The sequence below is a fragment of the Prosopis cineraria genome, unplaced genomic scaffold, assembly GCF_029017545.1.
Source record: "Prosopis cineraria cultivar Desert tree isolate PC_DT_omini unplaced genomic scaffold, ASM2901754v1 PC7, whole genome shotgun sequence".
Lineage (NCBI taxonomy): Eukaryota > Viridiplantae > Streptophyta > Magnoliopsida > Fabales > Fabaceae > Prosopis > Prosopis cineraria.
The window spans coordinates 2,878,472-2,950,560 of record NW_026555338.1 but is presented as its reverse complement, the minus strand read 5'-3'; the positions used below and the strand labels follow the sequence as shown (position 1 = coordinate 2,950,560).

The following is a 72,089-nucleotide window of genomic DNA, read 5'->3' as shown; positions in this document are numbered from 1 at the left end:
CTATGATCATGCTTTTCACACACAATTTCACTACTCTTCCACATTTACACACATAAATGGGTGCACACGCGCGCACAAACACACATCTATTCATTTAGTTCAAAAGTGATAGTTATTCATTGAACTTATCAAAACCACTTTTCATGCCAAAACCGTTTATCAAACCATGCACAAGAGATTAACAAACACTAAACCATAATCACATACTTACTCCTACACAGTTATAACAGTTAAAGAACATAACAAACTATATAGTTACCTCAACCCTTTTGTTCGCAAGAAAGGGTTACCTATGTTATATTCCTTTACTCAAGTCTCTTTTGTTACTCAACTCTTCACACATAGTAATCTACACAAAATTGGCAATCAAAATCAATTGCCTTTTTGACTAAAAAGTGCCAATTATAGTAATTAAGCTCCTAAATGCTATCACTTCCTTTATTTGCCTTCTTTTCCAACTTTTATACCCAAGTATTTCTCATTTCAAGTATTAACATACTTCTCTCCCAATTCCCACCTATTCTTCTCTCTCTAAATTAGGTTAATTTAAACTTATAGCTTTAAAGCTTTATCTTTCCGATTCAAACCGATTACAAGGTCCTAATTTAGTTCCAAAGAACCTTGCTATCACTATAGGTAAGAAATCACCTCCTTAAAACTTCTGAATTCCATTTCTCACTAGCTTAAACTAAGAGAAAATAAGATAGAATTAGAGATTAAGGCAATATAAGACTTACCTGAAACTTATTGCCCTAGCAGGGCTCCTCTTCTTCTCCATGCCTAACCCTCTTTTTCTTGTTTCCTCTTCTATTTTCATGAGCCAACAAGCCCTAATTTATCATAATTTTGTATCATGCGCCATGGTGCATCCAGCTTTAGCCGTGGGCGAAGCATAGTGAGGAAACTCCTTACCACGCTCATATGCTCTGCTCTACAATATCGTTCTTGTACTTAAATATGTTAACATAACATTCCAAAGAGTCAAAATAGCACTACACCATCTAAAACCTTAATCTCACATTAACGTACTAATTCACCCTTAATTAGCATTAATGCAAGAAATAAGAAATTTGAGATGTTACTATTGGCACCGATCTCACACCCAAATATTAAACTGTTTGAAAATTGGACACCCAGACATAAAATAATACCTTTCCTTTCCAAAACAATAACCAATGTGTCCCAATTTACATATCAGGTGCCAATAATCGTGGAACCACTTGAACTAACTTAAATAGACCACAAAAAACTTGTTCATACAATTAACCCAGAATAACAACAATCTAGACACAAATTGGCCATCCAAACTCTAATATAACATAAATCCAAAAAGGGCAACAACCACTCATTAATCATGTACATGGCTAATCAAGTACACAAATTAGCACAAAACAACACTTGCACTAGTATCTCAACTTCTCATAATCATGTCATTCCAATTACAATATTCCAAGTTGAGATACCTACAATTTACAACATAATTCATACAAGTGCTCTCAAAGTGACTTATGTTTTCCTAAGTTGGCATATGCATACTCAATTCATTATAAAACCAAGATAAATAAAAAGGATTATATAAACACTAGATAGTTCCCTTGATGCTCGATCGCACCTTCCTTCCCTTTACCCTTATCGGAGCCTTCACCTATAAAATGTAACCACGGGGTGAGTCGAGGACTCAGTAACCAAATAGTCTAATTAAACTACTTGTGCGTGAAAATAAATAGTGCTATGTAAAGTGGCACTAAAACACATAATAAGATACATAAACATATATAGGGTTATAGAATGATATGCATGATCAACACACCACCTTATATCCTCCTTATATCTTCCAACTGAATCTGTGGGCTAGAAACTCAATAGAACAAAGTCCATATGATTGAACTAGCTCAAGCTCACCATTAATAGCTGGTAGCCCCACACAAGAGCGATTCACCTACTATGGACCACAGATTCTATAACCTCTCTTAATATCCACCTGATATTGGAATTTCTCCTTTCATGATAACTTCTCCCCCTAATTGTCACGTGGAGAAATTGAAAATCTAAATTTGACTTCTCCCATATATGATTATATCAAGTTGCCTTTGTTTCAGAATTTTCTCCCTCTATTGGAGAAATATGAGTATGAGATTTCTTGATATTCTTGATCTGAGAAGTGCTCCTTGAAGATGATTTCTACCCCTTAGTGATACCATTTTGTGATAAGCTGATGAAGTACTTAGTGTACTAGTTCGATGAATTGTCCTTAAAGGGTTAACTCTTCTTTTGTATAGAGATTTAGAGGAATTGGTTGTTGTTGGGTATTAATTCTTCTCTGTGCATGAATTGAACACTAATAACACAAAGAAATCAATTATCAAATATAGTTTCATGATAGAAATATGTCAAGATATGCTTATGACACATAGACGCCAAATGTGAATAACACAAGATTGTTATGAGTAAAAGCATCTTGACGCATATTGCTAAAATATTGAAAAGTAAAGCATTAAATGTGAGAACAACTTGACTTCATTAAAATTTTCATTTGGCTTAAAAATATAAGGCAATGAATGTAGGACCAAATGTTATGCTTTGTGAAATATGGTGCTCAAAAAATTTTTTCAAAAGCAAATAGAGCTAATGGAAATGCATGAAGATTTAAAGATAGTTTTCATCATCAAAACTTATCAATCATGTAATGCTCCCCCTTAATGAATGCATATGACTCAAATTTAAAAAGGTAAGGATTTAGAAATGCTCATTTAGATTTGGCATGATGGTGTTGATTCATGAAGATGATTGTCACTGTTGTTCCATCTTAAGCCCTTCCTTCTTTTACTGCTCCTTCTTGTTCTTCTAGTGGCAAGCTCATAGATACCATTGTTGAATTTCTTTGAACTTGATGCAATTGTCTAAGAACTCTAATGAAGCTTGATGTATTATGATCATTTCTAGCTTTAAACAATCTTGAACTCATCATTTGTTGAGGTGATCCATTTTTTTAAAGTTGATACACATTGGTTACATGGATACCCAACTTTTCACAGCCTCAATAACTCATTAGTCGCCTTGTAATTTACATGGATTTCACCATTAGATTAGACTTTGTTACTTTATCTATGCACTTTACAAATCTAAAGGCTTGATGATGATTGATGAATTTTGATATTGCTTGATCCTTTCAAGTCCAAGTATCATTTTCTCTTCCTACCATTCACTTCAGCCTCAAATTGGAATCTTAGTAGGCTGATCATCAAATTTTAGGTGAGTTGTTTGGATGCTCAAAAAGTTCTTGAAATTTGATCTAGAGATCATCTACTATAAAAAAATTTAATATTGCTTCTTTTATAGTTCATGGGAGTAATGAGATGATGCTGGATGTTGTTGTATATTCTTAATCTTCACTTCTTTCTTATAAACCATCACATAGTTGAAGAAATCTTCACTTCTGATCATTATAGTGCTCAAATTCATTTTCTTTAAACACTATTTCAATCCTTACGTCCCTCAAATTGCATCTTAAACTTCAACCTAAATATTTTTCCTTTGATATTTTGTAATGGCTCGAACTAAAGACACTGGGAAGAGAGCTAGTGAGGAAGTGACAAGGAAGAGGAAGTTCACCAGGGCCCTGATTGTTGAAGGCATCAAATCACCTAATCAATCATCCAAGAGGACTAGGACACCAAAGAAAATGAGTGAGCCTATTGCAATGACTGAGCTTGCTTTAACTAATCAACATGATGAGACTCTTACCAAAACAGGATGAGAACTATCTTTGGATGGCAGTAATATGCCTCCCAGTGATATTTCTGAGGTAAATATTCAAAAGGGAAAGCTTTTGAGCTCTAAGCACTAGACAAGACTCAATCAGTTCTTCTCCTCCGTCATAGTGGTAACTAGTCACTACATTAAATATGATTCCTTTATCAAAGCCCACAACTTTGATATAGATGATTATTTAAGTAACTATAGAACCTTACTAATACTGAACTTAAGCTACTTAGCAGACGTGATTAAAGCCTTTTATGCTAGCTTTAGATGGGATAAGCAAAGGAAAACTTAAAAGGCAAACATTAGAAGATGTCCCATGTATTTTACTACCAAAAGCTTGGGACGCATTCGGTGCTAGAAGCAAGAGGTTTGGAAATTTAAGAATTTAACCAAGCAACTCAAAGGAATGCTCCCAGATTTCATTCAAATGAAGATAAATACAAAGCTATAATGATGAAAGAAGAAGTGCAAGATGGGGTACTAAAATCAAAATTTATCTTCAGAATGCTTCCTATTTAAGCACAGAATGCTTGCTTATGTTGTAGCAAGATTCTTTGTCAACAAGAGGATTACCCTCAAAACATGTACAAAATTTGAGACATATTTGTTAACTAGATTGATCAAAAAGTAGAAGATCAATATGTGTCACTACATATTGACCAAAATGTTGTATGCCTCAAAAAGGAAAAAGAAACAAAAAAAAGACAGAAATATCTACTTCCTTAATGTTATATATGCCATACTGAGTAATGCTAGAACCTAAAGAATATAAATATACTACTCTCTTCAAAATGAAGTTTAAGCTAGAAAGGAATAATTTTGTTCCACGAGAAAAAGATAAACATGTTGACCCTACTGCAGAAAGAAAGAAAAGAAAATTGAAAAAGAAAATTACTGCTAGAACTTCTAAAGTAGTTGGAGCCTATACCCTTCAATCACTTCCACAAATGCTCACTCCAGTAAGTGATATGTCTAATGCCTTTCTTTATAAAATTATAAATGGAATTGAAGGCAAATTTGATCAAGCAATGGTATATTTAAAGAATGATATAAAGGGGCTTGGTAACATGATGCTGTACTTAAGTGGCAAACGAGATAGATCACCTTGGAAATTCTAAGGCACAAGAAGGAAATATCAAACAAGAAGATGAGGTTGGTCCATTAAGGTTCAGAGAAGGTTTAGTCCACATTGTCAACTCATCCTAAACTTCTAAAACCCCTTCTGACTAACCTCAGTCACCTTTCCACATGCCTTCCCCAATTGACCTTTCTTCCTAAGAGTAAGAAAATCTCATCTCCCAACGTGACTAAGGCTCCTCCATTCACCTTCACCCAGAACCTTAACCCCATGATTCAGCTCAATATACAAATTCTCAAGCTGAATCCTAAAGCTATCAAGACACTTCCCATCCTATCCATCCTTTTAATATATGCTAATCCCTCACATTCCCTCTCCATCAAAATCCTCTAACACAGCCAAGATAGTTGAGACTCCAACCTTTAAAGAGTTATATAAAGATATAGGTGATATGAGTGTTACCAAACTTATTAGTAAACTCACTCAACATATTGAAGAACCTACCATACCTTCATCCATGCCTATGCCAATACCCTCACCAGCTATTTCCTCAGCTCAATCTGCAACTAAAACTTTTTAAAGGAAGAAATATATCCCAAAACATAAACAAACCAAACCTTCCCTTCACCAGCCAGTTGAGGAAACAATTGTTAAAGAACCTGAGGATCAAGGACCTAAAGATCAACCTTAGCAAAGTCAATTCCCTCTAACTACTGAAGGTCAGATTAAAGACATTGATCCTGAGTTTCCTTAAGATTCTCCACAAGCTACTAATGGCTTTGCTACTGACTTGGATTCCTATTCCTAAAATGGATCCTAATGACTCTTCCACCTAGACGATGGTTGTATCTTCTCAGCCTTTCAATCCAGATTCTTTATTTGATAGAGAAGTCTTGAAAGCCCATCTTAAACAAGGAGTCTCCTCTCTCTTACAAAGGCTTACATCTTTTTTATGAGGCCAAAGGGGGAGAAGATATACTAGAGAGATAGGCTAGACTTAAGGGGGGTTATAAAACATAGCCTTTAGAAGAAATCTATTGTAAACATTTTATTGATAAACTGTTATGATATGCTTTTTACTCTATTTTTTATTAATGAAATATTCCATGTTTTTCATTCATGTGCTCAATTTATTGATTGCAAGATTAAATGATTTTGCACTCTTAACTTTTATACTCCCATATCTGATTAAGGGGGAGCTTTATATTAAATAGAACTAATAACCTTGATCTTAAGGTTTTGTCATCATCAAAAAGGGGAAGATTGTTAGATCATGTGTTTTGATGATTACAAAACTAAGAGAATATGTGTTTGTTATGTGTGCAGATTAATAAAGAATCATGAATTTCATAGCTTGATGATTTCTGAGGTTAATCTCTTGTTAAAATCAGTTTGGAGTGTTAAATTTATAGCTTATGGAGTGAAATAAGTGTTAGAGATATCATATAACCATTTAGAAATGTTTCACAATGATTATAGCTGTTGGTGCAAAATCTTGTGAGCAACTAAAGCAAAATCTTGCGTGTTTTGGAGGTTTCACAAGAAAAGGTGACATATCACATGTGTTTTGAAAGTGCCTCACATGTGTTTTAGAGTTCCACATGTATAGGTGCAAAATCTTGCTTAGGAACTTGACAAATCACGCAAGAAATTACATGTGGTAGTGCCTAGAAAACAAATCATGTGTGTTTTGGACCACAAAGGCTATATAATGAAAAATAAGGCTCTAGAGGTCATTTTACTCATGTGTGCAAGGTGCTTCACGTGTGATTTTGCTTACAAAGGCTATTCAATGCGAAAATAGGCTTCTAGGTGCAATTTCATGTGTGTGTACAGAGAGGTTTCACGTGTGATTTGGATACTGATGCTAAATCACGCATGCATCTTAGTTGCTCTCACACGTCATTTGGAAGGTTCACTGCACATAACTTCATAATGTCCTAACTCACTTAATACAACTCCAAATTTGACAAATTATATATCATTTGAAAGCTCTTGAAGGTTAAAATATATATTTTGGGATATGATCAAAATAATGGATGAAGGTTAAGGCTGAATGCTGTGTAAAATTAATATCTTAACACTCAAATTCTAAAGTTCATATCTTTCTCAATAGAATCCATTTTGAATAAATAAACTACCATTGAAAAGCTGTCAGAGTTTATTTTCAAATGAGATATGTTTCACATTAAAAGGATCTATGTAGTCAAAGATATGACAAGAAACATAACCAAAGGTCAAAACTATTTTTCTACACAATTGCCATTTCAAAGCTTAGACTTCAAGGGTTCATGAATTTTTCAACTTAAATTCATTTTAAGTAAATAAAACAACTTTAAAAACTTTATAGAGTTACTAATAAAAACATTTCAAACTTTGTGAGACCTATGTGATCAAATATGAAACCCATAATTATAAAAAACTATATCTCAATTTTTCTCTTAAGAGTTAAAATTGCATGTTTTGATTTATGATATCTTGAGCCAATACTTCATAACTAAATTAATGATTTTAGCATAAAGATTTCTAGCCTAATGATATTATACCTATCAAGTCTAAGGCTTCCAAGGTGCATCCAAGCTTGTATGAATGTCATCATTCTTCTTAAGCTCTTCTTGGGTCATTATTCTCTTTATGTTCTCTCATCTTAAGTGTGGCATGCATGTTAAGGATGACTTCGATTTCTTCCTCTTCATACTCACTCTTATCTTCACTTTGGACAACCTCAAATGATATATTATGGACAAAATGATTAGTCAAAGTGTCAATATATATATATATATCTAAGTTATGCAAGATAACACTATGAACACTTTTGGATATAAAATCAATTCAAGATAAGAAAAAATATGATAGTATAAAATAACTTTGATGCACACAAATCATTTTTCCAAATCTCATGTAATATGGAACAATGTAAGTAAAAAGAACTTTAAAGCACTTATTCTATAGACATAGTTAACCACTATATATATGAAAACTATTAGGCATAAGTATAGTTAACTCATCTATATTTGTGATCATCAAAATTTAAGTTAAACATAATGTCACAAGCCATTATGTCTAACACATTTTACCATTTCTAGTGATCCCATTTCATATCTACTCAATTTCCACCCCTTTCTCTACTTATTTAGGCCAAATCAAGCTTACAGATTCAAAGATGTATCATTCAACCTCACACTAGTCGTAAAGTCTTAATTTAACTCACTAGAACCTTTTCTTTACTAAAGGGTAAGAAACAAACTCCTGAAATTTTTTCAATTTAATTTCTCTATATCGAGTAATGTGCCTAACCTTATGGCACTTAAAACATGTCCAGCAGTTATCGATATGATGTCTCCTATACTTATTACATTGTAGGGCTCTAGTAGGTCTAGCTACAGTAGGAGTATAGTCTTGTCTAGCTGCTTGATTTCATCTGCCTATGTTTTGAGGGGCATTAGTCCTCATTTGAAGTCCCCTAGACTGGGACCCCTTCTAAAAGCTCTTCTTATTTCTGCTTTTACCAAACCCAGAATGTCCAAAGCTAAATCTAGATCTCTTATTCACACCTTTGGTAAGACCTATATAGGTAGAGAAACAGCCCCTACCATCTCTCCTCTAGCTATCCTCAGTCTCATAACCATATTTGGCCACTACCCTTAGCTTACTACACACATCACAATAGGAGACAATGTTAAAAGTGCCAGCTATTGTTTGTAATTAGGCTTCATGTTCTTGAGTAATTACTTATCCTTCTAGTACTCATCATCATGGTTTCTCAAGTAAGTTGAGTATTTAGTCAACTCATTGAACTTAGTGATGAATTCTTCTTCATTCATGCTTCCCTGTTGTAGTCGATGAAACTCAACCTCTTTCTTAGCCCTGAATAAGGTAGGGAAGTAGTATGAGAAAAATTTCCTCTTGAACTAATTCCATGTAAATAAGGAGCCATCCACTGGCCTTACACTTTCCTACCACTACTTAGTAGCATCCTCAAGTAGGAATATGGTGAGGAGTACTTACTGCTTACTATACAAGTCATAATAGAAAAGATCATCTTCAACCGATCTATCCATTTCTCACTAGCTCTATTATCCATTGAACCCTCAGATGATAGAGGATTTAGTCGTGTGAACTTCTTCTATGCCAGATCAAATAGAGTTCTCCTGCTCTTTCCCTATAGGCCTTACTAGTTTCAACCTCCTTGGTTCACTCTCCTCATAATAATCTTCATTAGGGTGGCCATGTGCCTCCTTATCACATGCCACTTCATTGTGACTACCTCCGATACTCTCTACGGTCTTGCTAGTCTTGCTCGATCTTAAGGATCTCTTCATGTTCATCAATTCTCTTCTTAATCCTCCTTATCATTATCCTCAACTCTAGTAATATATTTTCATTGTCTATATCAAGCCTTAGCTCACCAACTCATTCCGAGCCTTATCCTAATTTGACTTGTTGCTCACTTAAAACTATACACTCCTCTTGTATTAAGACTTCCCACTCTTGCCTTGATACGTTTGCCTTGATATTGCTGGCTGTATTCCTTGTCTGCACTATTCTTCCCTCTTAAGGATGGAAGTTATCCCACAAAAGGAAAAGGGTTAGTACTAGTTCAATGGGGAAAACATTATGTGTATAATGTTAATTGCCAACTTTCTATATCCAAATGCACAATTCACAAGTAAACTTAACTTCTAATACACAAACCACATACCAATTCTTAAAATAAGAGAAACTAATACCAAGTTATAAGATTTGATTACTTAAACATAATTAATTATCAATTCCAAGGTAATCAAGAGTCTAAAGCTAATGAGGATTACCAAGCTTCCACAATTTAAAATAATCACATACACTTTCAATATTCTCAAATTAAAGTTTAAAATATTTACAGAAGCATGAGAATCAAGAAAAAATCAAAACATTTGCATATAACTTCAAAAGATTTAACTATGTAGAAAATAGCAAGTGCGCTGCAACGTGTTGCCTCTGTGCCATGTGCCATGGCGCATTGCACAATTTTGACAACAAATTTTGCTATTAAATGACAGTACCAACGATAAACTTCCGACGTGTCTCAATTCTTCGTCTGACATCTGATTAAGGGGATTTAGATGTCTAGAAAGAGCTTTCTCTTAACTCTAGCTAACGGCACAAGTTTTATAATGCAATTATTTTTCTATTAAAAATTGAACACCCAATACCAATTTCACTTCTTTTTCACAGATAAACACAACTAGGGTGCCTAAACTCTTATACATGTGCCAAAAGCCTACACTAACCTTCAAACCACACTCAGTGGACCATTTAGGACTCGTGCAACATACTACAACCATTCCAATACACATATATCATAAATTCAACATAGATGGGGAGGTAATTTTGCATAAATCATTAATATTCATCCAAACTACTAAAACATACTTTTCCCTACTTATATTAGCATTTCAGCCCTATACAAGTTTCACAGCCACATCTCACTAACTCAAGGCACAAAATATATATGATTTTGATAACAATAATGCAAGTAGTAAAAATGATGGAATGAAATCCTAGTTGGTAAATTAACTATCACAATACATATATGAATATAAACTAGAGGCCTACTAGAACAATTTCCACTTAGCCCTAGGCCTCTAGTTGTTTTCCCCAATCTTGATGCGATGTACTAGCCTTGAAAATATTAAAGAATGAGGGATGAGTGCAACTACTTAGTAATCAAGGTTGACCTAGTTTATACAGTTGCATATCAATTAAAAATGGATGTAAATGGCAATAAATTAAAATAACATACATATAGAAAATATAGCCTCAACCACAACAATAACATGCAATCATTGAACATATCATAGTTATTCACATCTTGGGGTCACAAAAATAACAACAATGCACCCTTAAAACATGTTAGACCATAATAATAACAACCATATGGTTGGAACTAAATATTGATCAATGCTAATCGTATAACCTCCTATTACCTTTGACATGAAACTAGTGGCTATTAGTGGCTACGTCCATAACTTAGACTAATCTAGCCTTCCACTTGTGGGAACTACCGAGCCAAGGTTAACTCACTCACTTGTGTATCATAGTTTCCCCTAACACTAGCAACCATGGGGTGCTGTACCCCTAATCTAGCCTACTCATGAACTAGTAGAGACTAGTTAGATTTGAGTCCCTCGAAGAACAAGTGGGATAGTCTTGAATCAATTTTAGGACAATGGCTACATCTTAATTCTTACAATTGGTGCCAAGACAAGCTTCCAATTCTAATGATAAGCTGTCAGTACCATGTAGATTTACCAATCTACTCCTCTACCAAGGCAAACTCCCGCCAATGATTATGTTATGCATATATTACATATATTATGCAATTCAACCAACAATCTTATCATATATCATCCATAATCATATTCTCTCCACTATACAAAACATACCAATTATCATTCATCATTTCCATAAAAGCATGTTCTCAAACATCAACATTAGTCATAATTGAACAAACATGCATATTATTTCTCCACACTCTTATATAAACTCCATATCACAGTACATCACATTGCAACATTTGCATTAATGGGTTCTCAAGCACTTGAGTGAATTTATAAACGATTTAGTTCAACAAATAAATAATTAACATACAACTATACAAGATTTCCTCCAATTACCACAAACCTTTGAGAGTTCAAAAGTTTACCCTTTAAAATACCAACTTCCAAAGCTTCTTCTCAAGCTTGAATGGTGCTAATTGAGTTAATCTACAATTATATCACAAGGATGACATCATTACCCCATCTTTGGTAATTTTCAACATTATAATTCCACATTCTTCCTTTCATCAAAGTCATAAGCTCACTCCCAAGCATACCCAATGGGTTTACTAGGTCCTATTGACCCATATTAACATAAATGAGTCATTAAACCACTATTAATGACTTCAACACAACCTTAATAATTATAATTATTACAATTTTCCATTTTTAGATATTAATGGCTCCTAACAATCAACAACTCTCAAAATCATTAATGTAGGGTTTAATACTCTAAACCACTCTCATTATTCATACTTTAGCCATTAGATTCAAACCCATAGCTCATATGGAATCACTCTCCCAATTCAAACCCTACCTTTAACCTTCATAAAAATGGAAGGAAAGGGGAAGGAGAAGCATAATGTTCTTATTTTGTCTCTTGGGAAGCTTCAAAATATCTCTAATAATCCCTAAATTTATGCCCCAGTAGAGGAATGGGTGTACTCTTATTTTCCTTTACTTATCTCTTCTTATTTTTTCAAATAAACACGAGCTGGTTAAGCAAGATTTTGGTCATGCACTGCAGCACACATAGCTCACACTATAGCACATGGCATAGAAAGGCTTAGCTTCCATTAGTTGCCTCTGTGCAATGCAACAGATGTTCCTTATGCCATGACATATGGCACAAAGGACCTTTCCTTAATTCCTTCTCCCCTTTTGATGCATAAATGGCCCGACTTCACTTCAAACCCATATTTAGGGTTGAGATCACAATCAATTACACAAATTAAACCTCTCTAGACACACACACATTAATTCACTTAATTACCCTCATTAAAATTAGTTGATCAGGTTTATATTTCTAGGATGTTACAAATAGTCTTAAGTAAATATCAATATCATTTCCAGGTTATTTTGGTCCTAAAATCAACATGGATAGCATTATATACTTTCATTTCATGTATAGCCAATGTGATAGGTTATTAATCACTAAAAGAACAGGCCATGAGTTATGTATACCACTAAGGCTACTGTAAGGATTCATTCTATCAGTAAAAAATCCAAGCCATAGGTTCCTTAGTTTATTGCCAAATTCAGAAAAGAATTGATCAATTTTCTTCCACTGAGGAGAATCGGCTAGATGTTAAAGTTTTCCATCAAATATCCTCTCATCTGTATGCTAAAGTTCTTTGTATCATTAGTATTCCTAAATAAGCACTTAAACCTTGGTATAATTAGAAGATACCACAAGACCTTTACAGGAGCCCCCTTCTCTTTGTACTATGGTGCCTCACATTTTGGACACTTCTCCTTCCCTTCAAGCTCTTCTCTATATAGAACACAATAATTAGGGCATGTGTGTATCTTTTTAAAATTCATACCCATTGGGCATAAGATCTTATTGGCATTATAATAACAATTTGGTAGCACATTTTGTTTTAGAAACATTATTTAGAGTAACTCTAGCAACCATGTAAAACTTTGGTCACTCCACCTAGCTCTTTCCTTCAACATAACTAATTTTAACACCACAGAAAATAGACTAAAATTAGTACACCCTGGGTATAAAGGCTTTTCTGGATTAGTACATAAGTTATCATACCCATGCACTCATTCAAAGGCATCTTCCCCAAATTATAGATCATGTCCTCTAACCAATCCTCATCCATATCTACTTCATTATCAAGATTATGATCAACATCCACATATTAAGACGTACTACTATAATTTTCCAATCATTCACTATGTCAAATCATGTCATATAATTCTTGAAAATCATATCACATATCAAGTGTTCCCTTATTTTGGTAGAACTTAGTCTCCTCTCATTCAAACAATTTTCACAAGGACGATAGAACCTCCTACTATTGTCAACAACATTTTTCTTAAGTAGCAAGTTCCAAAAACTCGATCACCCTATTATCATACACATCACTTATTTGTCTAGCATTCATCTAACTACAATCCATTTGTCACTACCTAAACAAAAATAAAGCTAATGTACATGTTATCATCTTCAAACTATTTCAAAAATGTAAGTTCCTAATTAATCTAAAATTTTAAGTAATTTATGAAAAATAATATATTTAAAAAAATTCGGCATAGCCTCCCTTAAAAATTAGACCTCTTAAAAATTTTACAAGAGAAAATTTATAATTTTACACCAAATAATAATCACATGCAACAACCTAAGGCCTTATGAAGCCATTAACAACATTTCTAGCAACAATTAATATCAATAAAATTTTAGCATATTTATCCTAAAAATTAGACATCTAAAAACAACAACAACAACAATTTTACATAAAAATTAAAACTAATTAAATAATAATTAAAAATAAAACTACAATTAAATAATAATTAATATATATAAATTAAAAATTAAAAAAAAAAATAAAGGGAGAATTACCTAGACGGAGGAAAGAAGGTGGAGAAGGAGGCGAAGAGGAAGGGAATTGGGGGAGGGGGCCGACGAAAAGAGAGGGGTGAGAGGGGCTAAGACAAGGGAGTTAGGGGATGGGGCCGATGGAGGGACAGGGGGAGGGGGCCAAGGAGATGAAGATAAAGAAAGAAGAAGATGAAGGGGTTAGAGAGAACAAAGAAGTAAGGAGGCAGGAGGCAGGTTTTTTTTAATATTTTGAAACACTTTTAACAGCGGGTGATGTGGCACTTGTTGTTGAAAGTTGATTTTCAATAGCGAGTAACCTGGCACCTGATATTGAAAGTAAAAAAATTTATTTTATTTTTAAATTTTTTAAATTTTTTGACATCAGGTTAAATTCCACCATATGTTAGAATTTTTTTCTATAGAAGTTTAATTTTAAACTGATGCTAAAAGTCCTACCGTGGTAGCAAATATTACAAAAATGTCACCATTGCTACTTTTAATAGTGGGTGCCTTTTAATCGATGTTAAAAGTCCACTATAAAAGACAAATTATGCACTAGACTCTACATAAAGACGTGGTAAGGAAACAAACTCAACATTAATAATTTCACATCACCTAACATCTTCTCAACATTTTAAGCTTTACCAAATTTATCAAATTGTAGCCAAGCATGGTGGTGATATGGATAGAAAAACACTACTTAATAAGCAGTTGCATAATTCAAATTCTATAAACAATTTTCTTACATGGCTACTATATGGTACATAAATTACCAACTTCAGCAAATATTTCTAAATCCTACAAGGATCTATGAAATAATTTTCCCTCACTAATACAACTTAGGCAAACTTGTACTAGAATTTTTAGAAATAAATAGTGTCATGAGTCCTACGTTAAGAAATCTCTCAAAAGAAGTAAGGTTTATCCTTTTAGACTTGTACTAATAACAAGTAGCACAAGGAAGAGGAGAAGTTCCAACCATTATTTCAAACTCAACTAGTTAAAATACTACTTAATTAGTTAAACAAAAACTTTGCCTTTTTGAGCTTTATGAAAGTGAGGAAGGAAATGAAAGAAATAACTCCTTCACTTTTTCACTCTCTTTTGAGAACCAAATAGACCATTATATATTTGTAAATCATGAAAGCTTTGAGGAACGATCACAATTCACAAGGGCTCACACAAAAAGCATTTAGGGGGACACAAGGAAATGGAAAACCAAAATCAAGAAGCAAGAAGAAAATGCTATTTAGAAGACCAAGGTCACTGAGAAATACATACAGAGATAGACAAATTTAAATACAATAAAAAAGCTTAAGCACATATATATGTTATATTACAATATCTCTTATATGAATAAAAATGGGAAAGTAAATTAAAACAATAAAAGAATTTACTCTTTATAAGTTCTCCCATCTATTAATTCTTTCACAAAATATTTGAAAGGGAGCCATAGCTCAGTTGCAAGAAGAATTTGGTAGCTTTGGCATTCTTGTTAAGTCACAATGGTAACTAGATACATCATAAAAAATCACAATTTCTAAGTTTAAGAGTTGAGTATCTAAAGAAAAATGCAAAGCTAAGCTAAGCTTTGATTGCTCTTTCACTACAAAATCCAGAAGGAAGTTGAGCCAACTTAGAAATGATAGTCCAATTAAATGAACAAATTAAAACTAGACAACACGGCAAAGATTGTCGATGCAAACATTATCCAAAATGGGAAAAAGAAAGGCAGCTTCTAGTTTAAAAGATAGATTATAATGATAGATTAAATCAAACATAGGGACAATATTCAAACCTAAAACTTCTACAACAATAAAAACATCAAAGCACATGCCACAAAACCTGTCATATCCTAATCAAAGAAGTCATTGAAAAAGAGAACCAAAAGATTCCAAATTTCAATACACATTGCATCACACTAATGTTAAGGAGCATAAATCTCTAACACCATACTCACATGGGCACTAAGGAGAGGATTCTCTAACACTGTACTTATATCAGTACTAAGGAGAATGTTTGCTATATGAACCTTTATTATTCCTTCCTACAGGTGAACTCCTACTGCCTAACATGATCATGCTTATACTTCTCACACAAACTACATGCTTGTTTCCAAACTATATATTACTCATATAAAGATACTTTCATAGATTCATTTTTTAAAAACATTTTCCATGCACAATGTACTCATTTCACTTTATGCAGTACCTTCAAAACACATATATGCAAAGTTATATATTTACTCATAAACAGTTAAGCAATTAATCAAATAGAACCCTTTTTCTCATAGAAAGGGTTATCGTGCTCAAATACTTGATCTACAAGGGTCCACTTGTGTAACAACACCCGATCAATATTTAATCTACATAATTAAGTGTTAATAATTAATTATCACTCTAAATAAACTCCTTTATCACTAAATTTTAGGTACTTATGTACACATGTTTTTTAGGTATTCCTTTTATTCTTTTCTAGATCCATTGGTTTTCATTATTAATTAATTATATTGATCTTCGATTATTCATTAGGTGTGTAAGGGTATGAAAATTGGTCATCAAATTTTGACCAAGATGAAAATCATAACACAGAATGTTCCTCATATATTACAAATTATTCTCCACTTGTCTTGAAGATATCACTAACATGAGGTTTGGTTTAATTTTGTATGCAATATTGTGCTTCAAGCAGTGGTAGAGAAGGTTAGTGACTGTCGTACAATATCTATTGTATGAGCATGCAGGGGAAGTAGTGGTTTATATTGTTATAAAGTCGGCTATGATCGCGGAAGAAATCCAGAGTTCATTTGTTAGTTTTTATAAATTACTTGTGTGTTTTGCTGTTGCTAATGATATTATTTGTCATTCTTTGAGAGTTGATTGTGATTATGATAATAACCCCCCTTTTTTGTCATTCTTTATTTTCATAACCAATCATCTTCTTTGGGTTTTGTAATTGAATTTCAAATAACTGATGATAATATAATATATGAAAATATGAAGTGGCTTGATTTCTTTTCATTTTATTTAGGTTTGGATTCAAGAATCCTGACTAAGATTATAAGATTGTATACTAGAATTTTGACAAGGGGTTTGCAAATGATTGAAGAAACCATACATAAATGCCTGTGTTTGATCTTTTGACATTTCCTCTAGTTTTTCTTACAATGTCACTCTTATGATAAAGTGCATATTAAAATGTAGTATTTTGTTGTTTTTTCTACTCAGTTAATGGTTAGGTTCGAGCATTAAAAAGGATGGTGCAACCTACCTGCCATGCTTTATCATCATTATCATTTATATATTGGAATTTTTAAGAGTAACCACCCCCACCAAATGCCCTTGGACAACTAACACAATTTGAAAGAAAAAGGAATATTAATGAGGAATAAAAAAGAAAGAAAGAAATAAGATTGTTTAATTATAAAATAAAGAGAAAAAGCACAAAGGGTGGCAAAGAAGTGTTTTTTCTTTTTTCTTTATTAAAGATTTAACTTTTCCCCAGTTCATAGTTTGAGCTGAATCAAGTACACATTAATACTAGAGAAGTAGCACATATACTGAATAGGTAAGTTTTATTTCTTTTTTTTTCAATTTTTTTAAGATGATCATGTATGGGTTTGAAGATTATTGAACTCTAAAATCCAAATTTGAAATCATGAAAGTAGCCCCTTTCTCAGGTAATTAAAAAAATGGGAATGAAAAGTCTAGGGTTTATTAAAAAAAAGGGATGAAAAGTTTGAAATGTAAATGGCATTTGATAATTAGCATTTGACTTTACGAGGTAAAGAATATAGTCTAACATATTGAATTTGCTAATTAACTTTTTGAAATAAGTACTTGAAATTTTCTTTTTGAATGAAAGATTTTTATGATAGAAAATAACCCAGTGTAAGAAAATCACCCCTTTCTTTTTTCCCCTCTTTTTTTACTTTGGATTTAGGCATGATGTGGGTGAATAGTTTTATGATGAATTAATTTTTGCCTTATGGAATGTGACTCATTATGATATGATTTATTTCTAAGTAAATGGACATTATATGGGCGAGTAGGGGAATTGTTTTCACAACGTGGGAAAAGTATGTTTTCCCATGTAGGAGAACTTGAGGGAGCCCACGGTAATGTCATTGGGAGTGAATATGATAGTATTCAAACTGTTGATAATAGTAAGTGTATTTTTATTGCTATCCCCTATAATTTTTATTTTAATTTAAGATTAATATTCTGAATTTTGTGGTTTAAGTCTATATGTGAATCAATATTTAATTTTTATGTTATGGTATATACTTGTTTTGAAACATTTTAAACCATAGACTTTTAATTTTTTTTTCCTTCCTACTAAGATTAGTCTTGAAATAATTGATTAAAATATACAACCATAGTTTGGTAATCAAATGAATTAATCCATACTTACTATGGAGGTTTTGGCTAAATACCATGGTAATAAGGAGAACATTACACCTTGCTATACTAGAGCTAAGTCTAGTAATTATTTTGATAGGTATGCGATTAGCCTAATCGCATAGTTGAGGTAAAAGAAGAGGATATTGAGAAAATGATGAGTAAGAAGATTATTGATGTGATTAGATGGAGACCATTAATAGAAGGGTGGATCAAACACAATTGTAATGGTGCGAGCAAGAGAGATTTACTTTTGGCAGGATATAGATGTTGGGTTATCCACCTTTGGTGGATTAAGCCCCTATAAAAGCTCAAATTGGGGAATGGGGCTCTTGTGACGATTATGAGAAATGTTTACATTCAATGTGCAATTTACTCAGGGCCTCAAATGTAATATTCTCCAACCTTTGAATTTGAGTCATGAACGGTTAAGGAGAAACTGCCGCACGTTCCCATAAGAGATGGTTATGGGTGCAGTTCTCAGTCAGTTTTTGTTCTCTGCATGAAAGGAAGAATTGAACACCTTCATTTTCTTTGCAACTCATTTCTCTCAGTGTGTGTATTTGCTGTGTGTATCCAAATGAAGTTTGACTAGCGTAACTTTGTTCTTGCATACGTACGTGCAAATTAACAACTCAAGGTATGTTTTCCTCCTCAGATTCTTTCATTGGTATCAGAGCTTTTGTCTTTCCTGAGCTGTGTTTCCTATGTCTAAAGAACCTATAATGATTTGCTTAACTATTTACATGCAAATCTATAAGTTCAGTTTTTTATTTTCTTATTGTGTTTATGCATGAATCTGTCTTTGTTTGTCTTTAAGATTATTACTACCAAAATGAACGTGTTAATATGCTTCTTGGTTAATATGAGTATTCCATATATAGCTATACATGTTTTGCATGTAATCTCAAGTGACGAACAAAATGACCGAAAACAAACCAAATAATGGATGTTTGAAAAATGAGTTTTTCAAACAAAAGAATTGCAGAAACGTGTAGAGCTCAAAAAATGAAGAAAATGACACTAAGAATGCGTAAAACAAAGATCGAATGGTAGAGATATGGCTTCTGAAAGTTATGGGTTAGACGGACCTGAACCATCGGAGGAACCAGGTCAAGTTGACCCGGTTGGAGGGAGACGACGACAGAAACAATGCGTTGTTTTTGTCCTCATCAAAATGACACGTGTCATTCAAAAAAAGAGTCTTGGGCTTTCAAGCCTAACCTAATTTTTTTTTTTGTTTTGGGATTCTGGGTCCACGGGTTGGGTACATCAACTCGACCCAGTTTAAAAAAAACAATAAATAATATATATATATATATTTAATTCAAATTTTTTTAAATAAAAAAATAAAATATAAAAATATACACGTGGCTCGTGGGACCCACCGGGAGACTCCATCGGTGTGTGGCTAACCCTATCATGAAGCTCTCGACGCATGGAGAACAAAGGTTTGGCGCGTGTTGTCATTGGAGAACAATTAGGTGGCACGTGTTGTACATGCACCTCCTCGAGAGTGGTTTTTTTATTTTCTTCAAAATTTCATGATCCAACATCATTCTTGGGGCGCGTGCCAGTGCGTGTGGGACCAAATTGGGACAAAATTTGTTTTCAAAAATTCTTAAATTTGAGATCTTCATTTTGATATAAAAATTGCATATTTTTTGAAACAAAACAAGAATTTATTTTTTAAGTTATCTAGTGCTTTTTATAAGTTAAAAAAATTCTAAATTTTTTTCTTCCTTATTTTTTTAGGAAAATATGTAGTAAGAGGCTTCTAACAGCATTGATAATTCAGAAAATTATTCTGTCAGCATTGAGTATGTGGATGAACTAGATTATGAGCCTCTTAGTGAGGATTCTGATTCAGAACCCTTTAAAGAGGAGGAGGAGGAATATGAATCTCAAAGTGAGGATTCTAATTCTGATCCTGAAGAAGATCCTAATGTTGATCTTGAAAATGTGCCGGAAGGACCTAAAGAGGTATGCATGCTATTGGGACCAAAACATGAATCAAAGGGTGATGAGAATGTTCAAAATGAAAATGAAAATGTTGAACAACTTTTCACACCCTCAGTGATCATAAATATAGCAAAAAGAGAAGCTAAAAGAATAAAAAAACTGGATCAAATTTCTATGTCCCTTATAAAAAAACTGGTTTTGGTTTCAAATTTCTATGATGAAATTCATAAAAAAACCATAGTCAGAGCATATTCAAGCTTCATAACAAAAGAAAAACAAGCTATGGTTGTAGGAAAAATTTCAAACAACTTAGGAAGGAGCTTATGCAATATAACAAGCGAAACAAGTCGTACTCTGGAAATCCTCTATGGTATAAAGCTATCAAGGGAATGAAAGTACAAGAAAAATATAAAGACATAATTAAGAGTTGTCTTTTTAAGTCTGTACCATAAGCATAGTTCTATTTTTCAAGAATTTGTTTTTTATGCTGTATTAAGACATTGATGATTTATGAAATATATGAAGCATGTTATTTTATGTTTAATTGCTTTATATATACTTTATTTGAGTGGGAGCTCTAAAGTGATAAATCATTTATGAACCATATATAATGATTATGAAAATATTTGTAAAATTCTTTATAGACGATAGTGATTTTGTTAGAATCAACGTGATGGGAGATACAAACGTAGCCTCCTGATTGTTGACCTAATAGAATTGTTATCACTCTAATAAAGAATAATACAAATATAACACATTGTATGTTTCTCATAAGTATTTTATTCTTGTTTTAATATAGAAAACTATTAATGTGGGATAGTTTTGTCTTAGAACTAAGAATGGCAACAAAATGCATTATTGCTGAACTGAATAAGGGTGACAAATTAAATAGGGATAACTGGGATATCTGGCACCGTAAGATGTCATATATTTTGGAAGAATAAGATGTTGTTGAGCCACAGATTATAGTCATGGCCGAGCCTGAGGTAGGAAACTCACCTCAGCATAGGAGAGACCAAGAGGCATTTGAGGCATAGAAGCAAAAAAATACCATCATACGAATAACACTTCTAAGTGCTATGGTGGATGATCTGATGTGTGAATTTGAGAAGCACTCCACTGCCCAAGCCATGTGGGCTACCTTAAAAGAAAAATTTAGTGGTAACTCAACCACCAAATTAAAAAGGCTTACAATTAAATTTGACACTTATAAACTAAAGCTGAATACTATTATGCGGTAGCACCTTAGAGAGATGGCCAACATGATCTGTGAACTTAAAGAAGTTAGGCACAATCTTTTTGATGAACAGTAAGTATAGTCTATAATCAGATCACTCCATAAAGCTGGGAGCATATGAAAGTTAACCTAACCTACAATGAAAACATCGTTAACTTTAACGATGTGGCTAAACACCTGGGGCTAGAGTCTGAACGTCTGGAGGCTTACAAGTCATCTGGATAGGCTTACCTTATCAAGAAAGGTGGTCCTTCAAATTCTAAGCCCAAGAGAGGCAACAAGCAATAAAAAAAGTGTAATAAGAGTGGCCCTAAAGTAATGAAGGATAAACAACCTTTCAAGAAAAAGGGCAAGAAGAGCGGCAAAAAGAGAATTAACCTTAAAAGGGTCAAATGTTTTGCCTGTCAAAAGATGGGTCATTTTGTAAAGGACTGTCCTGAGTAAAGTGAACGTGATCAGGTACTTATGAATTATGTGAATTCACATTTTTCTTATGTTTCCAGTAATGTTTTTCTAACGAAAACTGTTTCCTCTTCTTGGATTGTAGACTCAGGCTCCACAGACCATGTAAGTAAGGATCATGGATCCTTTGTAGAGTACCGTCAATTCCCGAATCAAAGCAAGTGGCTTTACATTGGCAATAAGCAAGGATTGAGGTAAAAGGCATAGGAACTTGCAAGTTGATCTTGCGAGGTGGAAAAACCTTAATTCTCCATGATGTTTTACATGCACCGGACATCTGACGGAACTTAATTTCAATCACTTGCCTTTTAAAATTTAGGTTTGTAATTAATTTTCATGACAACATTATTAACCTTATGTATAATTCAACTTTTTATGGTTGTGCTTTTCTTTCAAAAAAGTTCTTTATAATGGATATTGTTGACAAAGTTCATTTTCATGATTGCTTTACCACCTCTTCCAATAATGTAGATATGAATATTGGCATGCTAGACTAGGGCATATTAATCAAAATAGAATGATTAAGCCAGTTAAAGAAGGAATGCTAGGTCCAATTAAAAACATGGAAATGTCCTTATGTGAAAATTGTCTAGCTGGTAAAGCAATGAGAAAACCTTTTGGTAAAGGTGTTAAGGTTGAAAATCCATTCCAATTAATCCATTCTGATATGTATGGTCCTATGAGTATAAGGAAAAAACACAGAGCTTGGTATTTTATTATCTTTATTGATGATTTTTCACGTTTTGGTCATGTCTATTTGATATCACAAAAGTCTGAAGCTCTTGAGTGCTTTAGACGATACATTAATGAGGTTGAAAATCAAATGGATAATAAAATTAAAGCATTACAAACTGACCGAGGACATGGATACTTGTCTACTGTGAAGAAAAAGAAATAATTAGACAACTGACTATTCTTGGCACTCCGCAATAGAATAAAGTTACTGAAAGAAGAAATAGGACTCTTCTAAACATGGTTAGGTTAATGATGGCACAAGTGAATCTTCCAATCTTGTATTAGGGAAATGCTTTATTGATTGCAGCCTTCATACTTAATTATGTGCCCTCAAAATCAATTATTTTCACACCCTATGAGTTATGGACAAAACACAAATCAGATTTAAATATCTTAGGACCATAGGGGTCAGCTACATATGTCCATGATAATTCCCATAAATATGAAAAATTAGGTCCAAGAGGAAAGAAATGTATCTTTATAAGATACTTTGAGCAATCAAAGGGTTATGTTTTCATTGGTGAAAATGATGATGGAATTGTAACTGAATTTGAATATAGGAATATCACATTTTTAGAAAATGAGTTTCTTAATAGGGGAGAAATTGATTGAACTATATCTCTTTACGAGACAAGAGAGCAGCATAATATAGAACACGTAGAAAGGTCTGAATTATTGTAAAATGGTGATCTAAGTGGGAGCTCTAAAAGGTTTTCCAGAAGATTCAAAAAGAATCAAAATCCACAAGATACCCCACTTTGAAAAAGTAATAAGAAAGTGTGCCAAAAAGATGCTTCCAAATTGAGGGTGAAGCATTGTGGTAACTCCTCTAGATAATGATAAGCCACGTTCTGTAAATGAAGCTTTATCAAGACCTGCTAAGGAAAAGTGCAAGAAAGCAATGGATGAAGAAATGGATTCCATGAGGACCAACCAAGTATGGAAATTAGTTAATTTATTATGTGGCCAAAAGGCTATTGGGAGCAAGTGGGTTCTCAAAATTAAAAGAAAAATAGATGGATCAATTGATAAATACAAGGCTCGTTTAGTAGCAAAAAGGTATACACAATAAGAGGGAATAGATTATGAGGATATATTTTCTCCAGTTGTATGCTTCAATTCTATCAGACTGATTTTGGCAATAGTAAAAAGTCGGGACTTAGAGTTGTACCAGATGGATGTAAAAATTGCTTTTCTAAATGGTGATCTAGATGAAGAAATTTATATGTAATAGCCATTAGGTTTTATTGAAAAAGGAAAAGAAGATAAAGTATGTAAATTAAATAGATCAATTTATAGACTAAAATAATCATCCAAACAGTGGTATTTGAGGTTTCACAGAGATAGCCAAAAGGAAAATGGAAAGAGTTTTATATGCCAGTGCAGTCGGAAGTTTGATGTATGCAATGATATGTACAAGACCAGATATCTATTATGTCGTAGGACTTGTGAGTTGCTACCAATCCAACCCCAGAGAAGGATATTGGAAGGTTGTAAAGAGGATCTTAAGATACTTAAAGGGTATTGTTGACTATACAATGTGTTATTAAGGGAGTGATCTATGCCTGACAGGATACTCCGACACAGATTTAGGTGAAGATAAAGATGAATAAAGATCAACTTCAAGCTACACTTTCTTGCTAAATAATGGGGCCATTTGTTGGAGCAGTAAGAAGCAGACATGCATTGCGCTACACTCTATGGAAGCTGAGTGTGTAGCATGTAATGCAGCTATATAAGAGGTTATATGGCTTATGAGATTTTTAGAACATCTTGGGTTTGGAAATGAAAGTATAAATCTAGTGTTAATTCATTGTGACAACACTGTAGCTATAGCCTATACCAAAGATCTTAAATATCACAGCAAAACCAAACACATAGACATTAAGTACACTTTTGTAAGGGATTATATAGCGTGAAAGGTTATCACTATTCAATACGTTTCCACGAAATGTATGATAGCAGATCCCTTAATAAAATCCATAGCCAAGGAGATATTTGGTGTAATGACTTTAAGATATAAAGTATATTTGTATATATAAGTTGCCATAGGGAATTGGTACATGCGCATAGTTTGTAGTTGTGTATGTGTATGCTTGACTTTGGCATTCTAACCCTATTGTGTGTATGCATATGTGGTTGAAATAAGAATGACAATGTGGGCTAGGAAGGAATTATATGTGCATGTGGATAGATTAAAAGTGGGATGAATGGGAAGTTTGACCAATTATGTAAACTTATGAAAAATAATGTAGTTATGCCCAAGTATATGATAAATTGGTGATTTACCCACCAAACTTGAATATATGTGTGATAATGTATATGTGAATGGTCAATTGGGTGTGAATTGTCCCATTAGATGTGGTCAAGGTACTAAAAGTAGCTAATGACTTATGGTTTCAACTGGTGACGCTCAAGTGGAAATTTTGATTTAAATTGGTCAAAATACACTTAGGTGTCCAACTTTTAAATGAGATATTGGATTTAAACAAAACTAGTGTCATTGATTAGATTATGAAACAAGCTTTATATGGGCACTTTTATCACCCCAATCAAACATAAGATGCAAAAATGACACATGCCCAAAATTTGCATCAGATCTGTTGTTTTGACGGCAAAATCTATTGTGTGTGCCCCAGTGCATGTGTGAACATGCCGTGGTGCATAGCACAGAGCCAACACCAGTGCCTCTATGCCACATACCACAATAGATGTGGCACATGCCATGGTGCATGGCTTACATTTTTCCCAAATTATGTTGTTTGGAATTAGTTTCCTTTGAGGTTTTCATGCACATGATTAGAGTACTTCCATTGTGTACTATTTTCACAATTTAAGTATCTTAGAAATGGTTTTCAATGTTTTAAGTTGGGATTCTAACCCTTTAGAAAGATTTTAAATTTATTTGTTAGATTGTATGGAAGATTGAATGGTAATATCAGAAAAGGACATTACACTAGCTTCTAAGGTGCTAGTCATATATATAGAGCCAAGTACAATTCCAAATATTAAATGAAACCTAGATAACTAGATAATGGAATAAAATATAGCAAAATCTATATCTGAATAAAATATTGAATAAAATCTAAATAAAATAAATTACTAAATAAAATATAAAAACTAATTATCTTAATATAATGTCTTGAAATCTATCCTAAAATAATCTTGAATCAAATAAAGTCAAATTTAAAATATTCCTAAATCAAATAAAATTAAACTTAGTTTATCTTCTAACACTTCCTTCTTGAATAAGTCTTTAATGGAATATTATTTGGGATCTTATCATTGCCATCCCCTTGAAAACTCAACATGTCCTCAAGTAGAAAAGAGGGAAATTAAGCTTGTAAAAGATCGTAGTCCTCCTAACTTGACTCTTCTATATGTCGCCCTTGCCATCACACCAATAGGTCTAGCGAGTTATGGTGAGTCCAATGATGACCTAAGACTTGATTAGGAAACACATGTAGCTCAAAATAAGCAAATAGTGGTAATGAAGCTGGGGCAATGGGTAGAGCCATCCCATAAGCAGGTCGTAAGAGAGAGACGTGAAAAATAGGGTGAATTTGAGCATCCAAAGGATGTTCTAATTCATAAGCTACCTTCCCGATCTTCTGTAGGATCTTGTACGGATCAAACAAGCTATGTGATAATATTTCAAATTTATGCTTAGTAAGTACCATTGGCGAAAGGGTTGCATTCACAACTAAACACCACCCTCTACATATTCAACTTCTCTTTTATGCTTATTAGCATGAGCCTTCATTCGGTCTTGAGCCTTGCATAGATCATCCTTTAGAAGCTTGCCTTAACTGGGGTTGTCACGAAGGTTCATTGCCTGGTTGATCCTACCAGTAGTCATATGCTTGTCTTAAAGATTAAGCCATGCATGTGTAAGTATGAACTAATTCAGACTGTGAAACTGCAAATGGCTCATTAAATCAATTATAGTTTGTTTAATGGTACCTACTACTCGGATAACCGTAGTAATTCTAGAGCTAATACATGTAACAAACCTCGACTCACGGAAGGGAGGCATTTATTGGATAAAAGGCCGTCTCTGCCCGTTGCTGAGATGATTCATGATAACTTGACAGATCGCACGACCCCGATGCAGGCGACGCATCACTCAAATTTCTACCCTATCAACTTTCGATGGTAGGATAGTGGCCTACCATGGTGGTGACTAGTGATAGAGAATTAGGGTTCGATTTCGGAAAGGAAGCCTGAGAAATGGCTACCACATCCAAGGAAGGCAACAAGTGCGCAAATTACCCAATCCTGACACAGGGAGGTAGTGACAATAAATAATAATACCAGGCTCATCAAGTCTAGTAATTGGAATGAGTACAATCTAAATCCCTTAACGAGGATCCATTGGAGGGCATGTCTGGTGCCAGCAATCGCAGTAATTCGAGCTCCAATAGCGTATACTTAAGTTATTGCAATTAAAAGCTCATAATTAGACCTTGGACTAGGTCGATCGGTCCGCCTCCGGTGTACATCAGTCGGCTCATCCCTTCTTCCGGCGATACGCTTCTGAACTTAACTGGCCGGGTCGTGCCTCCGGCACTATTACTTTAAAGAAATTAGAGTGCTCAAAGCAAGCCTACTGTCATGATTCATCATTTTTCATGAGGTTGAGGAGCTCCGGAACGTTTCAGAACCCTCCAGAAGGCTCCTGGACAACCTTAAGAGTGCTAGAGAGTGCAAGAATATTCTAGAGAAGTCTACACAACTTTAGCCTCAATATTTTAATATTTGCTACTAGATCTTTCCATGTAAAAATCTATATATTTGTTATAAATATCTAGGAGAGGATTCTAGAAAATGAATTGTAAACATAGGATCAATTCAATCTCCACTGTCCATTAAGGAGGTGGGAAATATCTAGATCCAAGAGAAAGGTCTATAAATACCTCACCCCTCATCATTTGTAACACAACCCTTGAGTTCTCAAAGCAATACTACTCTCACATTCTCCAAGCTCTCTTCCAAGTATCCTTTGCCCTCAAGCTTTCCCTTTCCTCAACTTAGCCAAGCATCCTCCTTTCATACAAGTTAGGCTTACTTAGCAACTTCCAGTGAATGTTGTTTAAGTGCCACACAGCTCGAAAGACTAGCCCTGTGATAGTTGGTATTAGAGCACGGTTCTAACCTTTGTGCTTGAAAGAAGGTATTGTGCAATGGTAACCGAGGAAGGAAACATTGTTGGCATAAAAGCGCAAGAGAAAGCTCGTGTACATGAGGAGTAAGCTCATACCAAGTCCAAGTGAGAGCAAGGCCGGAGCAGGGCACCTGCAGGTAAGTCCCTTGAACCTCGCGTTACTAGCTTGGAATCTAACATGGAGGAAGTGACAACTACTATTAGGGGACTCGACAATCAACTCAACAATCTCATGCAAGAGAAAGCTTAGGTGATATGCATTGCCAAGTTGATGATTGTAGAACTCGACAATAATTTAAGGGAGGACATTGTTCCCTCACACATGATCTCACTGATCTTCTCAAATACGTTAAAGATGAGGTGCGAGGTCTACGCTCCCAAATGAATGAGATTCATCATAAGTGGGATCTTATTATTGTGTAAACAGCCTTATTAGTGGTAGTACTTCAAACGCCACTTCTCAGGGTTTGAAAGTGCTCAAGCCGGCCATGTACAATGGGGCTCGTAGTGCCACAGTTATGGAGAACTTCCTCTTTGGCCTAGAACAGTACTTCAAGGCAGTGGGAGTCACTAATGACTTGGTCAAAATCAATAATACTTGGACTTTCCTTTAGGATGCAGCCCAACTATGGTGGTTCAGAAAGCATGCTGAGATAGAGAAGGGCATCTGCACTCTCAACACATGGGAGCTGTTCAAGTCAGAACTCTGCAAGCATTTTGTTCCCCACAATACTAAAATAGAGGCTCGAGGTAAGCTCCGTAGGTTAAGACAAACTAGTAGTATCCCTAACTATATCAAGGAGTTTACTACTATCATGCTTGAGATAGAGGACCTGTCCGACAAGGAGGCTCTTTTCTACTTCATGGACGGACTCAAAGACTAGGCTAGAGTAAAGCTCGACAAGCGCAAGGTGAAAACTCTAGATAAGGCAATTGTAGCTACTAAGTGCCTAATCGACTACTCTACTAAGTCTAAGAAGTATAATCCTGGTAAGGGTAGGGGAGACAAAGGAGGATAAAAGAAGAACTCTGATTGTAAGGATGGTGGTAAATCCTCTGGTGGAAGTACTAAACAGGACAAGCCATCCTCAACCAAACGTGATGCCTCAAAGCCACAGAAGCCATGTTTCATATGCGATGGTCCACACTGGACTCGCGATTGCCCCAACCGCAAGGCTATGAATGCCTTAGTTGCTGAGATGAAGGAAAAGAGGGACAAGGAGCAATAAGTTAACCTTGGTTCCCTTCAACACTTAAACACATTGACTGGGCTCTTTTCTCCATCCAAGAAGGAAGAGAAGGGTCTACTTTATGCTGATCTTGCCATCGAAGGCAACGTTACCTCTGTCATGCTCGACATAGGAGCATCTCATAACTTCATGGAGGTTGAAGAAGCAAATAGATTGGGCATCCAACTCAACAAGGGAGAAGGCACCATCCAGGTGGTGAACTCCCCAGCAAAACAAGTCCTTAGGATTGCCAAGGATGTGAAGGTGAAAATTGGGGACTGGCAAGGTACACTGGACTTCACTATTATCCCTATGGATGATTTCAAAGTTGTGTTGGGACTTGCTTTCTTTTGTAAAGCACATGCCCTCCCTATTCTTGAAGCCAAGCCTATAGTGGTCATCAACTCTAACATGATTCAGGTGATCTCGTTGAAGCGCTTAGAGAAATCCAAACTTATGATGTCTGCCTTGCAATTCAAGAGGGGTCTCAAGAACTCAGAAGGATACATTGCCACCATACATTTATTAGCTGAGGAAGAGGATGGCACAACCAATCCACGAAAAACCTTGCCCCCTTACATCCAAGAGGTCCTACGGGAGTACAAGCACGTTATGCCAGATGAGTTGCCCAAGAAACTACCTCCCAGAAGAGAGGTAGATCATCAAATCGAGTTGGAGCCTGGTGCCAAACTACTTGCCTTGACACCTTACCGCATGTCATCTCTAGAACTTGTTGAATTAAGGAGACAACTCCAAGATCTCCTTGATTCTGGATACATCCAACCATCCAAGGCCCCATATAGTGTTCCAATCCTCTTTCAAAAGAAGAAGGATGGTACGTTGTGGATGTGTATCGACTACAGGGCCTTGAACAAGATTACAATCAAGAACAAGTACCCGATACCTTTGATTACTGACTTGTTTGATCAGCTTGGAAAGGCCATGTACTTCTCTAAGCTTGATCTTCAATCGGGGTACTATCAAGTACGCATCATCGCAGGTAATGAGTCGAAGACAACTTACATGACGAGATATAGAGCATTTAAATTCCTTGTCATGCCCTTTGGATTGACAAATGCCCCAGCAACATTCTGCACACTCATGAACAAGTTGTTCCACCATTACTTGGACCAGTTTGTGGTGGTATACTTGGATGACATTGCAGTGTACAACAATACTCTTGAAGAGCATGCTCAATACTTGAAGAAAGTCTTCCAGGTACTCTCTGATCACAAACTTTACATTAAGCTAGAAAATGTTCTTTTGCCAAATAAGAGGTGAACTTCTTGGGGCATAAGATCAAGGATGGAAAGCTCATGATAGACCCAACTAAGGTTCAAGCCATTCAAGAATGGCAACCTCCCGCCAAAGTCCTAGAGTTAAGATCATTCCTTAGTCTGGTGAACTACTATTGATGGTTCATCAAGGGGTATTCAACAATTGCTGCTCCATTAACTGACTTACTCAAGAAGAATAAGTCTTGGCAATGGTTGCAAGATTGCCAAGATGCTTTTAAAAAGCTGAAGAAAACGGTCATGCAAGAGCCTGTTATGTCCTTGCCTGACTACTCCAAGCTATTTAAGGTACACACCAATGCCTTAGACTTTGCAACAAGGGGGTGTGTTAATGCAAGAAAGGCACCCTATTGCGTACGAGAACTGCAAGCTAAATGAGACAGAGAGGCGTTACACAGTGCAAGAAAAAGAGATGTTTGCCATAATCCATTGTCTCCGAACATGGCGTCATTACTTACTTGGAAGCAAGTTCATTATAATGACAGACAATGTTGCTACGAGCTATTTCTAAACACAAAAGAAGCTCATCCCGAAGTAAGCTCATTGGCAAGATTTTCTTGCTAATTTTGATTATTGGTTAGAGTACAAGCCAGGCAAAGCAAATGTGATGGCGGATGCACTGACTATAAAAGCTGAGTTAGCTACTCTCTCAGCAAGCATGCCCCAGAATGACTTCCTTAAATGAATCAAGCAAGGTATGTCTCAAGACGAAACTACAAACAACTTAGTAAAACTTGCTACAGAAGGCAAGACTCAAAGATTCTAGGTGAATGATGGAATACTCTACACCATTGGGAACCGAGTCTATGTGCCAAAATGGGGCAACCTTCGAAGGGATGTCTTGAAAGAGTGCCACGATTCTATATAGGCTGGACATCTAGGTATGGCACAAATGCTTGCTCTTATACAAAATCACTTTTACTAGCCATATATGCAAGGCGATGTCAAAGCATATGTAAGGACATGCTTAGTATGCTAGCAAGATAAAGTTGAACAACAACATCCTGCTAGTCTACTCAAACCTCTGCCGGTGGCTGAAAGACCCTAGGAGAGTGTCTCAATGGACTTCATAGTTACTCTCCCTAAGTCTGAAGGATGTCGGAGTATCATAGTGGTGGTTGATAGATTTAGCAAATATGCCACCTTTATAGCAGCCCCAGCAGATTGCAAAGTTGATGAAGCAGCACACTTGTTTTTCAAGCATGTCGTGAAGCTATGGAGGATCCTTTATAGCATCATCAGTGATCGAGATCCCCAATTCATTGGGAAATTCTGGAGAGAACTTTTCAAGCTCTTGGGGACAGACTTGAATTTCTCAACAAGCTTTCATCCTTAGAGCAACAAATAAACAGAGTATATCAATGCTTTCTTAGAGCTCTACCTTTGGCACTATGTGAGCGCTCATCAATGAGATTAGGCTAAGTTGATTGATGTGGCCCAATTCTCTTACAACTTGCAGCGAAGCGAGTCAACAGGTAAGAGCCCTTTTGAGATAGTTATCGGGCAACAACCTCTAATCCCCAATGCCCTTGCCATGCCATATAAGAGAGACAATCCAGCTGCGTATAAGTTTACCAAGAATGGCAAGAGGAAGCCGACATTACTCATGCATGCCTGGATAAAGCCTCCTGTAAAATGAAGAAGTGGGCAGACAAGAAGTGGTGCCCCATTGAGTTTCAAGTTGGTGACTTGGTCATGGTCAAGTTATTGCCGAATCAATTCAAGTCACTATGCAAAGTCCATAAAGGCTTGGTCAGGAGATATGAAGGCCCTTTCGCTATCGCCAAACATGTGGGAAAGGTTGCATATCAGGTATAACTTCCTCCCAAGCTTAAGATTCATCCTGTCATCCATGTTAGTCTCTTGAAGAAATACAGCAGAGATTAAGAAGATCCATCCTGAGGTATCTCTAAGAGAGCACCAACAGTGGTCGTCACTAAGTACAACAAGGAGATTGAAGAAATCCTTTCCGACAGGGTGATCAGAAAGAGAGGAGTTCTCAACTACACCAAATACTTAATCAAGTGGAAAGGTCAACCAGACTTTGAAGCTAGTTAGGAACGTGAACATCTCCTGTGGCAATTCACTGACCAAATCAAACATTATAAGGAGGAAGGCACGACGAGGGCGTCGCAAAATTAAGTGGGGGAGAATGTCATGATTCATCATTTTTCATGAGGTTAAGGAGCTTCAACACATTCCAGAACCCTCCAGAAGGCTCCCAGATAACCTTAAGAGTGCTAGAGAGTGCAAGAACATTCTAGAGAAGTCTACACAACTTTAGCCTCAATATTTTAAAATTTGCTACTAGATCTTTCCATGTAAACAGCTAGATATTTGTTGTAAATATCTCGGAGAGGATTCTAGAGAATGAATTGTAACCGTAGGATCAGTTCAATCTCTACTGTCCATTAAGGAGGTGGGAAATATCTAGATCTAAGAGGGAGGCCTATAAATACCTCACCCCTCCTCATTTGTAACACAACCCTTGTGTTCTCAAAGCAATACTACTCTTACATTCTCCAAGCTCTCTTCCAAGTATCCTTTACCCTCAAGCTTTCTCTTTCCTCAACTTAGCCAAGCATCCTCCTTTCATACATGTTAGGCTTACTTAGCAACTTCCAGTGAAGATTGTCTAAGTGCTGCACGGGTCGAAAGACTAGCCCCGTGACACTACGCTCTAGATACATTAGCATGGGATAACATTATAGGATTCTGATCCTATTGTATTGGCCTTCAGGATCAGAGTAATAATTAATAGGGACATTCAGGGGCATTCGTATTTCATAGTCAAAGGTAAAATTCTTGGATTTATGAAAGATGAACAACTGTGAAAGCATTTGCCAAGGATGTTTTCAATAATCAAGAATGAAAGTTGGGGGCTCGAAGACGATCAGATATTGTCCTAGTCTCAACCATAAATGATGCCGACCAGGGATCATTGGATGTTGCTTTTAAGACTCCGCTGGCACCTTATGAGAAATCAAAGTTTTTGGGCTCTAGGCAGAGTATGGTCGCAAGGCTGAAACTTAAAGGAATTGACAGAAGGGCACTACCAGGAGTGGAGCCTGTGGCTTAATTTGACTCAACATAGGGAAACTTACCAGGTCTAGACATAGTAAGGATTGACAGACTCGAAGCTCTTTCTTGATTCTATGGGTGGTGGTGCATGTCCGTTCTTAGTTGGTGGAGCAATTTGTCTGGTTAATTCTGTTAACAAATGACACCTCAGCCTGCTAACTAGCTATAGGGAGGTGACCCTCCACGGTCTGCTTCTTAGAGGGACTATGGCTGTTCAGGCTAAGGAAGTTTGAGGCAATAATAGGTCTGTGATGCCCTTAGATGTTCTGGGCTGCACGCATGCTACACTGATGTATTCAATGAGTCTATAGCCTTAGTCGACAAGCTTGAGTAATCTTTAAAATTTCATCGTGATAGGGATAGATCATTGCAATTGTTGGTCTTCAACGAGGAATTCCTAGTAAGCACGAGTCATCAGCTCGCATTGACTACGTCCCTGCACTTTGTACACATCGCCCATCGCTCCTACCGATTGAATAGTCCGGTGAAGTGTTTGGATCGTGGTGATGTGGGCAATTCGCTGCCGGCGACATCGTGAGAAGTCCACTGAACCTTATCATTTATAGGAAGGAGAAGTCATAACAAGGTTTCTGTAGGTGAACCTATAGAAGGATCATTGTTGATGCCCCATAAAAGATTGACTCGAGAATTGGTCTGAAAGCCCCTGTGCGGGGCGAGCCTTCCTGTGCGAGCCTAAGAAGCGGCCCTACTCCGTGCTGGCCGGAGCCCCCAGCATAACAACTAACCTTAGTGCTCGAGACGCTAAGGAAGCACAGAGAAGCAGAGCGCCACTGGCGGCCTAGAAGCGGAGCCCTCAAAGCCAGTACTGTATCTTTTGCCACTTGCATCCGAAAATGACTCTCGGCAATGGATATCTCAGCTCTCGCATCGATGAAGAACATAGTGAAATGCGATACTTGGTGTGAATTGCAGAATCTCGTGAACCACTGAGTCTTTGAACGCAAGTTGCACTCGAAGCTATTAGGTTGAGGGCACGTCTGCCTGGGCATCACGCAACGTCGCTATCGCCTAAAACTGTGTGAGGCAAAAGGTGGCCTCCTGAGAGCCCCGGCTTCTAACAGGCTGAAAGTTGCCTTTCAGCGGCGGCCACTATAGTGGAAGGTGGATGAGATGCCAATCGAGCCCACACGTGTTCACGCCATCCCTCGAGTCGGGCCACCGAATCGATGTCCCTGAATGTGACCCCAGGTCAGGTAGGGCTACCTGCTGAGTATAAGCATATCAATAAGTGAAGAAAAAGAAACTAACAAGGATTCCCTTAGTAACAGCGAGCGAACCGGGAAAAGCCCACCATGAGAATGGGTCACCCCCAGTGTCCAAATTGTAGTCTGGAGAAGCATCCTCATTGGCGGACAGGGCCCAAGTCCCCTGGAGGGGGGTACCGGAGAGGGTAAGAGCCCCATCGTGCCCAAACCCTGTTGCACCATGAGGCGCTTTCAGCGAGGGAAACAAATAGGGGTTGAGTGAAAAGGGAAACCCCAATCTCTTTTTAAAACCTCAGGCTCGAGCCCGGGCGGAGCGGCTGTCCATACAGATCTTGGTGGTAGTAGCAAATATTCAAATGAGAACTTTGAAGGCAGAAGAGGGGAAAGGTTCTATGTGAATGGTACTTGCATATGGGTTAGTCAATCCTAAGAGACGGGGGAATCCCGTCTGATAGCGTGCGACATCCACACTTCGAAAGGGAATCGAATTAAAATTCCTGAACCAGGACGTGGCGGCTGACGGCAATGTTAAGGAGTCCAGAGACATCGGTGAGGGCCTTAGGAAGAGTTCTCTTTTCTATTTAACAGCTTGCCCACCCTAAAAATGGCTCAACCGGAGGTAGGGTCTAGCGGCTAAAAGAGGACTGCACATTGCATGGTGTCCAGTGCACCCCCGGTGGCCCTTGAAAATCTGGAGGATCGAGTACCTCCCATGCCCGGTCGTACTCATAATTGCATCAGGTCTCCAAGGTGAACAGCCTCTGGTCGATGGAACAATGGAGGTAAGGGAAGTCGGCAAAATGGATTCATAACCTTAAGAAAAGGATTGGCTCTGAGGGCTGGGCACAGGGGATTCCTGTACTTAGGATTCCTCTTACAAGGATCATTCTTTTTTCTTGGCTTTCTTACTATTCATCTCCCCATGAGATGAGATTATCCTAGGCCTTCTTAGCATGCCATCCTCCTTTAGTACTCGCATGGCTGATAATTGTACAAATCCACCCCTTGGAGTTGGTACTGTACAAGCAACTCCTCCCTCGAGGATGTAGAATATATTATGATATGGCATGATAAAGGCTTTTACCTTTCGCATGAACTCCAAATCAAGCACCACATTGTTGTCGTCAATACAAGCAACTGAGAAGTGTACCTTTCCATGCCAATCCCCAAGACATAGCTTGACCCCTCGAGCAATGCCAACTAAGGGTTGAGGAGGAGAATTGGAGACTTTCAATAAACCTCCCCCCTTTTCATCTTTGAGACCTACCCTCTTGGCTTCTTCTGGAGAAATGAAGTTGTGGTTAGCCCCAGTATCCACCATGACGCTGACAGGCTTCCCATTTAGCTTAGCCTCCACAACTACACGTATCATAGAAAAAGTTAGGCCTAAATTGTTGTCATGATAACTTAACAACTACACGTATCATTTAAAAAAAATGTTTTAATTGGTGACAAATTTAAATGTGAAAATAAGATTTGTGGCCAAAATAAACCAAATGGCCAATATAGACGATCGTAGATTAATCCAAAACCTCAAGTAATTTAGTTATGTTAATGATATTAACAGTGCCAACTTTCTTAATTTAATTTTGAGTAGTATTTGAAAGGTTGTAATAATATACAACTCTTACTTTCATCAGTTCTCTCTTTCTCCTTAGAGGCCCCCCTCTCTCTCAAGGCAAGAAATAATTAAAAGAAATAAAATTTATTTTTTTATATCAGGGAAAGATAATATTTATTACTCTCTTCCTCTTGTAATACATAATATTGATTGCTATTTTACTACTCATATTTTTAAAAAATTAGCAAAAATTATTTTTTAAAATTGTATATTTATTAATTATACTCTCATTATAGATTTTATATAAATACATTAATAACAATAATTAAAAATTTTATTATCCAGTTTTTTTTCATAAGAATAATATATAAAATAGAAATATGATTTTAAAAAATTATAATAACTATTCAAAATCCATATGACAGTAGATGTTAATGACAAATTTAATGGAAATAGAATTTTTTTAAAGAAGTGAAATCTATTGTATCAAATAATATATTTATTTAGTATTATCTTTATTTTTCTAATATCAATTTCATGTTGTGCAATATGGCACTAGATGTATAAAAAAGGGAAGGAAAAAGGCATGGGAGAACAAATTTTCAGTTAGTATGTATATAAAAGTTTGTATATATAAAAAAAGAATAAAATAAAATATGATAACAATACAAACTTACTCAGTCACTCATTAATTTTAAGTAGAATATAAATTTAAAATTATTTATTTAAATTTTAATGATTTAATTGGTACAAAAATTTAGTATCTGTTTTAAATACAATTGCTGAATTCAAATTCATTATTGGCATATAAAATATCTTGAAAATCAATCATGAGTAGAGCAGTGGTCTCTCATTTGTGCATTGGTTAATTTATTATCATAAATATTACTTTTACATATAAAGCCTACTATTTTTACAACTTTTAAAGTCTTTTATAAAATAAAAAATATAGAAAAAATAACCTTCTATTACAAATCTTAATAAAAGAGTTATTCTAAATTTCAATTGAAATTTCCCATACAATTTCATGGGGTCAATCTTGAGATTATTAATTTTATTTTTTTAGTAATTATTGAGTAGCATAGGCACAACTCTTAAGCCCCAATTTATATTGGGAAACTCATTACTTTAATATATTTAAACATGGCTATTTTTTTGGGCTAAAAAAATACAGCTCATTTAAATTTATTAATAAGGTTGGTAAAAGGAAAAGGAAACAAAATTTATTGAAAGGCTTGTATTAAAGCCTGCACATACATAGAGCAGGCTTAATGTGATATGACTATGGGCTTAACACTTTTACAAGAGTAGGGAGCACGCTTTGTCTACTATAAATATTTTTTCTTAAAATATAATATTAAAAAATATAAAATGCAAATCATGTCTGTATATAGTACATATTCCATTTCTTTCATATAATATTGAAGGTCATTTGCTGATTTAAAAAAAAAATAAAATTCATAGCCACGCTAGTATATGCAAGAAGTAAGAGGAAGATGGCATAGAGATGTTGTCTCAATCACAGAAAAAATGAAAAAACAATATGCATTACATGTGAAAGAGGTAATTATATTAATAACTAATACAGGGATTAGAGACCACCGCTTTGCTCGAGATTCTCGAGAATTTTTACATGCCAACAATGAAATTAAATTCAATAATTATATTTAGTATCCACACTCTAAATTATTAAAATTTAAATTAATAATTTTAAATTTATACTTTACTTAAAACAAATAAATAAGTAAATTTACCTAAACCATTAATATTCATGTTGAGAAGGAAGAATTTATTAAAAATGTCTAAATATTGGATGCACAAAATTATACAAATTTTTTACAAAAATGCAAACTTAAAACTAGGTTAAATAAACACGCTAGAAAGTCAATTTACTCTCAAATTAAAGAGAGCCTCAACAGCGGTCGTCACTAAGTACGACAAGGAGATAGAAGAAATCCTTGCCGATAGGGTGATAAAAAAGAGAGGTGTTCCCAACTACACTGAGTACTTAATCAAGTAAAAGGGTCAACCAGACTCTGAAGCTAGTTAGGAACGTGAAGACCTCCTATAGCAATTCACCGACCAAATCCAACATTATAAAGAGGAAGGCGCGATGAGGGCGTTGTGAAATTAAGTGAGGGAGAATGTCACGATTCTTCTTTTTTCATGAGGTTAAGGAGCTCCGAAATGTTCCAGAACCCTCCAAAAGGCTCCTGGGCAACCTTGAGAGTGCTAGAGAGTGCAAGAACATTCTAGAGAAGTCTACACAACTTTAGCCTCAATATTTTAATATTTGCCACTAAATCTTTCAATGTAAATATCTAGATATTTTTTGTAAATATCTAGGAGAGTTTTTTAGAGAATGAATTGTAACCGTAGGGTCAATTCAATCTCCACCATCCATAAAGGAGTGGGAATTTTCTAGATCCAAGGGGGAGGTCTATAAATACCTCACCCCTCCTCATTTGTAACACAACCTTTGAGTTCTCAAAGCAATACTACTCTCACATTCTCTAAGCTCTCTTCCAAGTATCCTTTGCCCTCAAGCTTTCCCTTTCCTTAACTTAGCCAAGCATCCTCCTTTCATACAAGTTAGGTTTACTTAGCAACTTTCAATGAAGATTGTCTAAGTGCCGCACGAGTCAAAAGACTAGCCCCGTGATAGTAGGCCTACTTTGAGCACTCTAATTTCTTCAAAGTAACAGCGCCGAAGGCATGACCAGGCCAGTTAAGGCCAGGAGTGCATCGCCGGTAGAAGGGACAAGTCGACCGGTACACATCGAAGGTGGACCGATCGACCCAGCCTAAGGTCCAACTGCAAGCTTTTTAACTGCAACAACTTAAATATACGTTATTGGAGCTGGAATTACCGCGACTGCTAGCACCAAACTTGCCCTCCAATGGATCCTCATTAAGGGATTTAGATTGTACTCATTCCAATTACTAGACTCGATGAGCCCGGTATTGTTATTTATTGTCACTACTCCCTGTGTCAAGATTCGGTAATTTGCGCACCTGCTGCCTTCCTTGGATGTGGTAGCTGTTTCTCAGGCTCCCTCTCTGGAATCAAACCCTAATTCTCTATCACCTGTCACCACCATAGTAGGCCACTATCCTACCATCGAAAGTTGATAGGGCAGAAATTTGAATGATGCATCACCGATATTGGGGCCGTGCGATCCGTTGAGTTATCATGAATCATCTCAGCAACGGGCAGAGCCCGCATCGGTCTTTTATCCAATAAATGCATCCCTTCTGTGAGTTAGGTTTTGTTGCACATATTAGCTCTAGAAGTACTACGGTTATCTGAGTAGTAGGTACTATCAAACAAACTATAACTAATTTAATGAGCCATTCACAATTTCACAGTCTGAATTAGTTCATACTTACACATGCATGGCTTAATCATTAAGACAAGCATATGACTACTGGCAGGATCAACCAGGTAGCGAACCTTCGTGATACCGTATGTTGCCCGTGCACCGGCTCGTCGGGAATGATGCAGGCGCGATAGTCCTCTAGGAGGTCAAGCCTTCTTTTGGGACAAGCAAGGGCACCTGCCCTGAATCCACACAGAGCACTGCATCTGAGAGCATAGCATATGACCTCGAGGGCCTGATCGACAATTGGTAGCTCGAGGGAGCAATGAGGAATGCTATCTAGTCCTCCGATGCCCTTTCGGGGGGCAACGAATGGAGAACCTTTTCAAAGCCATCGATTTCTACAGCGGCAATAAGCAACACAAGAACCACCCCCGAATCAAGACTGAGGCGCAACACTTCGAAAGGACAAGACATGAGGACAATTGCATGTTCAGCAGTTCAATGCTTGGGCATGAAGCTAGCCAACACAGACAATCCAAGCACCACTCACATACTCGCGCATTCAAGCGAACCAACACCCCCGTGCCAACCACTCCTCATGAGCTCAAAGGGCGAGGCGAGCAAATAGAAGGGACGAGAGGCACCGGCCCTACACCATTAGGCATGAGCAATACGTTGAGCTGGGACATTCGAGGAAACCATCAAATTCAAGGCAACAAGATCATCTACCACTATAAAAAACACTAGCCCCTCGCGCACCCCCAAACACCACCACGCGCGGTAATCTGCCCCCACGCAGGCTTATCAAGCAACACGAGGGGTGGGCCCTGTGCGACATATCATAGTCAGGAGGATGCACCACTTGATTGCCCACCAGCATGTGGAAGGAGGTACATGGAAGGAAGGGGTGGCAGTTTGCCAACCCCCCTTCGAAAAGGGGTAAGGGCAAACCAAATCTTTGCAAAATGATTTTTGCGACCCCTCAACAACCACCAACGAACCCCTGAAAGAAAACTGACCATCAATAAAAGGGTTCGTCAGAAGAAGCCAAGGGACCATGCGCGCGCTAAATGTCCCCCAAACGACCCACCAATGAACCCTCGAACACACACACACAACTCGCTGAGCGTCACGTTTGATTTTGAGGGTTCGCCGGAAAAGTCACTGGGGGGTCACCACCGATGGTTGCCACCGGCTGCTTGCCGGTCGCGTGGGTTCGGGGTCCTATTAATACATGAGGGACCCACGCTGCTAGGTAAGGGCTCCACCTGGCTGGGGAAACTTTAAAGGGAACCAGCTATTAGATGGTTCGATTAATCTTTCGCCTCTATACCCAAGTTAGACAAACGATTTACACGTTAGTGTCGCTTCAGGCCTCCACGAGAGTTTCCTCTGGCTTTGCCCTGCTCAGGCATAGTTCACTATCTTTTAAGTCCCGATAGACATGCTCTTACTCGAACCCTTCACAAAAGATCAAGGTTAGTCAATGGTGCAGCCCGCTCGGGGATCCCGCTAATCAGCTCCCTTCCACCTTACGGGTATGAATTCTAATGAGTAATATTAGATTATATTAGTTCTGATATATTCCTTTTTAATATTTTAATAATTTTATATTTTCATGTTTATTTTTTTTCTTACTCGTCCATTCTTTACCTTGCAGTTTCATTTGTTTACATCATGTCTTCTCGTTTTTGATGGGGAGTTGGACAAACTAGGAAACTCATTCGATTGGCATTGGAATATAAAAATGAACACATGAATACTTCAATTTTGAATGTCATAAATGTGATTAGAGATCAATGGGCAGATGCCCTAAATACTTGGTCAGACACTAATGAATACAATCGAGGGAGGATTCGACGAATAATTCAATTTTTATTTTATACTCTTCATTCAGGAAATGTGAGCTTTTATAATAAACTTAATATTTATTATTTTAATACTTATAATTAATTATTATTTTATAATTTATATAGGTACGCTCTCTTTTAAATGCTATTGGTGAGGCGAATGATGGCCGTTCGCATGGATGGTATATAAATGCTTTAGAAATAATATTTCAAAACGAGCTACAGCAACAAGAAGCTCCTATAGCATATCAACCACAGCAGCAGCAACAACCACAACAAGCACTGCTATATCCAACAACAGCACAATTGGTTGCTTTTTTAACTGAGATGCGTAACAATAGAGAGATTGATAATGATGAAGAATTTCGATATGCTCAACACATTCTTAGCCACGAAAATCTTCACTATTTCAGAGGGTTATTATATAACAATAGTTATGATCCTGCTTATCCTCTTTTACGTAAGGAAGTGCTTTTTGATATATTAACTGGATGTAATCAATACTTAGAACAAGAAAGAAGAAGGAGGAGATGATAATATGTTTTGGCAAGAAAATAGTATATCTATGTTTCTTAATTACAATGTTACGCATTTTGTGTATTTTATGACAATTGAATTTGTGTCTTGTTAGAAAAATCACTCCATGTATTAATTAAGTCTTCCTCCTTCTTGTGATTTAAAAAAAAATATAGGCATCTATTCAATCAAAGTAATTATAACTTCATGTTTCCTAAAAGAAAATTTGCAAGCACAGATATAATCGAATTAGTTGACTATTAAGTCATAACAGCACATATAACTTTATGTTGCAGGAGCATTTTTAAGAAACAATGCCCCCCGCATACAAATTGGCCAGAGTCTTTGTAGGCCAATTTTATATGGATATATCTTGAAGGACTGGCTCATTCTCATTCTGATTAATAGTTGATCTAGTACTTTTCCTGAGGGACACCCTTATGATTAAGGATTAAGGACCATGTGGTCTAGCTTAGGATCAAGTTTCTCAAGTTTAGGACCTCAAGAGCTATTTTTGGAATTGGCCCTTCGAGTTTTTAGACTTTAAGGATTGATTCTATAAAATCTAGCTGTTACGAGGCCCTTGTGGAGAGAGCTCTCGTGAAAAGGGCCCTTGCAAAACTTGCCTTTCTGACTTTGGTCCCTATAGTGCTGGCCCTTATGGTAGCGGCCCCTGTGGTTGCTATCCCTATAATGCTAGCCCCTTGGTTGCGACCCCCATGACTTTGGTCCTTGTGACTCTGGCCCCTCTAGTGCTGGCCCCAATGACTTTGGCCCTTGTGGCTCCGGCCTCTCTGGTGCTGGCCTCAATGGCTTTGGCCCTGATGGTGTTGGCCCTAATGGCTCTGGCCCTTGTGGCTCTGGCCCCTCAGGTGCTGGCCCTAATGGCTTTGGCCCTAATGGCACTAGCGCTGATAACTTCGGCCCTTATGGCTCCGGCTTCTCTGGTGCTGGCCCCATTGATTTTAGCCCTTGTGGCTGAACAGGCCTACTATTGAATTAGACCTGCCATTTATCTTTTGAAGGATGTTATAGCTGTCCTCGTTATTGATCTTTTGGTCAAAGGGCATTTTGGGAGACTGCTTCCCAAGTCCATCTATTCTCTGAAGGTGCGGGAAAATTGGAGCTTGCTCTTGTGACAGTCTAGACAACACAATAGAGATGTTCCTTAGCCCCTCCTTCAGAGTTTGCAACAGAGCTCTTTGCTTCTTGTTAGCTCGTACTTCATGTTCTGTGTGTGCAGCCACGTTTTTTGAGTCAAAAGACTCAGGTTTATTCTTTCCAACAACATATTAATCCTTATGTGTTCTAGGCATTCCTTTCACATAGGTCCCACTGGGTGTGCCAAAAAATTGTGCATAAAAAAAACAAACAATAAAAGGCGTGGTGTCACGAGGCATGCCAGAGACGCGAGATCTCAAGAAGATGAAAGAACCTGACTTCTAATCAAACGCAGGGAACCCAGGCTCCCTTACCACGGTTCACCCGAATGTGAGAATGCAAAGTGAAGAACACTAATGTAGATGCAGAAGACTAGAGATGCATTATTAAAGAAAAAGGGTGGCGGGTTATGCCGGTCGTACAAAAAAATAAAGATTGAAGTTACATGATAAAAAGAAAAATAAAGTAACAAACGCAGAGTCTGAGATTGGTAGTTTGTTGATGTTGATGATAATCTGATGATAGAGAGCTCCTCTATTTATAGATTATCCTGGCTTGGTGCCCAAGCCCCATGATCGTCACTTTCCTTGAATTTAGGAAGCACTTCCTCCATCATGTTGACTCATCATGGGTGATGGTCTTGATTTAATGGCTAAGACTTCATAAATATTCTTTTTTATATAATTATTTTAAAGCCAATTAAGTTGAGTTGGGCCAGGACCTCTAAATTCACAATTTGGGTGCAAACAGTTACTCACTCTGTTTAAAAATAAGAAAATGATAGAAAAATTTAAATTATGTAAATAATAGATTAGTCTCACCAAATGGCATAATTTCTTTGGAGTTTTAAAGGATGTTTTTGTCATTAAAAAATTATAGAAAATGATGTTTTTGTCCTTTATTCATCTTAACAAAATTCACAACTTTTCATTCATAATTTTTGTTCATATATTAACAACTTTTGTTTCTAAGTTTTGCAAGTTTTGATCTATAGGTCTGACTAAGACATGTCAATTCATCTAATTTGCAACTGACATTCATAAATTAACAAATAGAGTAAGAAAATTAATAATTAATAATTCTGTATAACAAGTAAAATGTATTTTAATCTTTTCACCCATCTAAAATTAAATCTCTACAGTGAGTCTTAATTAAAATTCTCCCTTAATTTTTTATTTACTTATAACACATATTAATTTTCAAAAATAATAGTATTATGATGAGCCACTATTTTAACTATATTTTTTTCTTTTTTCTCGAAACAGTAAAATTATATTATATATATAACTATATACCCTAAGAAATAATAGACCATTATTACTTCCTCTCCCTATTTTTGTATTTTGATGGTGTCATGTTGGTACACAGGTCCTCACCCTTTTTCCTTTCACCCACTCACACGTCATATCTATACACATAGTCTCTCCTTTTTCTCAATCATAATAATTATGGTTATATATTTTTTAAGTATTTATTACTATTAAGGTACGATATAGCCCTGTTGCTTGCTCAATTTTTTACCTATTCTATCTGCTACCCACCCCCATCCCCAAATGCACCACACGCTTTATCATAAAAAAAAAAATCCCAACCTAAGCCCCTTTTAACTTTTCTGAGTTTTTTTATAATTTTTATATTAACTAATAATTATAGTTACCCATTCTGTTTAAAAATAAAAAAATAATAGAAAAATTTATTTAAAATATGTAAATAATAGATTAGTCTCAGTAAATGACATAATTTCTTTAAAGTTTTAAGGAATGTTTTTGTCATTAAAAAATTATAGAAAATGACACTTTTACTCTTTATTCATCTTAATAAAATTCACAACTTTTCATTCATAATTTTTATTCATATATTAACAACCTTTGTTTCTAAGTTTTGCAAGTCTTGATCTGCAGGTCTTGACTAAGACATGTCAATTCATCTAAGCAACTTACATTCATAAATTAACAAATAGAATAAGAAAATTAACAATTAATAATTCTGTATAACAAGTAAAAGGTATTTTACTCTTTTCACTCATCTAAAATTAAATCTTTATAGCGATTCTTAATTAAAATTCTCCTTTAATTTTTTATTTACTCGAAACATATATTAATTTTCAAAAATAATAGTATTATGATGCGCCACTATTTTAACTATATTTTTGCTTTTTTCTCAAAACAGTAAAATTATATTATATATATAACTATATACCCTAAGAAATAATAGACCATTATTACTTTCTCTCCCTATTTTTGTATTTTGATGCTGTCATGTTGGTACAAAGGTCTCACCCCTTTTCCTTTCACCTACTCACATGTCATAGCTATACACACCGTCTCTCTTTTTCTAAATTATAATAATTATGGTTATATATATTTTTTTAGTATTTATTACTATCAGAGTATGATATAGTCCTGCTACTGGTTCGATTTTTTACCTATTCTATCTGCTACCCACCCCCGTCCTCAAATGCACCACACCACACACTTTATCATAAAAAAAAATCTCAACCTAAGCTTCTTTTAACTTTTCTGAGTTTTTTTATAATTTTTATATGAACTAATAATTATTAATTTTTTTAAAAAAATATGGTCGATCCTATAGTAAAAGAGATACATGTGGGATATATAATTAAAAATAAGTAAAATATTTTATATATTTTTGTCCACCTCATTTGAATTTACATTATATGTTTATTTTTATGAACACTGATCTACATCTACAGTTCCATCTATAGCAAATAAAAAGTAATGAGAAAGTGGGTAGAGTGCCATATTTATAATATATTATAGATGTAGGTTGTAGATTTCTTGTCATATATGTGTCTAAAATATAAAAATAGTTAAAACTTGGCTTGGGGTTATGGCTTCAATTTACTAATTTCATTATTATTATGACAGGACAGGTCAAAAAATTTTGCATGTGACTTTGACGATAAAATTGTCATTTTAATTTCCCACCCCCGACAGCTTTCAATTATTAGTTTCATATATTTTTGTAAGCCCTTTTTTAAATTTAAAGGCATTTCTTAATTTTAATAAATTCTTAAAATTTAACTCACTTAAATTTTTTTTTAAAAAAATTATTTTACTTATATCAATAAAATAATATTATATTTCTCTCATTAAAATAATATAAAGTGTCATGTTTACACCTTAAAATAATGTTAACACACTCCCTATCATTAATAGTGCGCCAGCTCAATGATCATAAGAGGATAAATTATTTCCAAATTATATTTTAGATGGAAATTTAGAAAATGATGATGATGATGGTTATAATAAGAGTATGTTCTCAAGAAATTAGGAATATAAAATTTAAGATTTGTTTGGATAACACTCAAATAAAGAATATTAATTGATTAAATAATGTATAAAAATTATGATAAGTTATAATTAAATTAGGCTAAGAAATTAGAGTACGAATAATGCATAGAGCGACGAGGGAATTATAATGAGTACAATAAGAATTATGGTCAAAATTCAAGGGATAAATAAAAGAAGGATTAAATAGGGAACAAATGGCATAAATCCTAATTATATAATAAAATATTATTCCCAACCTAAAACACCAAAAGTGGCATGCAAATGAGAAAGATAAGAACATAATACGAAGCTCTTAACATTACTAAATAAAAACTGACATGTGATTGGATTGACAATGAAGACCATGACCACTCCTTCCACTCTATAAATGGACATTCAGCCCTCACACACAAACATGCACACATTCGGCTATCACACAAAGGAGAGAAGAGAAAGTGCTCTTGAGTCTTGAGGAGTAGCTTAGAGGAAAGGAAGGAATGAAGTTTGATGGATTCTTTGCGGTGAAAACTTTTAAGGTAGTGCAACCTTTATATCTAAATATTGCTTGATCTATTGTGATGAGTTGTTCGCTTTCTATAATAATATGATGAACATGTTAATTGTTCACTTTCCATAATAATTTGGAAGATTGTAATTGAACCCTTTCGGTTTGCCAAGATATGAAAGGATTTTTTATAGATGTTGGATGAGTTTAATTTTTTTTTTATGAATTCTAATGAGTAAGATTATATTAGTTCTAATATATTTCCCTTTAATATTTTAATAATTTTATATTTTCATGTTTATTTTTTTTCTTACTCATCCACTCTTTACCTTGCAGTTTCATTTGTTTACATCATGTCTTCTGATTTTCGATGGGGAGTTGGACAAACAAGGCAACTCATTCAGTTGGTATTGGAATATAAAAATGAACACATGAATACCTCAATTTTGAATGTCAGAAATGTGATTAGAGATCAATGGGTAGATGCCCTAAATACTTGGTCAAACATTAATGAATACAATCGAGGGAGGATTCAACGAAGAATTCAATTTTTATTTTATACTCTTCAATCAGGAAATGTGATTTTTTCTAATAAACTTCATATTTATTATTTTAATACTTATAATTAATTATTATTTTATAATTTATATAGGTACGCTCTCTTTTAAATGCTATCGGTGAGGGCAATGATGGCCATCTGCATGAATGGTATATAAATGCTTTAGAAATAATATTTTAAAACAAGCTATAGCAACAAGAAGCTCCTATAGCACATCAATCACAGCAACCACAGTAGCAGCAGCAGTAACCACAACAAGCACTGTTATATCCAACACCAGCACAATTGGTTGCTTTTTTAACTGAGATGCATAACAATGGAGAGATTGATAATGATGAATTTTGATATGCTCAACGCATTCTCGGCCACGAAAATCTTCACTATTTCAGAGGATTATTATATAACAATAGTTACGATCCTGCTTATCCCTTTTTACGTAGGGAAGTGCTTTTTGATATATTAACTAGATGTAATCAATATTTAGAACAAGAAAGAAGAAGGAGGAGATGATAATATGTTTTGGCAAGAAAATAGTATATATATGTTTCTTAATTACAATGTTATGCATTTTGTGTATTTTATGATAATTGAATTTGTGTGGATGTTTTTATGTTTTAAAAATATAGGATATTTATGATGTGTGTGCATATAAAATTAGTAAAACACATCAAAAATATAATTGTAATTAAAAAAAATTAAACCAGCAACAGGACTATATCGTACTTTGATGGTAATAAATACTTAAAAAAATATATAACCGTAATTATTATGATTTAGAAAAAGAGAGATTGTGTGCAGTGTGTATAGATATGACATGTGAGTGGGTGAAAGGGAAAAGGGTGAGACCTCTGTACCAACCTAACACCATCAAAATACAAAAATAGGGGGAGGAAGTAATAATGGTTTATTGTTTCTTAGGGTATATATTTATATATATAATATAATTTTACTGTTTTGAGAAAAAAGCAAAAATATAGTTAAAATAGTGGCTCATCATAATAATATTATTTTTAAAAATTAATATATGTTTCGGAGTAAATAAAAAATTAAAGGAGAATTTTAATTAAGAATCGGTGTAGAGATTTAATTTTAGATGGGTGAAAAGATTAAAATACTTTTTATTTATTTTACAGAATTATTAGTTGTTAATTTTCTTATTCTATTTGTTAATTTATAAATATAAGTTGCAAATTACATGCCACAGTAAGATAAACATGCTTTATTTTCAAAATGAGCTAAAAAATGTTTGATTATTAGCAATTAGTCGCATATCAGATTGTTTCATGTAAGATTTATATGCAAGGGGGGCATATGAAAGCTAAGTGAATGGCAAGTTTGGCCTCATCTTTAGCTGCTGTTAATTGTAAACTTCCCTCTAACCTATGAGTTTCTGTTTATATTCTCGTTAAATTTTGTTGAGCTCTCTTTCCCTCTTTTTTGTTTTTTTATTTGGTCCCATATTTAATATGTTCACTGTATTCTTGTCTTCCCTCCTGTAAAAGTGAATGCACCAACAATGAGTGGAACCTAACCATGCTCCATTAACTTGTTCCCCATGTAATTTCATGTTACCCTCATGCACATACAAATTGGTTAGATAAATGTATAAAACGTGCCTAAATTGACATGTTTCAGAACAAATCTTTCTATCTTCCTTTTTTTTTTCTTTTAAACAACTTTAAAATCATGGGAAAAAGAGCAAAAACTTTAGAATTTCATTCATATTATTCTTTGGCCTTATTCCATATTCTAAGATGTTTTCCCATCTACTAGCATTTTCTTACTTCCTTAGTTATGCATCGTTTTTTTTTTAATAAAACACTTGATATTAAAAAAACCTAACAAAAATAAGATTTTATTCTCTAATCTAATATTTTTTTTCCTATATGAATAGCATACTCCTTGGAATGCAAACTTATATTTGCCTTAAAAAGGGACTTTCACATCTCTCTTCATTCTTTCCCTCCAGTGTAAAGTTCTAGAATTTTCAAACAAATATTTCTTTTTTTTCCTTCCTAATATAACATTCGTCTAAGTAAGTTTTTTAACATATACTCCTCTAGTCCCCTTTATAAATTACGTTTATCACCCTCATTAACACTAATGTAAAAAAATATAAGAAATAAAAATGTATAAAAACTTCAAATATGCCTACATGTAACAAATTCAAACAAAAAGTCATTACTTTCTTTCTGGAACTTTTGAAAATACATTTTAAATATTACCTAAAAATTCGCATCATAACTCATAAATGAGACCAAATATATCATTTAAAGTCTACCTTATAAATGGGACTGAAGGCAACACTTTAATATTACAAAGTTGTATTGTCTCTCCTTTATTGAATCATGCTACTAAATTGTGATGGGAAGGAGAAAGACAACCCCTCACATAATTTTTGCTAAATTGTGATAAAACATGCTCTGTTACTTGAAAACTTTACTTATACCTCGGGCAAGCGTTGGCAAGCCTCGGGCAAGCAGTGGAAGGTTCGGGGAAGCTCGTGCAAAACCTCAGGCAAGGTTCGGGTAAAGCTCGTGGCCTGTGTTGGGAGGGTCATTGCAACTGTTGGCAAGCCCTGGGCAAAGCTCGCAGCTAGTGTTGGCAAGGTTTGAGAAATCTCAGGCTAAATCCCAAGCAAGCATTGGCATGGTCCAGGCAAAGCTTATGGCCAGTGTTGACAAGGGATGGGCAAAGGGTGGAAGGTCCGAGAAAGCTCGGGCAAAACCCCGAGCAAGTGTGTAGCAAGGTCCGGGCAAAGCCCGTGGCCAGTATTGGCAAGGTATGAGCAAGGGTTGGAAGGTCTGGGAGAGCTCGAGCTAAACCCCAAGCAAGCGTTGGCAAGGTCAGGGTAAAGCCCGTGTCCTGTGTGTTGGCAAGGTTATCGCAGCTGTTGGCAAGGTACGGGAAAGCTCGGGCAAAATGCCGAGTAAGCACGTGGCAAATGTTGGCATGGTTCAGGCAAAGAGGTGCAAGGTCTAGCACGTTATGACAGGCCCCTAGCACGTCCAAGGCAAGTCCTGGCATGTCCGGACCTGCCACAAGCAAGTCTAGGCACGTCCTAGTACGTCCAGACCTGCTATGGGCAAGTCCGGGCACGTCCAGGGCAAGTCCTGGTATGTCCTAATACATTCAGACCTGCCATGGGCCAGTCCAAGCACATCCGGACCTGCCCAGGGTAAGTCCTGGCACGTCCAGGCAAGTCTTGGTACAAATTTCAATAATAATTTTATAAAATATAAGAACCGTCCAACTCCATTTAGTGATTTCAAATTTATAATGTTCTCTCTATCATAAAAGCCTACATGATATAAATTAATAAATAAATTCAAAATATTTAAAATTATCCTCTAACATACTCCACTCTTTCCGTTAAAAATATAAGAAATTTTTTAGAGGTTGAATGTTTAGAAAAATGTAAGACATTTTTAATATTTCAAAGTATAATTTATATTTATTTTAAAATAAAATTTCTTATTAAATAAAGGTAAATATAAAAAGATGACCTTAGTTAAAAGATAATTTATTTATTTATTAGAAAATAAAGTTTAGTTAAAAGTATCTCATCTATTTAAACAAAGGGAACAGGACTTAACTTTTCAACACTTTAATTATTCTTATTTTCGCTATTTTTTTAAAGAACCTCATACATGCACATGTAATGAAGAAGGTTACTGCAGTAGTGAATAAGAAATAGAAAAGTGAAGAAGAGGTGGAGTAAAATGAAATGAATTTTGATAGTACGTGTTTTTAAGGAGTGAAATGAAAGGGGAATACCTTAAGTTACAATTACAAGGCCAGGATCATTGCATTGGTTTATTTATTTATTTATTTATTTTTGCCGACACATTGCATGAGTAATTACAAAGTGTAATAGCAACATACAAGAAGAGAGGGATAGCATTGGCAAGGGGAGGAAATAAAAGGGTGGGGAACAAGGGGAAGGAGTTCTGAAACATCATATAAAGACAACATGAAAGTCTAGCTGCTGCATAGTCAACAGGCAAATGCAGGTGTGGGACCCGTCCTCTTTCCACTTCCTTATTCACATCGTACTCTACTCTTTTTTTTTTTAATTTTTATTCTCCTCATATTATTCTCTTTTAATCTACTATTTTCTCTCCCCACCTCGTCTTAATCTTTAATCTTTTGCATATATGCTCCCTCTTTTCGGTTTGACTCCATGCACTTTCCTCTCTATAACCTTCCACTCTACTGACATCTTCATCTCATTCTCATCTTTATCAATTCAATATCTTTTTAAAATGATTAAAATATATGGACCAATTAAATTATATATGATAGTAGCATCATGCAATTAAATTAGAGTGAGAGGTCATGTGAGGGAGTAGGTGTGGTTGTAGATGTGTCGCATAGATGCCAATGTGATTTAGAGAAAAAGAAAGGAAAGGAGATCTAAGGAAAGGGAAGGCATAGGTCCTAGAGCTACTGAAGGACACTGCCAGTTTGTCATCCTCACTTTTGTTTTCTTCTTTCCTTTATGTAAAATAAGGGCCATGGAATTTTCTATCTAGACCACTTTCTTATTCCCATATCCTATCCTGGCTTTAATTGCTAGCTTCAGATCATCTTGGCTTTATCACCCAAAAAAAAATCTCAACTTGAGCACTTTTTAAATTTTATGAGTCTTTTTTTAATAATTTTTTAAGTTTTTTTTATAATTTTTTATATTAACTAACACTTAAAGTTACTCACTCTATTTAAAAATATAAGGAACTTTCAAAAAGGTTTGGTTTTAAAAAATATAAAGTATTTTTAGTATTTTAAGATGTAATTATTTCATCTTTTTCAAAAATGCTCCTGATGAATAAATCACTTTATATTTATTTTAGAGTGAAACACTCAAATAAATATGGGTAAATATGAAAAGACGGTGTTAGTTTGAAGACCAATAATTACTTCATTGGGAAATGAAATTTTGTTAAAAATGCTCTCTATTTTTTAACAAAGGTAGTAACTTATTAACGATAGGTGCCTAGTGCACCGATTTTAAAAGTTGAAGGACAAAACTTCTCTATATAAAAATTTAAGATATGAGATGCTCCTAAGTGAATAATTGATAGGCAAAAATACCTATTAACCTTTAAAAATATAAACAAAAATTTATTTTATTCCTACACAAATTACTTTAAAATTTTTTGTCATGTAAGAGTTTAAAATATAAAAATTAATTTTCTTTTATTTGTGTTTTGTTGATCAAGTATGATTTGTCTTCATATACTTTTTTATTATTAGTAATGTTTCATGATTCATTAAAAAAAAATAGTTAAAACTTGATTTCGGGGCATGGCTTCAATTTACTAATTTTATTATTAATATGATAGCTCAGGGTCATGTGAAAGTTGTGCATGACTTTAATGTTGAAGTTATCTTTTTGCTTTTCCATCCTCAACACCTTTCAACTATTGGTTCATGTTTGGAGCATTGTCGGAAAGAAAGAGTTATTATAATAAGATTGAAATCATATCCAATAGTTTAGTCATAGGTTCTCTTTTATTTCCCTCCAACTTAATCTATTAATGTCACTCACTCCCACCCATATTTTACGTTGCCATTTGCTAAGTTGGGTCATTATTGTCAGACTTTCAAATTAATTTTATAAATTTATCATTTTTATATTTTTAGCTTACAAAATTATATTAATTAACTCATAAATTCAAACAAAATAAATTTTAGGTAATCTCACGAGTTGATACTTTAAGTTTACTATTTTTATATTTCTAATTTATAAAATTAGGTTAATTTGCTCATAAATTTATTGAACAAGATATGTATATACTGTGTAAAATTTAATTCATAGAAGTAATAGGATTTGATTCAATGAAAAAATAAAACCAAAAACAAAAACAAAAACCACTTGGAGTTGGCAATTCTCAAAAATCAATACAGTAAAATAAAATTACTAAATAGAAGAATGAAGTTGGAGTGTGGTCAACCAAATAAAACAGAGAGGTAGAGACAATTTTTTGCCTAGAAATGTAAGGCTATCATATCCTTAAAAATACATAGGTGGCCGATCAACATCTGTGCCATTAAAGAGGCAATAGATATCAATAATGTTAATAATTTCTCAGGTCTGTTAAATGAAATATATATATATATACACACATATATATTCATATATATATATATATATAATTTTTTGAAAAAATTAGTGAAAAAGATCATGTTGGAAGGAAAATTGGTCATAAGGACCAAATACAATTGAAAGATCAAGGTTAATATTTTATTTATTAAAGAATATGAGCAAATGACCGAAATACCTCTCTATTTAAACCAAAGAAATTGAAAAAAAAAAAACAAAGGCTGCAAATGCACCCCAAGCCAAAAGTCTTGCACTCCAAGCTAAAAGGCTTGCACCCATGATAATAAATATTAGTATTGGGTGCAAAGCTACTGGCTTAGGTGCGAGACTTCTGGCTTGGGGTGCATATGCTAAATGTAACATCTTATATTTTAATATCTAGATAATACATTAATTATAAGAAATTTCAATGTATGGGAAGGGAATTTTGATACATAAGAAATTATTGAACATTTATTGCAAATTAGGAATTTAGATAGCAAGTAAAAAAATAATCTTTTTCATTTTAAAAAAATTATCTAAAATAAAATAAATTATATGAATCAATTTTCAAAGCATTAATGATGATGATGATGATGATGTATATAATCAACTGCATGAAAGATTGAAAACAAATAAATATACTTATTAATCTTTAATTTGCAATATAAAATATATTGTGCATGTCAGTACGCGTGTGTGTGTGTGGTGTTGATAGTAGAGTGTGTGTAATTGTAAAATGAAGAAATAAATAAATAAAGAATAGGCCTTGGCCCACAGCCCACTTCTCTTTCCCTATTTAGTAATTACCCCAGGATGCACACACACGCTCCACATTCTTTCCCAACAGCCAAAACAATTAAGCAGGTGGAAGGGAGCCAATTGTCACGACCTTGAAACTCCTCTATCCTTAAATTATGTTGGTTTTAATGTGATCAAGCTCTTGATTTTTACTCAGTCAGCTAAACCCTTAAAATGTAAGCAAAAGAACTAGGAAACTAGAAAACAAAATAGAAGAGAACTTGGAAAAGAGAACTTGAAAGTTTAGAACTTTACTTGGTTTTCTTATTGTTTACAAATGGACGGTAGAAATCAATCCAATCCTACGGTTTACATTCATCATTTAGAGTGTTCTATAAAAATAACTATAATAAATATATAGATATTTACAAGGATGTTTTTAAAGACTAACCTTCAAGATATGTGTAGAATATTCTAGAACATCCTAAAATATCCTAGAATATTCTATACATCTCCACATTCCTCCATAAGTTTCTAAAATATTCTAGAAACTTCTACATCTTTCTAGATTTCTCTAGATAATTCTAGAATGTTCTAGATGCTTCTAGAACATTTTGGATTCTTCTTGCATATCTTGGAATTCTCTCCATTGTCCTATAGGTCTCTAAAAACTCCACAACCTTGTAGGTTCTCTTCTATCTAAACATAGTTGTGACAAGGTGCTTGAGGTAGTGACAAAGGTTAGAACTAATATAATCATATATTTTAAAGGTGCTTGGAAGATTTATAAAATAATGTAAGTGTGATATATTTAAAAATATTTGTAGATCTATTTTGAGTTTTTAGAAAGTGTAATTTTTAGATATAAATTTCTTATAAGGTTTGAGGACTCTTAGAGTAAAGTTTGAGATTTAAAATAAATGTTTGAGATTAATAAAAAAATTTAAATTAATTCTTTTGAATCATACAAAAATATTAGATATATAAATATAGTAAAAGTAACCAATATTAAAAAAAGGGTGTGAAATTAAAAGAATATTTTAGGTGCTTTGGTGTAGTTTTTAAGGTTCCAAATAACTTTAGGATAACCTTATAGTGGTTTTAGGTAATTATATAGTAGTTTTAAACTATAAATTAATATTTTTATATATGGGTGCCTTCTGTAGACTCTTACTAAGAGCTCTTACTACTTGGATTTGCTATGTGTGTACATGTAAGCCAAAGAAGAAACATGTAACTTGGGATTTTTCCATGTGTGCAAGCTTCATGTTAATAGGGCAGACATTTAAAAGATGCATCACCGGCACCCGGGCCACACGATCCGTCGATTTATCATGACTCATCTTAGCAATGGGTAGAGCCCGCATTAGCCTTTTATCCAATAAATGTATCCCTTCCATAAGTTAGGGTTTGTTGCACGTATTAGTCCTACACCGCTACACATGAGCAACACATCAAGCTGGGATGTTTGAGAAAACTGTCAAAGCTAAGGTAACAAGATCATCTGCCATGATAAAAAAAACATTAGCCCCTTTCATAGCCTTCGGACACTATCGTGCACGGCAATCCACCCCCACGCAAGCTTATCAATCAACGAGGGGTGGGCCCTGTGTGACATATCATTATCAGGAGGACACACCACATACTTGCCCGCCAGCATGTAAGTGGATTAATTGAACTCGATAGGGAACGAGGGCACTAACTATGCACTAAGCACATGCGAGAAACACCATCACATTACAAATCACAAATGTATCATTTTGGTACGGGTAAGGCTTTTTATGCACTGTCAGGACTTGCCTTTAGCAAGGCTGGATATGCTAGGACTTGCCTTAGGCATGCCTAGACTTGCTTGTGGCAGGTTTGAATGTACTAGGATTTGCCTGGTTGTGCCAAGACTTGCCCTGGGCAGGTCTGAACGTGCTAGGACGTGTTGAGACATGCCCGTGGCAGGTCTAGACATGCCAGGACTCGCCTGTGGCAGGTCTGGATGTGCTAGGACTTGCCTTGGGCATGCCATGACTTGCCCTGGATGTGCCTGGACATACTAAGACTTGCCTAAATTTGTCAGGACTTTCCTTAGACGTGCTTGGACGTGACAGGGGCTTGTCAGGACATGTTAGACCTTGCACCTCCTTGCTAGGACTTGCCTCGAGCCTATCCTGACTTTGCTCGTGGGAGGTTCAGACCTTGGCAAACACTTGTCATATCCTTTGCCTGAGGTTGCCAACCTATGCCTCAACCATGCTAGAACTTTGCTAACAGTTGTCACAATGCTGCATTCCTTGCTACAGGCATTGCCCAAGGTTTGCCAACACTTTGCTTGAACCGTGCAAACCTCTCACCAATAGTTACTTGAACCGTGCATACCTCAACCATGCCGGGGCCCCTATTGGTAGTCGGCAAATAGATGATGAACACACGCATCGCTTCTAGCTTGAATTCTGACTTAGAGGCATTCAGCATCATCTAATGCATGGTAACTTCGTGCCACTAGCTTTTCAACCAAGCGTGATGACTAATTGTGCAAATCAATAGTTCTTGTACTAGGTTGAATAACTATTGCCACACTATCATTAGTAGGGTAAAACTAACCTGTATCACAACGGTTTAAACCCAGCTCCCATTCCCTATTTATGGGTGAACAATCCAACACTTGGCGAGCGAATTGGGAAAAGCCCACTATAAGAATCGGTTGCCCTCGGCATCTAAATTATAGTTTGGAGAAGCGTCCTCAGTGGCGGATAATAGGAAATTAGTCACTTATCCTCAAAATTACACTAAAGCTAACCCTAATGCAATATAGGACCAACCCTAGGTCATCTCCCAAGGAATGGTTTTAAGTCTAATTGAAAGTTATCTAGTGAAATAAATCAACCAAAGTTTGTAGGAATTTAGTTACCTAACTAATTATCTAAACTAATTACCTAATGTGCAAGTAATTAAAATGCTAGTGAAAGTGAGTGAAATGAACTTCCCTTTTCACAATAATGGAACCCTAGAGATTAGTTGATTTTGGACTCATTATCTTCTCATGATTAGGCTAAGTTTAGCTTCCCTTTCCTCTTGACTAAAGCTGTCATGACTTAAGAAAATTATCCTAAGCCAATTAACCTAATTAGCTAACCTCCCTAGGTCTTAGATTAAAGTCCCTAGTTCAATTAACCAATTGGTGAAGACATTAGCCAAGTGATGCACTCAAAATCCTCTCTCAACAGCCATGGTGAAACATATAAATTGAGCAACCACAAGATTATGTCAAGCTACTCAACAACACAAGCATTAACACCACAAGATTATGCAATATTAACAAAAGATATTCACTAATTGAAAAACACAAGATTATGTGCCAAACAAAGAGTGGCAAAATTCAGTCATGGCTGTCCAAGGAAGAAATTAAATGAAACAATCCTCTCTCTTTACATCAACATCAAATTCAAATTAGAATTTATAAGCTAAGATGATTAAACCTTAGATTAAGGAATCTAACCATCTAGTAAAAAGAGAAGAGGCTAGGAAACAAAAGAACTTAGCCAATTTGAAGCTCAAGACTCATCCTCCATCTTCATCTCTCTAGGATTCCACAAAGAAACTTAGCCAATCTTCATCTTCAAGAACCCTAATGATTGCTTGTGAAGGCCAAACTCCATAGCTCTTGAATGATGGAAATGAGCTTCAATCCTTGTGAAAATGGAAGGGATGGAACGAAAATGAAGAGAGGAGAAGAATGGTATGAGTTTTGTGGAGGTTTGGTGGCTGACAATGGAGGTTAGGGTGCTGGAAAATGAAGAACAAAAGAGAGAAAATGAAGAACACTATGAACAAGAGAGAGAGAATGTGGAAGATGAATGAGATATATGTTGGATCCCATTTGGGGCTTAAAATGGCATGCTCCTTAGTGTCTCCCATCAGCTGAAGCTTAATTAAAATAAGGAAAAAGAAATTAAAATGTAAATGGGAGCCTTGTCACACTTGCAAGGTGGCAACTTCCTATTGGTTTGTAGATGATTCCAATGTGTGCCTAATTTTCCATGTGTCATCCACATCATTTTAGCTGATTTAACCCCTCAAAATAATCATAATTCACGTGCAAACCATTAGCCATTGACCTCAAGGAGTGTTGACCTCAATTGCCCAATTGATGCACAAGTCACATGCCACCTATGTCACATAAATCACATAATTCAATTAAATAGCATATGATATAATAAAATCTAATTCATGTCCAAAATTAAATTCATAATTAGAAGGGAGAATTTATTAAATTAACCAATTTTTAGGCTGCACAAAATTATATAAAAATTTCCACACAAAGGCAAACCAAAAACTAGGACAAACTAAGACACTTAAGAAAGTGTTGACTTTTTTATTTAATTACTCCCAAACTAAAATAAATTTTAAAAATATAATTTCACCATTCATCAACTGGACATAAAATGCACTTTGTCAATTTTTCTTGTACATTTTCTCAAAAGTTCATTTTTTGGACCAAAATGCCCCTAGTGCACTGAACCTAGAAACTTAGGCAAAGTTCCAAATCTAATGCAATGTGTGCACTTGAAGGTGATAAATTATTAATAAAATGGTCCTAATTGACAAATAAAAGTGGGTAACAAATGTGTTCTATCAGCGGACAGGGCCAAGTCCCTTGGAAAGGGGCATTAGAGTAGGTGAGAGACCCGTCATGCTCAGACCTTGTTGCACCACGAGGTACTATCGGTGAGTCAGCTTGTTTGGGAATACAGCCCCAATCAGGCGGTAAATACCATTGAAGGCTAAATACTGTAAGAGACCGATAGGAAACAAGCATCGTGAGGGAAAGATGAGGACTTTGAAAAGAGTCAAAGAGTGCTTGAAATTGTCGAGAGGGAAGTGGATAGGGGCTGGGGATGCGTCCCGGTCAGATGTGGAACGGCGCGAGCCCATCTACCAATTAACTCAAGACGTGGACTGATGCGGATTGCAACGGTGACCCAAGCCCATGCTGCTAACATGGCAAGGTAACGTCATCACCATGATTATAATTGGCAGTGTGCACCATCATAGCGTGCCTCGACACCCGTGCGCTCCCCATTTAGCCCATCATGAAACACTACAAGGACTTTCTAGGTACGGGTAAGACTTTTTCACATTGTCAGGATTTGCCCATGGCAAGTCTGGACGTGCGCTTGGCAGGGCTGGATGTGCCAAGACTTACTCGTGGCAAGTCTAGACATACTAGGTTTGGACAAGCTTTTTACTAAACTGTCATGTAAAGCCATACATACATGTGGCCGAGTAACTTCAAATTTTGCAAGTAATGCACTGTGTAAGCTATTTGTACATGCCCTCAAAAATACGCGGCAATGACTGGGTGGTGCGATAAAAATTTGAGGAGAGAATAAAAATCTCTTGTACACTTTTCCCCTCGCACAGTAACATCAAGGATTACAAATAGATAGAACCAAAATAATAAAAAGTTTAGTGGATTAACTTCCATCAAAATTAGGGACAAAAGAAATTTGAAATTTTCACCATAAGTTTAATGGAGACGTGCTCATAATTTTCGCCATCTATATGCTATATTTCATTCTGTTCGGCTGGAAGATTTAAATCCAACAACCAGTTTGATGCTGTGTGAACCCTCTTAGCGGTGTCTGAAATTTAATGTTGATTGTGAAACTCATTGTCACCAATCAATTTTCTTTTATTTACCAGAACTAGATTAGGATTGGGAATATTCTTAGTAGAATTGCTAACTACAGTTAGGCTTTGGCTCCTAATGTCTCCAACTAGTTGCTCCATTTTTAACTTGATTACCCCTCCTTTCGTCTTTAATATTCTTTCCTTGGAGTAGTTGGAACATTCCCTAGTCAGTATGCTATTATTTTAGTTAATTAGGAAAGATGTCACGAATATTGAGTTGTTCACATCAACTTCTCTTCCATGCGAGTCTGTAAGTTTTCCCGCCATGATGGCTTGAGACAAGCTGTTTTGAACCAGCATATCAGCCTTGTCTACATTTTCCAGGAAAACTATAGACAATGGTTTCTTTCACAACTCCCCTACAATAAAATCAAGAGTACTCTTCCCTCTGAGTTTCACATCATATCCTTTCATTTCTTCTGAATTTAGATCCATAAAAATGAAGCTTCTCGACTTCCACACAAAAAATCAACCAAAGAAATAGCAATTTTCTTCTTACCATACCTATCAGGTCCTACAAAATTCATCCATATGTCCCCTCTTTGATTTGCTTTCTCATGTTTTCCTCTTTTTACTTGGCAGTAAACTAGTGTCCTAATTGCAACATGCAAGATTTCTAATAAGATTCCAAATAGAATTCAGACTTATTAAAGAAGGAAGAAGCAAAAGATAAATTAGGATTAAATTCATTTAATTTAGTATTTTAATTTTAGATAACTAGATAATTAGTTTTAGATATTTCTTTAAATTTTATTTAGTTATTTAACTCTTTAGATTCAGATTTTATCTAGTTAGATTTTATTTAGTATTTTAGATTTTAGGAAATTTTATTTAGTTATCTAGATTTTATTCATTATCTTAAATAGTTATCTAGATTTTATTTTAGATTGTATTTAGCATTATATATATAACTAGCAACCTTGAAGCTAGGATATCAGAAAATTAATAAAACAGTCTTTCAAACCCTTTGGAGATTCTCCCAAGCGTGGCTATTGAGAAAAATATAGAACGAGATTCTTGTTCTATATCATCTTAATAGATTTATTCTTATTATTTCTTCTAGTTATTGTGAACCCCTATCAATTTGGCATCAGAGCCATGGTTACTACTCGTACAAGTTAAGAAACAAACCATCCTAACAATTCATCCAATCACTCCTTAGAAAATCAAGACTCAATCGTTTTAGATCTAGCTGCCATAGACTCAAGACTCGAAACTCTTGCTTTATTAAAGGAGAAAATAAAGGCACTCGAAGCCTCTGCACTTAACAAAGGCAAACATGCTTGAGAGGGCTCCCACAGGCGTTATTATGAAGATGAAAGTGAAGAGGAGCAAGAAACTCATAGACGTAGCAAATTTCATCGCACAAAAATTGAATTTCCAAAATTCAGTGGAAAAATTGATCCATGAGGTTAGTTTTTGAAGGTTGAAAAATACTTCAAATATTATGGCACACCTGAAGAAGATAAAGTAGACATAGCTTCATTATCTCTGGAAGGTGACGCCCTCAATTTGTTTGCTTAGATCAGCCATGAATGGATGCTTCATTACTGGGATGAACTGGTGTAAGCTTTTCAAGAGAATTTTAGACCCCCTAAGTACCAAAACCCTGATGAATTCTTGTACAACATCAAACAAGAAGGAAGCGTGCAGGAATACAGAGCAGAATTTGCCAAATGATTATCGCGAGTCAAGAATTAGCTAGAGCACTACCTACTCAGTGTTTTTCTGAAGGACTGAAGGATGACTTGCACGCAGATGTACGTATTCACAAACCAAGGAGTGTTTACCGAGCTATGAGTCTAGAACTGGAGTTTGAAGGGAAGCTTTTCTCTTGTGGGTCCAAGCCAAACAGTCTACAGACCCAGAATTGATATAATTCTTCCTTTCCCTTCACACGAGAATAGACGACTTAGGCTTAAAAAGCTTTGACTACATCTTCAAACTCGTACAGAAACCCAGCAATGTCTTCTTCATTCAACAATGCATCATCGAGCTTGGCCAGACCAGCTTCTATGGTCGCTGAGTACCTGCGCAGGAGGGAGAAAGGCCTTTGCTTCTGCTGTGGGGACCCATTTCGACCTGGGCACCAATGCAAGAGTTCATTCTCTTTAATGGAGGTCACCAAAGAGGGCGAAGAGATTATTCCTCCACTTGAAGATGTTGTACTCGAAGAAATAGAACCACATGGAGCTGAAATTTCATTAAATGCCATCTTAGGCAGTAACTCTGGGTTAGCAATGAAACTTAGTGGAAGATTGGGCTCTCGACAAGTGTTATTGTTAGTAGACAGTAGGTCCACACACAATTTCATCTCTGATGCATTAATCCAGGAACTTCATCTACCTACTCAATCTATTTCTACTTTTGGAGTTCAAATCGATGACAATAGTATTTTGCGTTGCAACCGAATTTGTAAAAATATGGAAGTAGAACTGACAAGTCTAACCATTAAGGAAGATTTTTTCCCCTTCACTCTAGGGGGCTGATCTGGTTTTTGGTATTAAGTGGCTAGCATCTCTTAACACAGTGTAAGCCAATTGGAATAAACTCTTTATGATTTTTTGGAAAAATGGTAAGAGGTATAAGCTGCAGGGAGTCCCTAATACTACTAGAGGAGCTCAACTTAACTCAATGCAATAAATTAAAGCTTCCACTAACTCTAAATCTCTCCAATATTTCAACTCGAAACTGTTAATTGCAGCTTTCCCATCTGTTTTTGAAGAACCCACAAACTTGCCACCATTTAGAAATTACTCACATACCATTACCCTACTACCAGGGGCCAGTCCTCGTAATTTACAACCGTACAAGTATCCTCATTATAAAAAAACTGAGATTGAGAAGCAAGTTAAAGAATTACTAAAAAAGGTTCATTCAGCCTAGTTCCAGCCCATTTGCCAACCCAGTCTTGTTGGTTGCAAAGAAGAATGGATCATGGCGTTTGTGTGTAGATTATCAAAAATTAAATAGCATCACAATTCCAGACAAATATCCAATTCCTAATATTAATGAGTTATTAGATGAGCTACATGGGGCTATTTATTTCTCCAAATTAGATCTATGATTTAGATACCACTAAATTAGGATGTCACCTGATGATATTTACAAAACGGCGTTTCAAACCCACTCTGGGCACTACGAATTCATAGTCATGCTGTTTGGCTTAACTAATGCTCCAGCCATTTTTCAAGTGGCTATAAATGATTTATTTCGTCCTTATTTGCAAAAATTTATATTGGTATTTTTTGATAACATTTTGATCTATAGTTCCTCCATTTAACAGCACCAGGATCACTTGCACATTATCTTGCAAACACTACAAGAAAATGTATTCTGTGTCAATTTAAAAAAATGCTTTATAGGGAGGCTAAGAGTTCCTTTTTTAGGACACCAAATTTCTGCCCAAGGAGTAGAGGTAGAAGCTAAAAAGGTAGAGGCAGTACGTGAATGGCCTATTCCAAAAAATGTCAAGGAGTTACATGGGTTTTTAGGCCTTGCTAGATATTACCGACATTTTGTGAAGAATTTTGGGATTATTGCTCGACCCCTTATTGATTTGACAAAGAAGGATGCCTTCTTATGGTCTAAACCAGCTCAAAAGGCCTTTAATTGCTTAAAACTTGCATTGATGATAGCACCTATTTTGCACTTGCCCAATTTTAAAGACGAATTTACAGTTGAATGTGATGCATCCACTGAAGGGATTGGGGCTATATTGTTGCAAAACAACCATCCCATTATTTACTTCAATAAAGGGTTTTCTTTCTCTAACCACTTCAAGTCTACTAATGATCATGAACTCCTTGCATTAGTATTGGCAATACAAAAATGGTGTCATTACCTTCTTGGGAGGCATTTCTTTGTTAAAACAGATCACGCCAGTCTTCAATATTTACTACAACAATGTATCACCACTAACACTCAACAAGATTGCATTTAGCATTATAAATATGAATAACAACCTTAAAGCTAGGATATTAGAAAATTAATAAAACAGTTTTTTAAACCCTTTGGAGATTCTCCCAAGCGTGGCTATTGAGAGAAATATAGAACAAGATTCTTGTTCTATATCATCTTAATAGATTTATTCTTATTATTTCTTCTAGTTATTGTGAGCCCCTATCAGCTTCTTCTTGCCAGCCAATCCTTTTCACTAGAGACTCAAAAAGAACTTTGGGATTAGTTAGGTCAAGTTGTCCATCATGGTCAAAACTAAAGGAAGATGAAGGCAAGATCGGCTGGAAAGTATTTGCATCAACCAAATCAACATTGAGAATTATGCACTCGCTTATAGTTCTTTTAGTTATGTTATTGGTATGGGAAGAGCATAATCCTAAACCTAGGTTTTTCATTACGGAAGTCACAAATAAGGGAAACATTTGACTCCTATCGCACATACATGAGTTGGACATGTTGCATGATCTTAGGTTGCCTGACTGAAAATGTTTGGCTTTTTGGAACATCTCTAAGAGTCTTGAAGTAAGTTTCTCCTTAGAGATCATAAAAAAAGGACTGCCTGATTGTGATGTAGAACTATTTGGTCATAATCAGGCACTTGTGAATTTAGATCAATGTTCTCAATTGCTAGGCATCAGTAATCTTGCTACTTCGACTATTGTTAGCATCTTTCTTGTTGAAGTCTCTGAATTCAAAACACACAACAAATTGACAAGTATTTGCATTACGGAGTTGCTAAATACGGTGCTTGCACATTTCATCCACTTTCTCAGGCGGCCCAGGTTCATTTGTCCAATGCAATGCCATCATCCTTGTTGGTCTGCACTAAACGGAACAAAAGCGGTTTTACACCAACAAACCTACTAGAAACAACTTTTTGCAATACCAAAAAATAAAAATAATCTAGATGATTCTCTCGGCTATCAACATAGGAAAGGTCACATGAACAAATGATCTTAAAAGGAATTTTACTTGAGCCCATGTTACTTGACATACCATGTATGGCAGGGCAAAAAGATGTTTTACCCTTTTAAAAACTGCAACATTGCCTTCGTTCTTGGTTGGAGGGGAGGGAGGGGAGATTTTTTAAAATTTTCCCTCCCCTCCAAAACCTCCCCCTCCCTCGCCCCCTCTCCCCTCACCTCCCTTCCCTTCCATTCCCTCCCCTCCCTTTCCCCCCTTGAACCAAACAAGGCAAGTTTGGAAACTTAGGGGATTGGGGAATGAGCAGAACAAAGATAAATAGAAACTCCAAAGCAACCCCAAATTATAAGATTGACAGTAGGATTTAAGGTTGGTAAATAACAGCAGTTAGTGAAAAAATAAAAAATCTCTAATTTTTAGGCTGAATTTAGCTGACATATAAGATTGCTATAGCAGACACTTGGGTATTCATCAGTCTTGCAGAGCCAGGCTCATGAGTCTGCAACCACGTAGATGAAGCACAAAATTTTTCCTCTGAAGCAGCAATCCCATCTTGTCGAAACCTTTCACCACCACATTGATGGTAATGGAGAATGCAATAATACGAGCAACTTAGTGGACCTTCCAAGTCAGAAGGTGAAGGAAAAAAGCCACTAAATGGGACAAACGAATCCATTAAGTTATAAATATTATATATAAAAAGAATTCAGTCAGGATAAAATAGGCGCATGACAATAATTGATCATAGTTCAGAGTCTCTTAATCTTTATATTTACATGTATTCTTAACAAAAGGCAATCTTTATTTAATTTACTATTAAAGGAGTCTACATTCAAAAATGTTTCTGCCTATCTGGCATAGGCTACCGCTGCCACAGCATATCTCACTCAGAACCAAAAAACTACTGTCACTTCTGTCCATAGCTTTATAACAAACTTGGAAACATCTTTTCCTATGGATATCACGTGCAACCCACATAATTCTACTAGAAAAATACTATCCTTCTATTTATCTATAACCTCTATAAAACTTTAAAGGGCATCATACGTGTATGCACCCAGAAGCAGAGGATATCTACCTCTACTTTTGGAGAGTACCTCTCCTATTTTGTAGTTCTCGTACCCATCATAGAACCCAGACGACCTGAAAAATGAAAATGTAAAGGTCCGACAAACTCGATCAAGATGCTTTGTTAAGCTGCAGAGGAATATAGGGGGCCTCTAGATCACTAATATTGAAGGAGCTGCGGGAGACGACACAAAATAGCGAGCTTAATTTCAGGGCATCGAAAACCCACTTCTTCAAACACCCGGCTCACAACCAGGTCATCCAGTATTAACAATATCAGTTGTTAAAGTTTAACTTTCACGCAAGAAACTGAAGAGGGTTGTTGCGAGATTTGATGGTAGAGATGGATATTCTCAAGTTGTCTTCTCTGGTTTACTTGAGAATGCTTGATGGCAGTCATGAAAGAGTTTGAAACAGGCGAATCGTCAGGTAGTTAGGCCCAGGGGACCCGATCCAAAGACACACTCAGGCATAGCCCCAAGGCTTTAAATTGAAGGCAAGACGAGTAGGCAAAGTTCTGAGCATGCCCACAAGCATTGCGTAAGATTGAAGATGGTAATGAAATAAGAGCTAAGACAGGATGGAGTGAAGTGGTCTGGGCATTTCCGCAGCGTCGAGCCCTGACAACTGCCTCATCGAGCGCGTGAGCTACCTTCGATGTTAAGCATTGCTTGGCTACTTCGACGGGTATAGGCATTGTCAGTGTTTATATACCACCACCAAATATGTGGAAAAGAAAAAATAAATTAAAAGTGAAAAGCTGGAGAATTGGCAGTCAGTTTATTAAGGAAAAGAATATTTTTATGTTAAATAAAAAGGGCGAGAATTAGATGTTAGGGAGTGAGGGCTCCAAATTTGCATATACAGATAAAGATATAATAATGGTGGGAGTGGGGCGAGGGGAAGTGGAGATGGCGAGACGCATGGAAGAAAACGGCGCTAAGGAGCAGAGGTAAGGGGCATTATCGAGATAGAGAGAGAGTGGGTTAGCAATAGGGAAGGAGCACAGATTCTACAATAGCAAAAATCTTGTTCTGGGTCTCTCTTTGGGAGGTTTAGTTGAGTATCAACTAGCATAGATCCCGTGCAATGCATGGGTTTGATAAAAATAATAATCAAGAAGCACTTTAAATCAACACATTTACAAACTTATTATTTTAAGTAATAATATTATCTTATTAGACTAAATAAATATTTGTTAAAATATATTTTCAATAACAAATTTTTTAAAAATTAATGAAATTTTTAAATAATAATGTTGACTTATTAGAAGAAGGTATGATTTTCTAGTCCAAAACCATTTTCTGCTATATTTTGAAAGGTTCATTTGCTGATGAAAGAAAGCAATGAATATAATGAATATAAATGATAGATGGAGATTGGTCAAGAAACTAAAATTGGTTCGAATTCCCTTCACGAAGAGACCGAAGCACAAAAAGATGCATTCATGTCTTTTGAGAAAGAGGTTCAACTATTATTGTTCAAGCTACAGATTGGAAAACTTTCTTATAAATTACATTTGTTATAGAACTAAGAGGCCTAAAATTTGAATCATGAATAAGAAGTTTAAGCCCATCCTTTGATTTAACCCTCGAGAAAGCAACATATAGTTGCCTATGAGTAAATACTAGATTTGGCAAATAAACTCCAAATCTTGACAACGTTTGCCCTTAACTTTTATTGATGGTCATTGTAAATGATAGGACAATAGGAAATTGTCACTAACGCATGGCAAAAGGAAGATTGCCCTCAGAAGGATTTAGATCCATTCGATGAATATAAACTTCTTCACCTGGATTTGATCCATTAAGAATTATTCCCCTTATAAAGTGGTCTGCCAACAAAGTGATCCTCAACCTTGTTCCATTGCAAAGTCCATTAGCCTGATCTATGTTTCTCATAAGCATTATTGGGACTCCAACCTTAAGGGTTAACTTGTATGGAGCCATTCTAGAACATTCAATTGTGTTCAAGAATTCAGTATTGTAAATATCTTCAAAAGAATCCGAATCCTTAATTGCTTTGCATATTGAGTCTGAACTAAAGTATGTAACAACCTTGCTCGAGAAGATTGAATATATGTAACTATTCAATTGATCGACAACTTCTAAAGTTGGAGCCAATATTGCTCTATCTGTGAAAAAATCTTCCTGAATGAAATTTTCTTGTAACTTTGGATAAATATATTCCACAATTTTTTTCAAAGGATCTATGTACTCAGAGATTAAAAATTCTTCAGGTATGTTTATGTTTGATTTACCATCACCTTGATTATTGATTGATCCATCTCCTACACTTAGAAGCCAATCTGAGAAAGATTGAATTTCATCCTTTTCTATTTCTGAACTTGATGTAGCAAGCCTCATGTTCTTGGTCAACTTGTAGATTTTGCAATGATACCACAGATAAGATGAATTAATGGAAGCATTAACAATATTAGCTCTAGAACCTCCAGGTATTACAAGTAGAATTTTCCAAAAGTCCCCCCAAGAACCATGAATTTGCCTCCAAATATTTATTCACTATGCATTATATCTTTTAAAGATCTATCAAATGCTTCAAAATAATGTTTTTTGGTCATAAGTGCCTCATCCCAAATAATTAAATCAGTGTTTACCAGTAGGTTGGCTATTGCAGAACCATGCATGATGTTGCATGTAGAATCTTCTGTTATATGAATTGGAATACAGAACCTTGAATGGGCAGTTCTTCCAGAAGGTAATAATGTTGCTGCAATTCCACTTGATGCAACATTTAAGACAATCATTTTCTGAGATCTAATGTAAGCTGTGAGAGCATTCCACAAAAATGTCTTACCAGTTCCTTCAAAGCCATAAACAAAGAAAAACCCTCCTGTTTTTGATTGGATAGCAGAAATGATATCTTGATAAATTTTTATTTTGCTCATCTGTCATCTTTTGCTCATACATTGTTGTCTTAAACTTCTAAAGGTCTATATCAAAGTTCAATTCTTCCAGGACAAGATGATTAACTACGTTTATATCAATCACAGCTGTAGGCTTTGGCAAGGAAGGAAAATCATCCAGTGACCTTCCGTTTTGAAGAAGGATCTTATTAATCTCTGAAAGTGTAGCATTTTATCACTAAAGATAGATGCTGCATATAACCAAATATTAAATTGATTAATAGAGTTTTTTTTCTACTGTATAAATTTAGTCCTAAAAATTTTCTTATGACAAGTTTATAACTGAAGATATATATATATATATATATATGAAGAATAAGATACTGTGGCTATCAACTTTATAGATGATTATTATGTTTTTAGAAATAAATTTCAAAAGGGAATAAAGTTTAATAAATAACAAACCATAATGATGATATAAGAAGTGAGTTTGATAATTTATATTGCTCTTCTAGATATATAATTTTAAGTGATAAGTACTTTTTTTTTTTACTTATCAAATTTGAATGAGACATTTTTTCTATTTTGATTAAAGGGTTTAACATGTTTTGATCTATTATAACTAATGAGGCATTTCACATTACAAGAAGAAGGGTCTCACCTATTCCAAATTGTCTTGAAATTGGTGAGTAATACATATCCTCATATATTAACTTGGCTATTTGACTCCAAACTAACTCTGGCTGGCTAAGACATTGGCTAAGCAACATATTTGCAAAAAATCTTCTCAGATAATGCCCTGATGCCCATATAGAGGCTTCTTTAATTGCATCAATATACTCTTGGTCGTCATCAAGAAGTCCCAAAGCGTAGCATGCAAATCTGAATATTAGATATTGAACATTATTTATAGTCCTTATATCTTCAAAAGAAGTTAGGCCTATGACTTTTGTAAGGAGACAACACAAAAAATATTGTTCTGCTTAAGATGGTGAAGCATGTGCAATTCTTCCAACTGAGAATCCCCTTTCTTGTTTTTTTCCATATCTTTATCTTCTTATCAAAGACATAGCATGTGGGGAACTCAGAATATGTTAGAGTTCTTGCAACTGTATCATAAGGATTAGAATTCTTTTTCATCTAAGCTAAAAACATGGAATCTCTAATTGTTTTTTTATTCATCAAGTTCTGCACATCTTCATTTTCTCTAAATATTACATATTGCCTATTTGGAAGATAATAGCTTAACTTTCCATAAAAGGAAAACTATGATAGATGTCGAATCCAAAAATTCTCCATGCTCCCTCGCATGATGATATGTACCTACAATTTAAGTAGTGACCGATTTCATCAAATGTAACTTCTGAGTTGTTTTCATTATTGTTATTGTACATCCCTGCTATGATCGGGTCATTGCCTTTACTCATGTACTTGAACAGATACTTGATTGGTGAAGACTAATTAGTCTTTTCAACATTTATGTGAGCCTGAAACATCTTCAGAAGCTTTGCATTATAAGGAATAATGTATCTGTTGTCTAACACTATTCCTTTCTTCACAATTTGTCTGCCATCATTTCTCCTTCTATATGTGGGATAACCTCTATCATCAATAACTGTCTCATCAGTAAACTTTTTTGGGAAGTATTTGCTGCACATACCTTCTTTCATACTTGGAGAACTTTTGTTTGCATGTCCACATGGACCATGAGTCATGAAGTTGCTAACTAAATCATAAAGAACTGGATCTTCATCTTTATCTAGAATTTCTGCAGATATAATGTTATCAACCTCTTGAGGATTGTTGATTTTATCCTTGTTTTCAAGGAAGAGAATGATATGAGCATGCGGCAAACCCCTCTTTTGAAACTCAATTGTATAGATATCTGAAATAAAATGAAATATAATTTTAGTGAGTAAAGAATGTTAGTTTAATATTTAATTTTTTTGTAGACGTTGAGGTAAAATTGAAAATGTCAAATGATATCATACCTGCTTTGATTGCTCCAAAAATCAGTTCATCTTTTATAACTTTCATAAGCTTGTTCAATTTGAATTGAAAAACTCTACATAAAATATCAGGGCAGTCACTTCGTGACAAATTCATCTTCTCATAAAATCTTGTAATCTCTAGCCATGCTAGATTACAAGTGAAAGTAATAAATATGTATGGATATCTTGCCCATATACAAATTGCCATTACATCATGATAATTGTTAATCATGTATCAAGCTCCTCCTGTGAAAAATGATGTCAAGATAATCCTTTTCCCAGTTGTAGCAGATTCAATTTCACCTCTAAACAAAGTATCAAATAGACCTTGATACAAATCTACTCTACGTTCATCATAATGATTTCTGATGAAATCCAATCTTTAACTCTCTATCATTGCATACCTATCAATAATAAATTGTTGTAACAATTTTCTTCCATGAAGAATTAGTGAAATCTCATTATCTCTATGTATCAATCGGTAATACAAGTATTCCCTAATGGTTAGAGTCTTTTTCTTTAATGTATGGTTGAGTCTTTCCTCTTCATGATTCAATGTTGGATTATAGCCATTGTTTCCAAAAGGGAAAAGTAGAGGATACTGAAGAGGGATATATGACTTGTGCATTTCATCAATTCTTTTTAGCTGGCCTCTTTTTTCTACAATAATATCTCTCTTCGTGTAAGCTTCATCAAAATCTCCAACAATAAGGGCTACAACCTTTGAAGCAGTGGGTAAATTGAAATTCCTATTTTCCCTTTCATTTTGCCTTATCAAACAGATCCTAGCCTGAGCTTCTGGATCTTCTTTTAATATGCCTCTTACCAATCTATACTTTTTAGCCAAAGAATTTTTACTGCCAATCTAGAAGATTGGTTGCACTTGTTTCAAATAGTTGTACTGTAAGGCAATTGAAGAAGACCACAGAACATTGTCCGGAGCTATCACTTACCTTGTAATGGACTTTAAATCTGTAAGTAAATATTAAAATATAAGATGATGTAGAAAGAAATTTGGTCTAGAAAAAAATTCACAATTGACAATTAAATTAGCTTACTTTGGCTCAAAAACAAGTTTTTTATTTTTACAAGTCTTACAATACAGAGCACCTTTTCATCTTTTAATGGCTTTGCATCACAGGGGCCACATCCTTCATATGTCCATCCATCTCTAGTCTCAATCTTAAGAATCTTGCACTTAATAACAATCTTATCTTCCTTAAAAATCCAAATTCAAA

General features: G+C 35.4%; 1 protein-coding gene and 1 non-coding gene across 2 annotated transcripts; both read left to right on the top strand.

Annotated features, from left to right (window-relative positions):
• The first annotated feature begins 34,393 nt into the window (after positions 1-34,393).
• Positions 34,394-34,549, top strand: LOC129316938 (5.8S ribosomal RNA). The gene has a single exon (XR_008594864.1). It is a non-coding gene; the product is annotated as a 5.8S ribosomal RNA (ribosomal RNA).
• Positions 34,550-40,016: 5,467 nt separating this feature from the next.
• On the top strand, positions 40,017-42,995 carry LOC129315658 (uncharacterized). The gene is made up of 3 exons (XM_054959537.1): positions 40,017-40,359; positions 40,447-40,586; positions 42,714-42,995. Exons 1-3 carry the CDS (start codon positions 40,017-40,019, stop codon positions 42,993-42,995), a joined length of 765 nt encoding a protein of 254 aa, XP_054815512.1.
• The last annotated feature ends 29,094 nt before the right edge of the window (positions 42,996-72,089 follow it).

Bases quoted from the DNA above. Each gene is read 5' to 3' on its own strand.
- LOC129315658 (XM_054959537.1), top strand. From the start codon at position 40,017: ATGGAGAACCTTTTCAAAGCCATCGATTTCTACAGCGGCAATAAGCAA. The intron at 40,360-40,446 runs GCAACAAGATCA...GCCCCCACGCAG, and splicing joins AGGAAACCATCAAATTCAAG to GCTTATCAAGCAACACGAGG. The intron at 40,587-42,713 runs GTAAGGGCAAAC...CTATAATGCTAG, and splicing joins CAACCCCCCTTCGAAAAGGG to CCCCTTGGTTGCGACCCCCA.